Source organism: Heteronotia binoei, chromosome 4 (genome assembly GCF_032191835.1).
Source record: "Heteronotia binoei isolate CCM8104 ecotype False Entrance Well chromosome 4, APGP_CSIRO_Hbin_v1, whole genome shotgun sequence".
Classification (NCBI taxonomy): Eukaryota; Metazoa; Chordata; class Lepidosauria; order Squamata; family Gekkonidae; genus Heteronotia; species Heteronotia binoei.
Window position 1 is genome coordinate 155,617,299 of NC_083226.1, and position 71,842 is coordinate 155,689,140.

The 71,842-nt window shown below is 45.3% G+C and overlaps 1 protein-coding gene across 3 annotated transcripts; it reads left to right on the forward strand.

Annotated features, from left to right (window-relative positions):
- Positions 1–16,383: 16,383 nt before the first annotated feature.
- On the forward strand, positions 16,384–53,964 carry GDNF (glial cell derived neurotrophic factor). 3 transcript variants are annotated; one of them, XM_060236069.1, is made up of 3 exons: positions 16,386–16,494; positions 34,253–34,450; positions 51,563–53,964. In XM_060236069.1, exons 2-3 carry the CDS (start codon positions 34,279–34,281, stop codon positions 52,045–52,047), a joined length of 657 nt encoding a protein of 218 aa, XP_060092052.1. In that variant the 5' UTR covers positions 16,386–16,494; positions 34,253–34,278; the 3' UTR covers positions 52,048–53,964. The 3 variants fall into 3 exon arrangements, with proteins under 3 accessions (XP_060092055.1, XP_060092052.1, XP_060092053.1); XM_060236070.1 differs by having other exon boundaries at positions 34,253–34,351; XM_060236072.1 differs by lacking the exon at positions 34,253–34,450 and having other exon boundaries at positions 16,384–16,494.
- Positions 53,965–71,842: the final 17,878 nt, after the last annotated feature.

The following is a 71,842-nucleotide window of genomic DNA, read 5'->3' on the forward strand; positions in this document are numbered from 1 at the left end:
GAAAAATGATCTTCAGTATCATCTATGTGAATATAATTGAGAACTATTAAACACCAGCTAAGTACAAAGGTGTCTATACAGAAATATATAATATGGTGATGGAAAATGCCATCAAGACACAGCTGACTTGTGGTCGGGGGTGGAATTCTAGCAGGAGCTCCTCTGCATATTAGGCCACACCCTCCTGATGTAGCCAGTCCTCCAAGAGCTTACAAAAAAGAACCTTATAAGCTCTTGGAGGATTGGCTACATCAGGGGTTTGTGGCCTAATATGCAAAGGAGCTCCTGCTAGAATTCCATCCCTGCTTGTGGTGACCTGTTGTGTCTTGGATTTCAGTCCTGAAATCACAACACTGCGAACGCTATATACGCTCCGCCAATCAAGATTTGTGGCGGGAAGTTTAACTGGTCAGGATTGGACCTGGCCAGGCAGAGGGTTTTTCCGGGTTGTGTATATAATTGGGGACCCAGCCCACGTTCTTTTTCTTGTGATGTACTCACTAATAAAGCATGCTGCCTTCAACACGTCTCGTCCCTCAGTATATTACATTGGGTTTCCTTGGCAAGAAATGAACAGAGATAGCTTGCTGTTGCCTGCCTCTGTGCAGCATCCCCGGACTTCCTTGGTGGTCTACCAACCAAATACTCACCAGGGCTGACCCTGTTTATATCCTGAGATCTGATGAGACTGGACAAACCTGGCCAACAAGTAAAATGCATACTGTTCAGTGTGCAGTCCTTCATTTGGGTGGACACAATCAGCTTAGCGAGTGGGAGCCTGTGAACAGAAAGCAGTTCTACCTTAGAATTATTGCACAAACTCTTGCACCAGATCTGCTGGATGTTTTTGTACCACTGGTGCTGAGGGCCAGAACCTTTATGGGGAGGGGGGGCTCTCGCAAATTCCAAGGAGGGAATTGGTGAAATTAGTGTGATCCTATACAGGAGTCTTGAGTTTATCATAACCGTCATAGACCAGATAAATATACATGAGTCAGTAGCATCAAGTCAGTAGCACCAGGAGAGGTTGCAAAGAAATAATTTCTTCCCTACCTCCAAGATAGATAGATGAAGCCGATTATGTGGGGAAAATGCTTATAAAATATTTCAAGTCCTTAGATTTCTTTTTACTATTGCCTGCGCTTATTTTTTCCCCCCAAATGTACATGTAATTTTAAAAATGTTTCAGTCTGTTTTTCACTGTAGAACTTTCAGAGCATTTGATTCATATTACAAATGTTAATACATGGCATCTAAACATATTTTATTAATTTTGCCACAAGGACATACTTACATACCTTATCAATCCAGTCTCCAGTAAATGGAATTTGTGTTTGTTTCCAATATCCAAGAAAAATAAGAGATCAGGTTGTAATTCATATCCCACAGTTCTTTCCATTTCATTTTTATGTTACTGCAGCAAGTTTTACGTTACTGTTTGTGTCCTCAGAATAACCCTTCACTTTTTAACATTTCCAACACTGAGACAGCAATCCTAAACTGGTCTACTCAGGAGTCTACTCTGATCTCTTCAGTAGGGCTTATTTCTGGTAAAGTATTTTTAGGATTGCACTGTTAGGATTATAATATTTTTTGTTTACTTGATATGGATAGAGTAATCATCTTCCCAGCAGGGCAGGTGCTATGGTATAGTCCAATCTTGTCAGATCTTGGAAGCCAGGCAGGGTTGGAACCTGGATTGGAGCCCACCACGGAAGGCTCTAGAGAGGAAGGCAATGCCAAACCACCTCTGCTTCTCACTTACTTTGCTGTGGTCACCAATGTTCTCTCTAAGCTGTGGAGTCTTGTGAGCAAAATTCTACTTTGTGAGCTACTGGCATTAAAGCTTACATTCGGAATAAAACTTTGTTGGTCTTAAAGGTGCTACTTGACTTTGCTTTGTTCTACCGCTTCAGACCAACATGGCTGCAAAGTTGTGAGCTGCTGCATAAACTAGTTTGCTCTGGGGCCATTTTTCCTGAGCTGAGACAAAAATGTGTGAGCTGGAGGCTAAAAAATTGTGAGCTAACTCACACTAACTCAGCTTAGAGGGAACACTGGTGGTCGCCATAAGGTCTGATGTGACTTGACAGCACATACATACGTAATCATCTTCTTGACCTGTTGTAAGCTCACTGTGATAAATCTCCTCATGGATCATACCCACATTGCAAATTTATACTGCTATCCAACAAAGTTACACCATTCTAAAGTATATCTCTGCCTATGATTGCACTGGTAAACCTGTACCCCTGGAAACTGCACTCTGGAGGAGGAAGAGAACAGTCAGAATCTCTGCAAATTCTTGGACCTTCTTCACCAACCTACAATTCCTAACATTCTTCTGAGAAACCATGACAATCATAGGTTAAACACTTCTAAGTGCATTGACTTCAAAAGGCTTTTTAGGTACAACCAGGGCTTTTTTTGAACAGGAATGCACAGAAACACAGTTCCGGCTGGCTTGTGTCAGGGGGTGTGGCCTAATATGCAAATGAGTTCCTGCTGGGTTTCTTCTACAAAAAAAGTCCTGGGTATAACGCTGTGTAGAAGATTCGTCTCATTCCATATCCCCGTGTGCCAATTACAGTAATCAGGCAGCTGTCTGTTGGCTATCTCACCATTTATGGTGACCTGCCTGTTACTGACCAGAACATGAGCCTTTTCCATCATGGCTCCGGTTCTGTTGAATGGGCTCCCTGAAAAATTGATGGGAGGGCTACTTGGAGATTTTCAGGAGGTGCTGCAAGGCCTGCCTGTTTGTCAAGGCTTTTGAGGTGAACTGAACAGCAAGCATCTTTTAAGGGGGGAGTGCAGAGGCTATAACAATCCTGAGCAGGGCCCAATCAAATGTCTGTAGACAGATAATTCCCCTCTGTCACCAACTAGAGGACTGGGGTGACCACTGGGAAGTTATGCCTTTTCCCTGAGTCTATCAAAGTAATGTCTCCTCAGCAGGGGTCATTTAGTAGAAAAGGAGATCCCGGGGCTCATTAGCACGACTCATTTGCATATGCCACACACACCCCTAACATCACTGGAAGGTGTACTAAATAACATCAGCTCAGCATCTACCTTAAAATACTTCTTGAATTATAATTGCCATAATAAAACCTTACTCCCATCATACTTTTTAAATGACTTTCTCCTATGTGGCCACAGTGGCATGATGAAGAATTCCATCTGTCTGCTCTACATGTTTTGGTTATTTCTCTCTCGGCTTAACTTCGTGAACGAAGATTTAAGAAAGGTGCAGCACTCCACGTCTGCTGCAGGCTCGCTGGTGGCTGACAAGACCAATGCGGGACAGGCAGGTCCGGCCACAGTGGCTGCAGGGAAAAGTCTGATTTGGTTATTTACAAAACTAAGAAACACTGAACATTCTTGAAATTTTTCCCACAAAGTCTCTCAACAATCACAAAGAATGATAGCCTCTTCAAATAAGACTTAATGAAGATGTGGGTGTGAAGTCTTTAAATTCTTAGTGTTCCACTCGTGATGGTACAGAGAAAATAAGTAACCACTTTTAAAAGGACTCCTCACGGTTTCAATAGTTCTTCCTCAGCCTCTTTCTCCCAACATTACACGGAGCCACAGCTCTACTCCTTACAACATGGATCCACGCATGCTCTAATTTGCTGCTACTGGCTCATTCTTTGTGACTGTTGAGAGACTTTGTGGGGGAAATTTTAAGAATGTTCAGTGTTCCTTAGTTTCGTTTTTGTTTTACTTCACTAAAAATGCATATTTACACGCTTTGCGTGAAAGTTTTATTGCTTCCGGTGGTTATCTTGTATTGCTTACCAGAAGAATAACGGCTGAACAGTAGTTCCACCACTAACCTCAAAGCAAGGGAAGATAAGCCTGGCTCAACTGCATTCTCTCAGACATATTTGCTTTCTTCGCCTTTTCCCTCTCATGCCCTTCCCTCATATGTCTTCCTTGTCTTTTTAGATTATAAAAATAAGGGCAAGACCCTCTGTTGTTGATGTAGCCACTTTGGGAGACAACCGATGGAAAAGTGGGAATAACAAATACACTGGCCAGATTTGCCAGTTTCCCCACTCTAATTCTGAATGTGAAATTTTACCTTTCAAATGGATGGCTTTTACGGTGATGCCTCTCAAAACACAAACATGCCATCCTGTAAGCCTTCCAGTACTAAACACCCCTGCATTTCCTCTATCAAATGCAGCAAGATATAACCCCCCACTGCACGTTGAAGGGTGAATGCTGCCAAATAGCAAATATTGAAGTTAAAGCGTCACCCAGGACAGATATCAAATATGCAGCAATAGAGAATATTCAACAATACAATGTGCAGAGGGGAGTTTCTAAGAACTCCATGGGAGGCATTGCATTCCTCTGGGCCTTAGGGGAGGCTTTAGAGACTATCCAGTCACATTTCTGTTTGGATTTAAGTCATTTGTCAAACATCAAGCTTCCGTCCATTTTTTTAGGATGAGAAAGACAAGACAGTGGTGCCAGGAATAATAGATTATTCCATCCATTGCTCTGTCTTTTGTTTGACTTGTCTGCATGCATCCACAATCCTGAACAGCTTAAATTATATGTCAGCTTCCTTGATTCAAGTGCCATGTAACTTTCACCCAGCGGGATGAGAAATGAATCATCACTATTATATTACAGCAGCTGTCTATCCGTTGCATTTTTCCCACCCTTCCTGCAAGGGGCAAAGGGTGGCATACAGGGCTCTTTAATTCTTTCTTTTACCCTCACACAACAGCCTGTGAAGTAGAGTAAGCAATCCGGGGCCCCAAATCACCCAGTGAGCTCCATGGCTGAGGGAGAATTTGATTTTGCATTTCCTCAGTCATTGTTCAGAACTTGGACATTATAGTAACTCTGAGAGAATCTGAGAGAACCCATATCTTTTTGAATATTAAAGCTATATCGAGACAACATTTGTTTTGGAGATGAAGTGGGCCATTGTAAGGCCTCCAATTCCCGCAGACGTTAAGGTTCTAGGAAGAAGACAAAATGGTTTTTATTTCCCACTTTTCTCTACCTTAAGGAGTCTCAAAGCAGCTTACAAATACCTTCCACTCCCTACAACAGGCACCTTGTGAGGAAGGTGGGGCTGAGAGAGCTCTGAGAGAATGGTGACTGTCCCAAGGTCACCCATGATGTGGAGGAGTGGGGAATCAAACCCTCAGATTAGAGTCCGCTGTTCTTAAACACTGCATCACGCTGGCTCTCAGTTAGGCTCTCACTGTGCTGGTCCTTCTCAGCTAAGATGGTGGGTTCTACTTCGCAGTGTTGGCATTTAGCCTAATGTATGAGAAATGTACTCAAGAGGAAAAAAGGTTCAGGACCTATTGCCTCACTGTAATCATCCCCTGCCAGCTCACACGGTTGACATAAATTAGCTCTAAATTGGCATGTGCTGTGCTGCCAGGATGGGCAGCTCCCTGTGGAGAAGCATTAAGTACCTAACCTTTTTTTCCTGATACATTTCCCACACAACAGGCTACGTGCCAACAGGGGACTGTCCTCTGGACAACTTGGGCATGGTTTAGGGACAGGCAAGAGGGCCATCGCTCCACTCCATTCCTCTCATGTGGAGTGCCAACCTCCATGTGGGGCCTGGATTTCTCCTTGAATTACAATCAACCTCCACGCTACAGATATCGGTAACCCTTGAACAAAATGGTAGTTCCAGAAGGCAGACTGGAGGGCATTTCATCCCAGCTGAGCCCCTATGCCTCCCCAAACTGTATTCTTCCCAGTCTTCATCCCAAAATCTCCAGGAATTTCCCAAACCAGATTTGCCAACTCAAGTTATTCCCCTGATCACCTGTATTCCTAGCCATCTCAAAGTTTCTACACATTGAGAGATTATTGTTCAAAATAATTAAATGATCCTACTGACCAGGATGGCATAGGCACGGCTTCCTTTTTTAAAAGGTGTGCGACTATTTGGCCTGCACTGCTATAGCATCTATGATTATGGCCGGCCCTGCCACTAGACAAACTAGGTGATTACCTAGGGCGCTAGCCTTCTGGGAGCACAGAATTGGGTGCCCTCATGTGACTCGGTGATGTTATCAGTGCACCAGAAGTTAGCCTTTCCTAGGGTGCGAGACAGTCTAGGGCCAACCCTGCCTATATAAAAAGGCAGGCGCAAACAAATGCATCACATTTTAACAATTTACATATATTCAACAGCAGACCTATAAACTGATGAACATTTTCTCTCCTCCCTAAAGAGTCTTTATCGCCTGACCCAAAATGCAGACTCTAAACTCCGAAATAATGACCCTGATGGATGCATCCTTGAATGTGTCTGTTTCCACCAGTTACCCAATAATCAGGGCAGATTCTGGTTGATCTTCGAGGAAAGCAAGGGATGGTTCCTCCAGTCTGGAGAGGGAGTTCCAGGTGTGCATGCCCATCCAGATGGGTGTGGATCTAACTTTGTGTTCACCTTGAGGGCTGCATCAGTTGCTGAGTAATGAAAAGCTGGTTGGGATACAAATAGGTCTCTGAATATTCTTATTCTTTCTCATATGATGGGACTGGCTATGAATAAGCCGAAGTGGTTGGTGCCATTATTGTGAAAGCCCAACAACCTGGGATCACAGTTCATATTACAAGCAATACAAAAAAACAAACACTGTGATATACTGGGTAACAATGTTAAGTAAAACCTTTTAAAGAATCACATAATCTTTTTGTACATTACAATATTACAATGTTACAAGGAAGGTCCCTCCTACAACATTATTACAAGAAAGATCCATCCAATGAGCCTATAGCTAGGTACTTATTTGGATGAACCTTTTGTAATAGTGTTATAGGATGGGCCTTTCTTGTAATATTGTAATATACAAAAAAGATTATATGATTCTTTAAAAGCTTTTACTTAACATTGTTAGCCAGTACATCACAGTGTTTGTTTTTTGTAATAATTGTGAAAGCATCAAATGAGAAATTACATTAATTTCAGCCAATTTGCACTTAATTCTTTTCAAAGCTCTAGAAACTTTTTAGTGGCTATGGGTGTCAGCCAAAGCGCATTTAATGGGATTCAATGAAATCAGTGGAAAACATTTGAAATTTTGGCCCTGCTGGGGCAGAAAGACAGGATACAAATGTTGTAGGTAAATAAATAGTTTTTAAGAGTTGGACACCAACACCAAAATGAATGACCTTGTGGGTAGCTTACTTTTTTTTTTTGGTCATCAAATCATAGCTGACCTATGGTTGGCCCCATAGGTTTCAAGGCAAGAGATGTTCAGAGGTGGTTTGTCATTGTCTGCATCTACGTCATGACCCTGGTATTCCATGGTGGTCTCCCTTCCACCCAGAGCCAACCCTGCTTAGCTTCCAAGATCTAATGAGATAGGCTAGCCTGGGCTATTCAGGTCACATACAAGTCTAACTTAGCAATATCAGTAATGACAGTGTCCAGCAGCCAGTGGACTCTTTGGACAGTCCTTGAATAAAGTGAAGTGAAACCCAAATTTAGATCACTTTCCAGCATAATCCTAAACAGCTGGTATTAGAAAGCGCCATCAAGTCACAGCTGACTTGTGCTAACCAAAGTCTGAACGGAGTATGTGCAACCCTGCACCATGGTTATGACTAATAAAGGGTGGGAGAGATAAATTCATTCCGTGAAAGGCATGGCTTTTTTTTGTAGAAAAAGCCCAGCAAGAACTCATTTGCATATTTGCCCCCCCCCCTTGATGCCAAGCCAGCTGGAACTGTGTTCCTGCTCAAAATAGGCCCTGGTGAAAGGGAAGACGTACCTGCAAGCTCAAGTCACAAACCCTTAACCCTGATTTCTTGCCTGCTCAAGGCTCCAAAGTTATGCAAGGTCCTGAATGGGTATTGTTTTTCCTCCCTCCATTGTCCGGGGAATAGTGTGTAGTCTAAGAATTGGAAAGCCATTTTTTCTATTTCTGTGGTTGACATTTGCACAACCATGACTATTACTCTGTTTATTATTTCAGTAATCAGGAAAATGAAGGACTTTTTACTCTCCTCTCTAAAAGGAGGAGGAAGTTTTTCAGCTAAAGAGTTGAACCCCTGTTAGAGTCAAGGGAGTAGCAGAACAGGGATTGGGTCAGCATGGAAAGAGCTTTTGCAGAAACCGAAACACTGGGATATTTCAAGGCAACTCAAGGTGGTTTGGGGTTCACAAGATGAATAGGAAGAAATATAAAAGCCAAGATGCAGAAGAAGAAGGAACACTAAAGATAGGGGATGTATAGCTGGGCCAGCATCACTGGGCTGTCACCACTAACCAGAAACCAGTTAGGAAGTTATACTGGCCAAGGAGCAAGTCAAGCCCTTGCTCAGTTTGGACCCAATCAGCCTGTACGAACAATGGGCATCCACTTGCCATGTGCCATCTCAAGCTAAGCTTGGCAGCACTGCCTCAGCAAATGGTGGGAGATTTTGAGAGCAGTGCCTGGGAAAGATAAGAGTTTGGGGACAATGTGACACCACTTCTTGATGATGCTCTAGGAATTTCCCCTAATCTCTGTAGTAAAGACCATACAGACATGGAGAAATTCCTAGAGCAGGGGTGGCCAACGGTAGCTCTCCAGATGTTTTTTGCCTATAACTCCCATCAGCCCCAGCCAGCATGGCCAATGGCTGGGACTGATGGGAGTTGTAGGCAAAAAACATCTGGAGAGCTACCATTGGCCACCCCTGTCCTAGAGTGTCACTGTGAAGGCAATTTTCTCACTGGTTTTTTCTAATGCCCATCTGTTTTCTCAAGGGCAGAGGACTGGGGCTGAGAGTTTAGCCACCACAGTTAGGTAGCTGTCCATCACCACTGGTTGTGTCCTAACTAAGCTGCTCCTTCACCACTGCCACAGCTGCTGGGTATGGTCTGGTCTTACTCCTGTCCATTAATGGCCAACTTTCCTAGTAGGCTAAAGGGCCAATCTGCCTCTACCCTAAGCGACTGAGGTTGGTAAAACGAGTACCCAGCTTGCTGGGGGTAAAGTGTAGATGACTGGGGAAGGCAACGGCAAACTAGCCTGTAAAAAGTCTGCCATGAAAATGTTCTGTTGTGACATCACCCCATGGATTGGTAACGACCCAGTGCTTGCACAGAAGACTACCTTTGCTTTTTTAAAGACAAAAATGTGTCTTTAGCCGCAGGCTAAAAAACAGTGAGCTAGCTCACACTAGCTTAGGTTAGAGGGAACACTGGTGGCCACTCATGTCCAAGCATGCTGAGTCGCTAATTCCAAAAGCAACCTTCTCTACATTCACAGCCCTTCTGCATAGCTCATTTAGTACTCTCTCTACTTTGGAATAAGTTGTGATCTTGGTTCTTCTGTGTAACCAGTTTCATAACAGTAACCCGGTGGGAAAGATGGGGATAAATTTGGTGATTACAGCAAAATGTGTATACATTTTTATTGAATCATTTTATATATACTGTATTTAAAAGGTTGTTTTAATGTTCAGTGATCTAACATTTTGATGTTTACTACCTACGGGACTCTCTTTGGGTGGAAAGGTACCACAGAAAGGTTTTAAATAAAAGAATAAGAAATAAAATATGCCCAAATTCCAATATAAACTTGAGGCAGTGAAAAAGGCAAACAACTGTGGCAGAAGCAAATGCCAATTAGAACAGTAGCAACATGTTGCAGCTGTTCATAATTACATTCAATTTGCAACTTTCAAACATTCACTTAGTAGGAAGCTCTTTGAAGTAAAAGAATGAGCTGCCTGATTCGGCAACCTTCTTCCCCAGAGCATGCCAAATGCCTTCAATACAGCATGTTAATGCTGTATTGTATTCCAGTGGTTTAAGGATCGTGGCCAAAGTTTGTTTTCCACTGCCATCACCCTTCTAAATCCCATGAAGTCAATGGGCTTAGAAGACTGAACTTCAAGATGGCACTGTTCCGCCGTGGCTAGCCATTCAGATTGGGAGGGAAACTGCATCTCCATCCACACATGCTGAATAATGCACTTTCAATGTACTTTGCAACTGGACTTTACTGTGTGAAATGGCAAGATCCACTTGCAAATGGTCGCTAAAGTGCTTTGAAAATGTATGGAAAGTGCATTGTTCAGTGTGTGTGAAAGCACCCTGGCATGAATTTGAAATAGTACTATTGCTACTTGGTTGATGTGGGAACAGCCAGTATGTTGTAGCATTTACGGGCCTGGGAATATCCAGGTTCAATTCTCTGCATAGCTATGAAGCTCTTAACGTGATCTTAGGTTAGTCGCTCTCTTATAGCCTCATGTATTCACAGGACTGTAGTGAAGATTAAATTGAGGGGAAATACTGGTTATCCTGAGTTCCTTCGAGGATGGACAGACTAGAAGTGTAATTGATGGTTGGAATCCGAACACCTTTTCCACCTTTTTTTTTCAACGTGAGAGCCAGTTTGGTGCTTCAGCCAGTTTGGTGTAGTGGTTAAGTGAGTGGACTCCTATCTGGAAGAACCAGGTTTGACACACACCCCACTCCTCCACATGCAGCCAACTGGGTGACCTTGAATCAGTTCCAGTTCTCTCAGAGCTGTTCTCTCAAATCTCTCTCAGCTCCACCTACCTCACAGGGTGTCTGTTGTGGGGAGAGGAAGGGAAAGAGACTGTAAACCACTGAGACACCAAGTGAAGAGCGGGGTATAAATCCAACTCTTTCTTCTTCTTCTTCTTCTTCTTCTTCTTCTTCTTCTTCTTCTTCTTCTTCTTCTTCTTCTTCTTCTTCTTCTTCTTCTTCTTCTTCTTCTTCTTCTTCTTCTTCTTCTTCTTCTTCTCCTCCTCCTCCTCCTCCTCCTCCTCCTCCTCCAAATTCTGGTTCAGGCATAGAGAAATGGCATTTCTCAGCATCCAAAAAAGAAAACACTATTTATTGGAAAACTGAATACCCCCTCCAACTTTTTGCTATGTGTGTATTATTACAACATTCCTTTTGATAGTTCCCAGTATCAGAGACTATTATTCAAGCCTGAGTAAGCATGCTAGTAAAAATAATGGGCAGTATCCCATGAGTAGAGTTCTCCTATGTTCCTCTTTACCACTGCAGCTCTGACCCCTGGAAGGATCAGTCTTTGGATCGTGGTACCTGTGTGGAGGAACAACTGGATGGGTTTAGGGACTTGAAGTGAGGAGGAACAAGGATTAGACAGGATGAGGATCAAAGAAAGCATTTTACAACTGCATTAATTTACTTCTCCAGAAATAATGCTGGGTCCAGTACAACCCCTAAGCTCGTAACTGTCAAGCGTCAGCTGGATCTCATCAAATGTGGGAGGTGAAATATCCTTCAAGATCTTGGACTTCCCAACCACCATCATCTCTGCCTTGTTAGGATTCAGCTTCAGCCAGTGTGGTGTAGTGGTTAAGTGAGTGGACTCCTATCTGGGAGAATCGGCTTCGATTTCCCACATCTCCACATACAGCTGCTGGTGTGACCTTGGGTCAGTCCCAGTTCTCTCAGAACTGTTCTCTCAAGAGCAGTTCTCTCAGAACTCTCTCAGTCTCATCTACTTCACAAGGGAGGGGAAGGGAAAGGAGAGTGTAAGATGCTATGTGACTGCAAGTAAGGGTGGGTTATAAATCCAATCTCCTCCTCTTCCTCTCCTCCTCCCCCCCCCCCTTAGGTATTTAACCACAGCAATGGTGCAAGTCTTCTACTGCATTACTGGGGTATATGGATAATGATAGAGTTGGGTGTCATCAGCCTATAGATGACAATGACCTGCTAAAGAATTATGAATGATTTCTCTCAAGGGCTTGTCATAGAGATTAAATAACTCGGGGAATAGTACAGAGTCCTGTGGAACAAGTCCCCCACTAATGACAACTGGTCCTTAAGGGTAATCCTCTGTCCAGTCTACAAGGAATGGTTTAAACCAATACAAAGCATTTCCTTTAATACGTATTTCTTCTCCCAAGCATCTGGGCAAGTAGTCCACAAAGGCTACTGATAAATCCAGCAGGTGAAGCTTCTTCCCAGCTGCCATGTAAACATTCTGACCCCCTGGTTAAAGGCCCCAGGGTAGGAAAAAGAAAAAGACATTGGATTTATATTCTGCCCTCCACTCAGAGTGGCTCACGATCTCCTTTACCTTCCTCCCCCACAACAGTCACCCTGTGAGGTAGGTGGGGATGAGAGGCTCTCTCAGAAGCTGTCCTTTTAAGGACAACTCTTGTGAGAGCTATGGCTGACCCAAAGCCATTCCAGCAGTTGCAAGTGGAGGAGTGGGGAATCAAACCCAGTTCTCCCAGATAAGAGTCCGTACACTTAACCACTACACCAAACTGGCTCTCCATCAAAAGTTCATGTGTCAGGGACAAGCCTTTCGCAAACCAAGCCTGCATCACCTACTAGGTTGCCCAGTCTCTGCAGACTGGCCATGACATCTAGTTCCTGGGAATGTTTGTTGCACTGATTGGCAGGGCAGACCAGTCTTTGGGTCAGCAAGAGAGTTGCTTAGGTGCTGATGTCAGCACCTGGGTCAGCAAGGACCAGTGGGACTGGATGCTGATCAGGGAAGTGACATAGATCAGGTACAGAGAGGCCCCCACCAAGGATACACAAATGTTGATGGGCGAGCTGGTGCAGTAAGATTTGGCCAGATCTTGTGCAGGGAAGGGGAATAACATGGTGGATGAAAAGAGACAGATAATAAGGTTGTAAAAACAAAATGTAGTGAAAATGCAAAATGAATAAACCAAATAAGGCCTTTAGGATCTTTAAACATTACTTTGGGGGAATTGAGGATGAGAAAAATAATGTGACAAATTGTATAAAAGAAGTTGGTAACAAAAGCAAAAGTTTGAGTATAAAAATAAGAGGACTGAAGGAGGGATGGGATAGAGAACACTTCAAAAATATTTTGTCTGTTAACAGAGCCCACCTTGAACGTAGCTGCCTTCTATTTTATCGACACAGAGAAAGCTTTTGATAACGAAGAGAAGAGAAGAATTACTGGTGGCAGGAATTGCATGCATTTTGGGCTTGGGCTTGCAAAGAACTGATCTACAGCAATTAATTAGAGACTGCCATTGTTCTGGATTTATCTTTTTAGAGGTATGAGGCAAGGATGTTCCTTATCACCTTTGTTATTTAATACATTAACTGAATAGCTCATTATTCAAGTTAAGACAGAGAGCTGTATCCATGACTGGGGCAGTTTAAGTCAACAAAATCATGCTTTATATTATCATTCACAAGCCTAACTAAAGTTCTGATCAAATTTTGGTTTAAGATCCCTTTATGAAAGAAATCTGGATAAATTAGAATTATTAGGGATCAATTAATATAAAGGGGAAAGGAAACAGGAGATGTAGCTGGTTCAAAAATAAAGGGTATGAGATGCTTAGGGATATTATAGTGCAATCCTATAACCAGTGACATCCTTCCAAGGCCATTTGGGCTTAGAATATATTTTGTTTAGGATTTTACTCTTGCTCTTTTCTGCTGCTACAGGCAGACTAACACAAGGCTACCCTTCTTGATCTGAACAAATAGGATACTATTTGTTGCAGCAAAAGTAGTAGTTGCTATTCTTCTGAATAAATTGCAGTGATTGATAATGTAGTTCATCTGGAATAATAAGCCACCATGAATTAATACAATTCATGGTCACCATCGAACTTTCAGAACCGCTATAACTGTACTGTATTAATACAGCACCATGAAATCTTTTAAATAATTTAAATATGTAATTATGTTTTATATGTTTTATTGGTTTTTAATAGAAGTAATGTGATGTTGTGAGCCGCCCTGAGTCCGCTTGCAGAAAGGGTGGGATATAAGCGTAACGTTAATAAATAAATATAAATAATAAACAAAGAAAACTATAGGATGGTCTGGCCATACCTAATATTATTAAGTATTAATATGCACGCATTTTTAACAACTGTGATGCAGTGATTTTGAAGAACGTTTTGGGACCCTGTATTTTTTCATCAGTCTGGATCCATTCATGTAATTGTGGCTACCTTACCAAGCCAAGAAACTTTTAATTTAGTTCAACATCTCAGACCTAGTCCTCTGTTTCACCAGTGGATGTACATTATCTACTACTAGTTAGAAAGTCAAGATAAGAGCAGGATGAGAAATTTGAGGTGAATATAGAGTAATATTATATCGGTCAATCTCACCAACATTTTCAGTTATTCATAGTGAAAACTTTCAAGACACAAGATATCTGCTAAATTTTGGTGTGGGGCTAAAAATAACTAAGACTTCATATCAAAAAAATAATATATAATTTCTTCATCAGAACTAAGACCAAGGCTCACCAGAAAGATTTTTCCTTTTTAAAAATAATCTATGCAAAGAAGTCATATCCAGAAAGTCTCAAGGGAGCATCAGATTTAAGGAAAACCACAGGATTTTTAAAAAAAGATTTTCCTGAAAAATTTGGATGAACTGAATTTGAACAATTAAAAAATATGTGTGGGTGTGAATTTCCCATTTCAAAGAGACATTTTGACTATATATACATCTTATTGTACTAGATCTTAAGAGAGAATGCTTTTAAAATACCATACAACCATATATACTAAAAGGCCTCATTTTGGGCAGTTGCTCACAGGAGCAGAGCTCCAGAACCTCTAAATTTTTATTGTGCTTTCTTTCTTCACCTCCCCCCCCAAAAAAAAAACTTGCTTCTGTGCTCCATTGTTTGAATCCCTGAGAATTTTGCTGAACTCTTAAGATTTGACAAACTTTCTAATATTTTCCCCCACCAAAAATGGGAAAATAACCAAAACATATAAAGCAGACGGAATCTTCCTCATGCCCCTGTGGCCACACAGGAGAAAGTAATTTAAAAAGTATGATGGGAATAAGGTTTGATTGTGACAATTCTAATTCAAAAAGCATTTTAAGGTAGACGCTGAGCTGATATAATTTAGTCCACCGTCTGGTGATGTCAAGGGTGTGCGGCACATGCAAATAAATGAGTTAAGCACACGATTTGTGCTAATGAGCCCCAGCACCTATTTTTCAACAAAATGACCCCTGATTTTATACAAAAAGATAATCTCTCTGAGAACGTTAAGAGCTCCTTCCCGACCACAGAGGAGAGGGGTGCAACTGAGATGGGGAGGGGCTTCCAAGCCCTGGGCGTGGCTTAGGGAACCTTGCGCCCCTTGGAGCCTCTTCGAGCTTTCCACGGGGGTTCCTGGCCAAGGTGCTGGGGAGGGGGGGCGCCCCGCCGTTGCCCGTGGTACCAGTAGCCGGGCTCCCAGCCCGCTCTCCCCCACCACCCCAATGACCTGCCTCTTTAGAAATGATGCGAGCGCTCTGGAATCGGTGGCAGCAGGGAGCAGGGTGCTCGGGCCCGGCCTGCGGGCGGCTTCCACCAAAGCGCAGGGGATTGTGTTACATCAGCAAGAAAATGTAAGCCTAAGATGCCGGGCCAACTTCAGAAGCCTTCTCCGTTGCTCGGCCATGTAATACATGATATGTCGAGCGGCTGACTTCAGCCGCCAGCTATTTGGAAGCTGCTGCTCCCGTTGCTGGGTCTGAAGCGGGGCGTTTGCTGGGGGAGGCGGGAGGGGACGAGAAAGGCGAGCCGCGGCGGTGCGCGCGCGGGAGAGTGTGTGTGTGTGTGTGCGCGCGTGTGTGGGTTTGGGCCCGGGGGCGAATCAGAGGCGGCGAGGGAGGGCGCGTCAGCGAGCAGGCACCCTATAAAGGCGTCTCGGCGCCACTTCCCCGTGGCAAAAAGAGACCTGCTCGCAAGCGCGTTTTTCAGACGACGGCGTGGCGCTGCTGCTGCTGCTGCTTCGTGCTGTTGTGCTCTCCGGTGCGCGAGGCTGGCCAGCCCGTCTCCGGCCCCGTCGAGCTCTGCGATTTGTATCCAGCTTCTTGACTCGGGGAGGGGAGAAAAGGAGCCCGGCGTCGCTCGCTCCCTCGCCCGCCTTCCCCGCCAGCCGCAGGCCGTGTGGATTTGCAGGAGCCGCCGCCGGCCTCTTGGGGGCGCCACGCCGCCTTCCACGTGGATGTATCTGCCCGCCGTCGAGCCGCCCTCGGGGGTCCCTCCTGCTGCCTTCTGAAGCTCCCTTGCCGGGGACGCTCCTTCCTGGCCTGCCCCCCCTCCCGGCCCTTCCTCCCGGCTCTCCCTGGACCAGCTGGCGCCGCGGGGGCCCCCCGATGCCTTCCCGGCGGCGGATGGAGTGCCTTTCTCCGCCTTCCCTCCAGGGGCTCTCCGGCCTGACGGGCGGCCAGGCGGGCTTCCGCGGTCGCCTGCCCTGAGCACCGCGGGGGGCGTCTCTGCAGCCGGGCGTCGCGAAGGAAGGAGAGCGCCTCGGTTGCACCTGCGGCGGCGGGGGGAGGGGCGCGGAGCGGCGGCGGCAGCTCCCTCCCCCGCCTGGATCGCGACCTCGGCTCCGGCCGAAGGATTTGCCTGGCTCTTGCGCCCACCCACGCGGAGGATTGCTGCGCCCCGGCTGCGTCTCTCCAGCGGGGAGTCGGGGGGGGGGGGCGTTCATGTCCCCCTCGGGTCTGAAGAGACCAGATCAAAGGTAAGCGGTCGAAGGAACTCCCCGGCCCGCCTCTCCCAAGGCCCGGCTGGAGTGGTGTGGAAAGGGTCCGGGGAAAGGGAAGCCGGATTGCTGGGGGAAGTAGGAGCGTCGGGGCTGGGATGCGGAGCGCCTCTGCAAACCTCCCCTGAGCGCAGGGAGCTAGGCGAAGGTGGTCGGGACGCGGTGGAAGAATTCAGATTTGCAACCCTTGCAGCAGACGCGTAGTCTTTGCACGCACGCACACACACACACACACGGGAGGAGGAGAGAGAAGCAAACACCCCGCGCCAGGCTGCAAACTTGGGCTCGCTCTGCTCCAACGCCGCCGTCCCTGCCCTAACGCCTGGGTCGAGGTTTGCTTGCAAACGCAGCGGCGACAAAAGCTTTCCGGAGAGTTGTGGACCCCCGGTTTCTTTACTCTCCTGTTGGAAACTGGCGGGGCGGGAGGGGGGGGGGGTGCATTTCCGAAGAGCATCTCCCCTGTTAGTTGCCTCGGATCGAAGAAAAGGAAACGAAATGTGCCCTTAAATGGAATCACCCTGGGGAGGGGGGGTGATGTGCGATCGGGCGGCGGTGGGGCGCACGAGGGACGATCTAGGGACAGCGAGCTGCATTGCCTATCTTGGGTTTCGTAGCCCCTCCCCAGAGCCTGCCAGATTCTTGCGATCGAGTAACTGGGAAAGCTTATTATGAATTATCTTCCCTCCACCCGATCAAATGACTGGAGCGTTTTTGCCCGAAGCCTGCCCTTTTGAGGGTCCCGGGAAAGCCGTTCCTTTGCACCGCATCTCGGCAAACAAACCGGTTCCCTGGAAAGAAATCCGGCCGCGGGCGCGCAAGAGGGGAGGGTGGCGCTTCGAATCTTCCTGGAAACTCTGCTACTGAGGCTCAATTTGCACAGGGATCGCCGACCTTGGATGGGAATCATTCCAGAACGGGCTTCGTCTGTGGCTGCAAATGATAGACGTTTTGTGGCACTTTCCAGGCGAGCGCGCTTTCTAAATTATTATTCAAGGAGACGCTTTCTTGCATTGGAGCCGTCCGGGTCAGACGTCTTCTTTGGACTTAGGTTTAATTGCTAGCTTTTAAGTAGTAGAAAAGAGCAAGAGTCCAGGAGCAGCCTGGAAGACTAACTAAATTTGCAGCAGGGGAGGAGTTTGCTCCCCTCTTCAGATGCAGCGAGCACATGCCCATCTGTCTTCCCTATTGGAAATCCATCCACCTTGTGAAGGAAGTCCAAGATGTAAGGGCAAATGGACTCGGCTGCTAGCTGTAGCCGAAGAAGTGAGCCCTGACTCGGGAAAGCTCTTAACTCAGCCACAGCTTTTGTTAGTCTTTAAGTTGCAGCTGGTCTCGGTCTTGTTCTACTGCTCCTTGAGCTGGTTTTAAGGTGCCACGGGATTCCCTTTAATCCCCGGAGGTCCCTCAGAGATCGGGGGGTCGCGCATTTGCATTGCAGCCCCTCCCGGCAACTGTGGCGGTGTGCCCGCTTAAATCCCAGCTGCTTCCAAAACGAAGCCCGGGACAAAAGAGGTTTGAAGGCGCACCGTTCCCGAGGGTGGAGGCGGAAACGCGGCGGAAAGAAAAAGCAGCACGCAGAGGCGCGCACCCCCCTCGCCACGGAGGGAAAGTTTGAAGCGCCTTTGCAACTTGCCTTCTACCCAGTAGATCCAGTGAAAGGTTTTGCCCAGTGGGCGGCAGCGCCCGCTCTCCCCTGACGCGCCGTCGATGAACCTGCCTTGGGGCCTGCGGCAAGGGCCGAGCGCGCTCTCGAGGCAGGGAGGGCGAGAAGAGCTCTTAGGAAGGGGGCGCGGGTGGGGGGGGGGAGATTTTTTCCATCGCGAGTTGAAGAGCTGCCTGCTTTCGGTCGCCTTTGCACTCAGAAGCCTTTGGGGTGGGACAGCCACACGGGTGCTTGCCTGCTGGTAAACCCAGGAGATCAGGTTGGGGCAAGCGGGGGCCGTGAAGCGTGTGCGCCACCCCCCCCCACCCCCAAAAGAAGCATTCGGAAAGATGCACGGCATTTAAAAGCTTTGCAAGGGCGGTTTTTGCTTAAGGCAGCCCCTTTCGCCAAGGTTGCCCCCGTGCAAGTCAAGAACAGGCTGCGACTGGGAGGGAAGGGTTTGCCGCAAGCCGGTCCGTTTTCTGGCCCCGAGTCCCAGCGCTTTCTAGGCGGGGAGAGGCTGTAGGTTCCGGGAAGGAAGAGGGGCCCGATGCTCCCAGCCGAGAATCGAAGCACTGATAGACGAGGAGAGGGTGGAGTCATCGCGGTCCACGAGGCAGTTGGGTGTGGGGGTAGCTTAGGCGGTGCGTTCCTGTTGTGAGGCCATCTGGAAGTCAATGGAGTTACAGAACGGGTTAATTCTAACCTGGAGTTTCATCTGCTTGACTTTTGCTCCGGGCAGTGGCTAGGGACGCTTCTCGTTCCTGAGAGATTTGCATGGCAAATCTGTAATAATTTGGCTAGTATGTCAAAGCCTGTATCCACGGCAATGATGCTCAGCTGCTTCCCAAAGTTAACACAGGCCAAGGAAGGACCTGCTCAAAATAATAGGAAGGGGAGGAGCCGGGTGTGGGTCAGCCAAGCAAGAGGTTGGTTTATACTGCCCTCTAGCGGCAGGTTCGAAATTGTAGTTTATCAAGGGCACTAGTCCAAGTTTGGAGGCTGCGTGGCACTTAAGCCTCACCTGCCAAGTTGCACGTGGGCCACCGTTGACTTGATAGGCCTCATTTTGCCTTCCTGGCCTTGGCTAGCATCTGGTAGCCCAGGAGAATTGGCTACATGCGGTTTGAAGGGTGGCGGATTGACTGAGGCACTTCTAAAAGTTGCTCCTTTCCTGTGTGCTGCACTTGGAGTTTAACTGAGAAGGGTTTCTGTGCTGGACTCCATAATTTAAGAACCTCTGAGCCCATGAGTACTGTTTTCCTTGTGAATGTGTAACCATGACTAACCCTTACACACCACGAATAGCAAGGCAATGTTTTTTTTAAATGCCACCTGCTTCTTATTACTTAACTTTTTATGTTTATAACTTATTACATTTAGATTTCCCCCCTTCTTTTGTCACAACGCTTAAAGGATGGTTTGTAGAGACTCCAAGGTGGTCTCCCATTCAGACAAGACTTGCTTAGGTTCAGCAGTGCCCTCAGACCATAGAACTTATAGTCTTCTGTAATTATCTTTCTTAGAAATGTTGAATGTGTAATTTAACCTTTTGCAAGGGAAGAGCTGTGGTTCAGTAGCATAGCATCTGATTTGCATGTAGAAGGTCCCAGGTTCAAGGCTCAGCACCTCCAGTTAAAAGGATAAGCGGTGAGTGATGGGAAACAACCTCTACCTTAGACCTTGGAGAGCCACTGCTTTGTCTAGGTAGGGCATTTTTTTGTAGAAGGAACTCCTTTGCATATTAGGCCACACACCCCTGATGCAGCCAATCCTCTTGGAGCTTACAGTAGGCCCTATACGAAGAGCCCTGCAAGCTCCAGGAGGATTGGCTACATCAGGGGTGTGTGACCTAATGTGCAAAGGAGTTTCTACTACAAAAAAAGCCCTGGTAGATACTATTGATCTTGATGGACCAATGGTCTGAACTCACTAGAAGACAGCTTCACATATTGAGTACACTTTTCCTGGAACTGAATTCTTGAACTCAGATGTTACTGCCCATTCTATGATGTGCTACTCCTGAATATGAGGGAAGGTAGACAAGAGATTCAAATTCCTCAGCATCAGAACCTTAGCCTTCCTTTGTTAACTGCTTGCAGTGTGCTGCTGGTGAACTTACAGGCACATCACACATCGTGCAGTGACAGCTGTCCCCCTCCCCCCACACAAAATGTGGCTCAGTGGATGTGCCTCCGCTTTGCATGCAAAAAGTCCCAGGTTCTATCACCGGCATCTCCCATTAAAACCATCAGTCTCAGCAGCAGCGTACCAGCAGCCGCTTTGGTGTCGTGGTTAAGAGTGTGGACTCTAATTGGGTTTGACTCCCCACTTCTCCACATGAAGCCAGCTGGGTGACCTTGGGTCAGTCACAGCTCTCTCTCAGAACTCTCAGCCCCGCTTACACCGCAGGGTGTCTGTTGTAGGGAGAGGAAGGGAAGGTGATTGTAAGCTGCTCCGCGACTCCTAAAGGTAGTGAAGGGTGGGGTATAAAAACCAACCGGCAGCAGGCAATGTGAAAAACTTCTACCTGAGACCCTGGAGAACTGCTGCTACTCTGAATAGACAGCAGTGACCTTGATAGACCAAGGATCTGGTTTGATACACAGCGGCTTCATGTGTTTGTACTGACCCTGATAGGCCACGCTAGTTCAGTCTCATCAGATCTTGGGAAGCTGGGCAGGGTCAGACCTGGTTAGTACTTGGATTGGAGACCACCAAGAAAGTTGAAGTTTGTTACACAGAGGCAGGTCATGGCAAATCCTCTCTGCTTTGAAAACCCTGCAAGAACCTCTGTTTCTTGCTTTGAAAGCCCTGCACGGTCAGTGTGGGTCACAGTTTCCAACCCATTTTGTATTTATGGCTGGACAACAAGTTTGTCATGTGCATGTTACATTCCTTTAAAAATGTAATGTGTGGAAGCAACCTTTCGTTCCAGCAGAGGTTCATCCTTCCACAGGAAATGGCCTGCTTTTTGAGCTGCCTACTGTGGCAGTCTTGTGGAATAGCCAGATAATTTGCTTCAAAACATGTAGACCAGGAAAAAAAAATTGCACAAAAGTTCTGCCTGGAAGTTTTGTCTCATGCAAAGGAATGGATGGAAGTAGAGTCCAGGAGCCTGGATTAAATGCTAGCCATTTATCTGTGTGCAGAAGAAGAAGAAGATATTGGATTTATATCCCGCCCTCCACTCCGAAGAGTCTCAGAGCGGCTCACAATCTCCTTCACCTTCCTCCCCCACAACAGACACCCTGTGAGGTGGATGGGGCTGAGAGGGCTCTCACAGCAGCTGCCCTTTCAAGGACAACCTCTGCCAGGGCTATGGCTGACCCAAGGCTATGCCAGCAGGTGCAAGTGGAGGAGTGGGGAATCAAACCCAGTTCTCCCAGATAAGAGTCTGCACACTTAACCACTACACCAAACCACTACACCAAACTGGATCAAGTGTCCTAGGTGAACCTCTGGGTAGTAGAACCAGTTGCCCAGGGAATCTGGGGGATTCCTTTCTGGTTGACATTTCAAGCTAAGAAATCCTGAGAATGCTACAAACTTATGTTCCGAATGGTTTCAGGTCCGATAGAACTTGTTTCTAAGGAGCCAGAATACCCAAACTAATTAGACTGGAATACACAGTAACTCTTCATGTTCTGATTCCAAAAGCTTCTGCCACATTGTTTTACTTTGAAATTCATACCCCACATTTCCCAAACCAAACCCTCGGTAAACATTAGAATGGAGTTGCGCTTCTGTTTTTTAAGAGGATGCATGGGCCCATCATGGTATTTCTAAATGAATATTTCTTAAAACGAATAGGGTTTATTTCAGAAATTCACACATACATCCTCTCTACTATTGGCTCTTCTTCCAAGTGAGGATTCTCATTTGGTGATAACTAATCTGGAATGACTAATAAGAAATACTTGGTCTAATATAAGCATGGTCAGGTCCAATCGTTATTCAAGTCACTTGCTGCTACCAAGTAATTTTGATATTTCAGTACCTAATCCTATATGAGGGTTGAAAGAATGTCTGCTAAAGCCACAAGGGAAAGGCAAGGTGTAAATGTTTTAATTAATACAATAAAGCTTTTACAATGTGTATATTTCCAAGTGTGACTTGATGCGGATATCTAATATCCTTTCGATCTAAATTTTCCCATCAGTATGGACACCTGCCTCCCTCTTCCCTTTATAACTGCTAATAGCAGATCCGGGTCATGTTTCTTTGAGGGGGAGACAGTGGGTAGGTTACAACTCTCCTCCATAATAGCTCTGTGGCTCCAATCCAGCCCTCTTCCGTTTGCTTTTTACACATGAACAAAAATGTTGGTAGGACCTCTCTGATTTAATCAGTGCCGGATTAAACCCTGTGGAGGCGTCTAGGCTGTCAAAATCTCAGGGCCCCCCCTGCAAATTATCTCAGAGTTGGAGCACCCCACCACCCACAGCCCCTGCTGCAGCCACCTTCTCAGAAGCCCCTTTGACAAAGCTGCAGAGGAGAGGCAGAGAGGCAACCTTGGCAACGATGCCAGCAGCAGCTACACCAGGCAAGTCAGGCAAAGAGTGGCTCAGTTGCTGGCTGCATGTGCAGGCTGAGAGGGCTGCAGGCAGGAGAAAAAATGGGAAGGAAAAGCCGGCCCAGGTCATGGGGGCCCATAGGCCAGTGCCTACTTGGCCTAATTGTTAATCTGGCCTTGGGTGTAATTAGTTTGTTCAGGCCTCATTCCTATAAACAGTAGTTGATGTAAACTTAGTCACTGCCATTTCAGATTGTAGATGAGGCTTCTAATGAGGGCTCCTCTGTATAAAATGTTCCCTATTCATAGATAGCTAGTATGCCAGAGAAAAAGAGGTTCTAGCCTGCTTATGTCAGTTTCCTGTGGCTAGGGACTTTTCTGTAGGGGAGGTAGAAGCCGGGAGAATAGGCTTTTCCTCTCCCACCTGCAGTGGTACAGACATTCTCATCTGCTGTTGAGGAGAACTCTGCCTCAACTCCTCAGTTTCAATGGTCAGGGGAGCCCTTGTGTGAACCAGAATGTACATCATTTTTTAAAGGGGAGGCGTGCAAGAGGGCCATTTCCCCCATGGCTCTAAAAACTATCCTCCCAAATACTTTGCAGAAGATGGATGGCTCAGATCCACAGGGGGGATTTCCCTGGACGGAAGGGATTCCTGTCAGCAAGATGGACTTCCTTACCCTCCTCCTGCTGGAGCCCAAATTGCCCTCTGAATCTTGGATCCTGGAGACAAACCCTCCGGAACAGCATGAAAAGGGGGGAAGGGATTTAGGAGGAGTCTGCAATGGGAAGGGGGAGACTCAGTAAAAATGGGGGGGCTTCCATACTCAGAAATCTCTGGTATATCTAATCCAGTATTTGCTGCTGCCTATGAGTATGGAAGACTTTAAAAGTTTTGAATAGTCAACTTGACAAACCCCCAGACCTTTCCCATTTGTTGCCTTAATTTCCTAGTATTTTGGTTTAAGTGGCTGATGGAATAGTTCGTTACTCCAAAACCTGTCCAATTGTTATATCAGTCTTATGCCCAATTGTGGCTTCCTCGGGAGATACTGGCCATTGTCATTTTGGGGCTGCCCTGGGAATTCTTTATTCAACTTGTCTCATGAACTATATTTCCCAGGGTTCCCTAGGATAAAAGAATGACTAGTCTGGTCTTCACTGTATACCTATTTTATCAATTAGTTATTAAATAATTCACTGCCACAGGAGGTGGCGGCAGCTACAAGCATAGCCAGCTTCAAGAGGGGATTGGATAAGCATATGGAGTAGAGGTCCATCAGTGGCTATTAGCCACAGCGTGTTGTTGGAAGTCTCTGTCTGGGGCAGTGATGCTCTGTATTCTTGGTGCTTGGGGGGGGGCACAGCAGGAAGAAGAAGAAGATGATGATGATATTGGATTTATATCCCGCCCTCCACTCCGAAGAGTCTCAGAGCGGCTCACAATCTCCTTTACCTTCCTCCCCCACAACAAACACCCTGTGAGGTGGGTGGGGCTGGAGAGGGCTCTCATAGCAGCTGCCCTTTCAAGGACAACCTCTGTGATAACTATGGCTGACCCAAGGCCATTCCAGCAGGTGCAAGTGGAGGAGTGGGGAATCAAACCCGGTTCTCCCAGATAAGAGTCCGCACACTTAACCACTACACCAAACTGGCTCTCCAGGAGGGCTTTTAGTGTCTTGGCCTAACTGGTGGACCTCCTGATGGCACCTGCTTTTTTTGGCTACTGTGTGATACAGAGTGTTGTGCTGGATGGGCCATTGGCCTGATCCAACATGGCTTCTTTTACATTCTTATGTTCTTAATTATTTTATCAATTAATGGCCTGCAAGTGCATTCTTACCTTACTAGGAGACGCAGTCATTGGGGCATTGCAGCTGTTTGCAGTCCCAATAACCCCCACAGCCCAGACTGCGGCTACTTTTTCATGTTAGCAGAAACAGCGGAGAGCTGATCCCAGATCTCTTCCATAATGTGTGCTTTGGCCCTGAGTCGTCAAAATGATAGGGAGGTTGTTTTCACCAGCTTGCAAATAACATTGCTCTGGTTTGCGATTGCAAACACTGTGCTGGCTAGACCATGTATTCGGATTCTTTTCTGCAGTTTATCCCTCATTAACAGTAACACCCATTGCAAATTCAACCAAAAAAAAGTTCTACCCTAGGCCTGTGTGAAAACCATCACAGTTAAGGTTGCCACTGTGTGGAGAAAAAAGTGCCTTATCCCTTTAAGAGAAGCTTATCAGAATGTTACTTACCGGGTGATAGTATTTGCCTCCATGCTATGAAACTCTTCAGCTGTCCATTTCTACTCATTAAGCCTCTATCAAAAGGGGAAGGAGATTTTTCTCCAGGGCCTGTTGGCAACCAGTTTGATCAAAGCCCTTTTTCTATTTTAGCACTGAGTCCAGTGAAAAACTGGATGCTTGGAGAGAAACAGACCCCAGGTGGGGCTGGCCATTCTCAGCTCCCATGCAATGATTTTTAGGAGTGCCAAGTTCTCAGCCTGGTCTTCCATGCAGCACGGGGTGGGGGGGGGGGATGTCATTGCAAAGATTAGAACTGTGTCCAGCTGCTGCACCTCTGATCTTTGCAATGACCCCCAAAGAAAAAGGCTCCAGAAGAGGAAACTCCTGCTGCTGGCATCCGCTCTATCTGGCTTACAGTAGTGTGGTATAATCAGTGTGGTGTAGTGGTTAAGAGCAGCAGACTCCTAATGGAAGAACCAGTTTGATTCCCCACTGCTCCTCCGCATGAAGCTTGCTGGGTGACCTTGAGTCAGCCACAGTTCTCTCAGAGCTGCCCCGGACAGAATGGCTCTCTTGCTTGTGATGTAGAAAGCCTTCCCTGGTTGCAGTCTCCTTAAGATTAAGCATTAAGATTGTGCAGTACAGAGACCCAAGTATGATGCAGTCAAGGTCAGCCCTGCCACTAGGCAAACTAGGTGATTGCCCAAGATGCCAGCGTGCTTGGGGTGCCGAATCTGGTGCTCCCCATGTGACTCAGTGACGGGGGGGGGGGGGGGGCAGACGTTAGCCTTGCCTAGGGTGCCAGACAGTCTAGGGCTGGCCCTGGATGCAGTAGTATCAGACTTGGAACTGAGGAACCTTAGCGAAGACAAGCAATCTGGATCTTGTACAATTAATGACCTGCTTTGTTGTGTTACAAACAGATCGTCGAGAGAGGCCTTTGGCGGTCAATGGGAATTCCTGCCAAGGAAAGAGTACAGGATTTAGAGAGCCTGTCACAGGAGTTTATGTGATATGGGGCAGAGGGGATTCGTATGAGCAAACGTGAGCCGTCTGTTGTCACATATGCCCAGGTAGCATAAACAGGAGTCTTGTGGCATCTTAAAGACAAACAAGTTTGTACTCTTGCTTAAGCTTGCCCAGATGTACTTCCCGAGGGTTTAAATGCATATGTTTGCAACAACCCTCTAGGCCTTTAGCAAGTCTGAAGAGGCTATTTGGGAGCAGAATTCCATCAAAATTAACAGGACTCACGAGGACAAATGAAACCACAGAAGAGAAAAATGTGCATTTGTGTGCAGCTATGTAGTTTGGACCAGTCTAATGGGTTTGGACTGTGGTGCCAGTCATGTTAGAAACATCGTATCTGAAATGTGTTGTTATTTGTTGTATTTATGTCCTGTGTTTCTTCCCAGTGGGGAAACCAGAGCAGCTTCTGTCATTCTCTTCTCCATTTTATCCTCCCAGCAACCCAATAATATGAGGTAGGTTAGGCTGAAAGTGTGTGACTGGTACAAAGTCACCCAGCAAGCTGCTGTGGCAGAGTGAAGATTCTAACCTGGGTCTTCCGGAGTCTAGTCCGAAACTCTGACAATCTACGCCACACTGGCAATCTAGTTGAAAAATCCAAGTGCTGCAAGAGGGAGTGTAACTCAAAGTGGTCTAGAATTAGCTTTATTTAGCAGATAGATTTGTACTCTGCCTTTCTGCATTCAACTGAAGCAAAAAATACCACGAACAGAGAACTATAAATATAATAGTTCTATAATTTCATGTCCTTCTGAATGTTCAGTATGTCAGTATAAATAAATCATCCATCAGTGTCAATGCATTACAATCCTAGATAAGTCAAATCCAAATTACAGTCTTCATCCAAAACCTTCCTTGAAAAAAGTGCCTTGTGCCGTGGAAAAAGTGACTAGCACTGAAATGAAACAGCAGTTTTTCAAATGTTAGATCATGGAATGATAAGAGGATACCCCCATTCCGTGTAATGGAGCTCACCAGTTTTTAATTTTATTTCCTTAATCCTTTTTCAAAGCCAGAACGGACATCGTCCTACTGGTCCTTTTTAAATGATCCTGCCAGCGAGGTCAGGAAGTATGACACCAAAATCCTGATTTCCACCAAAACATCCACTTTTTTCAAGGCAGGATTTGGATGAAGATTGTAATTTGGGTTTGATTTATCCAGGATTGTATTGCATTGACATTGATGGATGATTGTGTTTATATTGATATATTGACATATTGAACATTCAGGAGTGCTTATGAAATTATAATTACTATATTTATGGTTATGTGGTCATTTTTTTTTGTTTTTGTTTCAGTCCTGTCCTTTTTCTGTGAATCTTTCTTTGCCTATATTTCCTGTATTTAAGGCAGCCGACAACATGGCTCAATAAACACAAATCCCAAAGATTTTTTAACAATTGAAATGGATCAAAACCCCCATTTCAGGCAGTTCCAAAAAACTTTCCAGTCAATGCAGTATCAATCCCCAGTGCACCACACCATTCCAGATTATACACTAGACACCAGTTTAAAGAAGTAGACTTTGCAACCTCTGCACAAAGTCAGTAATGAGGTTGCTTTCCTGATTTCTTCTGGGAGGGCTTTCCGTAAAGGAGGTACAGCCATTGAAAGAAACTAAGGGCATGGGGGGGGGAGTTTGGGGGGGGGGGTTAAGCAGGACCGCACAGGAACACAGTTCCGGCTAGTTTGGTGTCAGGGGGTGTGGTCTAATATGTAAATAAGTTCCTATTCCACCATTGGTGATGTCAGGGGTATGGCCTGATATGCAAATGAATTCCTGCTGGACTTTTTCTACAAAAAAGCCCTGGCCATGCTGTCGTAGATCTAGACTATCTGCTTTTGGGTTGCCAGCTCTGGTTTGGGAGATACTTGGAGGCTTTGGGGGTGGAGTCTGAGGAGGGTGAAGTTTGGAGAGAGGAGGGACTCCCATGGGATATAATGCCATAGAGACCACCTTGGAAAATGGCCATTTTCTCCAGGTGAACTGATCTCTGTTATAGAGGGATCAGCTGTAATAGCAGGAGATCTCCAGTCACCACCAGGAGGTTGCAACCATGAGAGAATCACGGAAAAGGTTGAAACCTAGAGAAGGTTGGCATCAACAATTCTAATCTTCATGGATTTGTTGGCTGGCAGCTCAGTAGGAAAGCACTCTACACAGCCTCCAAAATATTCTTACAGAGCTATGCCTTGGCACTGAAATAGGTGCTGGAGCTAAGCTGAGTCCATTACTAAGACCTGTGTTCTGGTTTGTTTGGTCCTGCGATCTGTTCTCTGGGTCCAGAAACAGCCAAGCCTTCCAAGCAAGATAAATGAATCAAAACTTCATCTCTGTTAGACCTGCCTTCTGAAATCTTTACAGTAGGGACTCACTCAGTCCGCACCCCAGCCTGTTCCAGTGTACAAGCTGAAAGGCTGGGAAACGTTTGATTGGTCCCAGATTGCGTTTGCAAGCGGATAATAGTTTTAACCGGGGAGAGAGAATGCAGCCAGAAAAGAGCTCCAAGAGGCGTTTTTGCAGATGCCGCCGCTTTCTTTCTCTCTCTCCCCACCGACCCCTCGCTCCTTCCCCACTTTTACCAGGCATGACTGGTACCCATATAATGTTTTATGACTGAAAGTTGCCAAATTGCTGCTGCTTTGATGTGAAAGCCAAGCAATCCTCTTTTCTGTAAATATATCCAAGGCCCAATCTGAATTTCCTTTAGAAACACACACACACATACAGGGAAGGATACAAAACTACAGGCTTATTTTGAAAAACTGTTCTGGATGCCAGCATGGAGACACAAGATGCAGTGATAAAGGGATGTTTTCTGAGCATATGCAGAGGGCCTATTCCCTAGAACTGAAGGCAACACACATCTGGTTCCCAGGTAAATGAGCAAAACATCCAGGTGTGCTTAAGCCATATAATGCCTCTTTGGGGGAGGTTCATCAGAGCATACTGGGCCACTTACGTTACATGATTTCCATCATTTGGTTTTTGAGATGGTTTACCAAAAGAACAAAAAATAGTGTGTGGGGGATGGAACATTTGCAGTATAAGTGTAGTATGTTTATAAAAAAAAAATCCCACCTAAAACTCAGCAGAAATTCTTTTTAAAAACTTTAAACACAGAAACAGGTAAACATGAATAGCTTAAAAGAGCTCATAATAATAGGACAGCATCTTAAAAATCAGCTGCTCTAGCAGTGTCCATTTAAAAAGTAAAGAGGGTGAGGTGACAGAGCCGCCCTGAGCCCATTAGAGGTGGGCAGGATATAAAATTGATAAAATAAAAAACACACCAAGTAGTAAACAAAACACACACCTGACCTGCTTAGTTTCTGAGCTCTGGCGAGATCGGGTTAGCCTGAGATATCCAGGTCATGGCTACAGGAGCATGACTTCATAATATTGAATAGATTATATGTACACTTTGATTTTCAAGCCACAGGCGTTTTTAATACTTTCACCTTAGCGAGAAAAGAAATTCCCTATATGCATGAAGTTGCAGGAGGTGCTATCAAGTTGCAACCGACTTACGTTGACCCCATAGGGTTTCCGAGGCAAGAGATGAACATGTGGTGTGCCTTTGCCTGCCTCTATGTAGCAACCCTGGACTTCCTTGGTGGTCTCCCATCCAGGGCTGACCCTGCTTAGCTTCCGAGAGCTGTCGAGATCGGTCTAGCCTGGGAGAATCCAGATCAGGGCTCTACTGGGTTACTGTGCCGTAATGAGAACATTCCTCCCACTAAGAATACTTGAATAGGATTCCTCTATGGGCGATTACAGACTGGTACTTTGGGCCGACTCAGAGACGCCTCAGAAATTGACTAGAAAAATCCTTCCAAATGGCAACATCTGCCACCCGTCCCCATCCTGTCTTCCAGCCTCTGGAGAGAGGATCAGAAAGCTACCACTTTGGAAGTGGTAGCAAATTTTTAAGCCATATGGCAATCGTCTCCTTGCCGTCTGGAAGCAACAGGATGAAAGTGAGGTGCTCTGACCTGTGAAACCACCAAGCTGCCCCAAGCCGTCTCTGGCTCTTTTTCCCCTTAAAAACCGTTGGGAGCGCTTGAGCGCTTAACTTGTTGGGGGGCAGGAAAAAGCAGTCCAGTTTCTGAGGCACCTCGTAGACGGGATGCAAGTGCTTCACAGTGGATGCTTCGGGACGGCTCTTTTCCAGCTGGCCCAATTTTGGATGCCTTCTGGGATGCTAAAGAGCCAGTTTGGTGTAGTGGTTAAATGTGGGGACTCTTATCTGGGAGAACCAGGTTTGTTTCCACCACTCCTCCACTTGCACCTGCTGGAATGGCCTTGGATCACCCATAGCTATCGCAGGAGTTGTTCTTGAAAGGGCAGCTGCTGTGAGAGCTCTCTCAGCCCCATCTACCTCACAGGGCGTCTGTTGTGGGAGGGAGAAGATAAGCAGATTGTAAACTGCTCTGAGTCGCTGATTCAGAGAGAAGGGTGGGGTATAAATCTGCAGTCTTCTTCTAACCATCCCAAACTTGCCTGTCCGTTAGCAGCCATCAAATACTAATCAAAATTGCTGGTGACTATTCTCACCTGTTGGAAAAAAGCTAGAAGCAGTTGTAGCATAACAACTTTTATTGTGACCAGCTAAAGAGTGGAAAGTAGAGAGCGCTCTCTCAAGTTCCCTGCCCTAGAACTCTTCGCCATGTCCCATTTTTAAAAGAGGGGGAGGAGATGTTTTCACAGCATTAGGCAAAGGCCCATTCTGTAATTTGCAACAGTCATAAAATAGCATACAGATGATGTTATGGAGTTTAAATTAGGTCAGGCAATGCAAAACAGGTCTCCATTTGCACCTAGGGCTGCTTGGAGGGAGAAGGATCGATCCATCTGCATCCTGATACAGTTCCCCTTTTTTGCTCTCAAAGGTTCTGCCTTTGGAAATGCAAACTGCGGCAGCAAGTTGAATCTGCTTCCTGCAAGTAGGAGGACTTTAATGTGCCAAAAGCAAATTCTCATCACTACTATTTAACCATAGAAGTTTCGATACATAGATAAATGGTACACAGTTTGACTTAATCCCTAATTTTTTGTTGTTTAGTCACACAGTCGAGTCTAACTCTTTGCAACCCCATGGACCAAATCATGCCAGGCCCTCCTGTCTCCCACCATCCTCCGCTCAAATTCATGTTAGTTACATCAGTAACGCTGTCCATCCATCTCATCTTTTGTCATCCCCTTCTTTTTTTGCCTTCTGTCTTTCCCAGCATCAGGGTCTTTTCCAGTGAGTGCTCCCTTCTCATTTGGTGGCTAAAGTATTTGAGCTTCAGCATCTGACCTTCCAGGGAACAGTCTGGGTTGATTTCCCTTAGGACTGACTGATTTGATCTTCTTGCAGTCCAAGGCACAAGAGTCTTCTCCAGCACCACATCTCAAAAGCATCTATTCTTCTGCACTTGGCCTTCCTTATGGTCCAACTTTCACAGCCATAAGATACTACTGGGAATACCATCGCTTTGACTATACGGACTTTTGTTGGCAGGGTGATGTCTCTACTTTTTATTTTACTGCCCAGGTTCGCCATAGCTGTCCTCCCAAGGAGCAAACGTCTTTTAATTTCATCATCTAAAATTAATCTCCAGTGTTTCTAATGTAGTGATTACTCTATTTCTCTTTGCTTTTGTATCTAGGAATTTGGTTGAGCCATGTAATGATATAGGCAGATCTAACCTGCCTATAGCATTACATGGTTTTTATGTTTTCAGAAGAACTACCCTTGATTTGTTTTCCTGGCATGCTATGAGGTGTTTCTGTTTTGAGAAATCTCTACAGAAAGTATGAGATTGGATTCACTGGAACATGTCTGTTGATGGAAGAGACATTAATCAGTGGAGCACATCTTCCTTCCCCTCCCACTGTAGTCCAACAGGTGACTTCCACCTCACCTCACAAATAGCATGTCACAACACCCACCATTTGATAAAGACCAGCCAGTAAGATAAAATCTGAGGGGAGACTGAAAACGGGGAGATGGGGGATAGGTTTAATTTATTTGTGAGGCTCAGATGCTGGGCTGCAATCTTTGACTCCAGAGCCAAATGTTGCTCTGTATGGAAGAAAAAGGCAAATGGAATCTTGAAGTTACAGTCCATTGGTAGGGATGGCAGCCTCCAAGTGGGACCTGGGGATCGCCAGGAATTGCACCTGATCTCCAGGCTACAGAGAACAGTTCCCTTAGAAAAAATGGATGCTTTGGAGGATGAACTCTTTGGCATTGTACCATGCTAAGGTCCTTTTTCTTCCCAGGTTGTATTCTCAAATCTCCAGGAATTCCCCAGCCTTGGAGCTAGTAACCCTACCTCCTTACCGCTGTTGGTGTCCGGAGTGGGGTGGGTGGGACTTGGCAACCCTACTGGAGAGGTAGGTGAGATGCTAGAACAACCAGTAGGTGGAGGGAATAGCAAACAGGCAAAGATTTTTCATGGACTGAGATGCTTTGTAGTAAGGGAAATTATAGAGTTAGCGATACTGCAAATATGAACCATGCAGGGATTTAAGCTTTTGCATCTGGGTGCTCCTGAGTTCGGTTCACTACTTATTGTGAGACCTCATGTAATAAAGGACTCATAACAACCCGTTTCGGGTCTGCAGAAGTTTTGTGGATTGTCGGTCGACATGTCAACCATCAGAAATGTTAAGCTGTCTCTTTCCAGTGATGCAAAAATGGGCTTTCTTCTTACATGAGCTCTTTATGATCTCTTGCTCTGAATTTTTGACATTTGATGGCTCTTTGATTATTTAAAAGAAAAGTTGCAAACCCCTGCGCTAGAATAATCCAAGATAGGATCTCCCTAGGGTTTTTGAAAGGAAATTTGAAGCTCCGTTTGAACTTTATTTATTTTATTTATTTACTTAGTAGGCTTATATTCCTCCCTTTCCCATAACAGGCTCAGGGCGGATTACAACATAAATTGAACAATAAAAACCTACAATTTAAATTTAGAACAATACAACAAAAACCAAGACAATAGAACAAAAGCCAAGACAAGAACAACTTGATTCCGCTCACATGGGAGGGTGTTGAAACCCTTCACCCAGCCTTATTTCACCTGCATTGTTTCACCTCTTTCCAAGACTAATAGCAATGTGGGAAGAGTTGTGCTCAGGGCTTTTTTTGTAGCAGGAACTCCTTTGCATATTAGGCCACACACCCCTGAGGTAGCCAGTCCTCCTATAGCTTTCAGCAGGGCCTGTACTAAGAACCCTGTAAGCTCTTGGAGGATTGGCTCCATCAGGGGTGTGGCCTAATATGCAAAGGAGTTCCTGCTACCAAAGAAAATCCTGGTTGTGCTGATAAATCAAACAGTATGATGGGGCAGGGGGAGAGAATTAGAACCTCCCTTCTGCACGCAGCTACAGTTTAGCTTTTGAGAAAGTGGGAACAGCCAACCACAAATCTCCCAGCATCTCTTCTACTTTAACCCTGAGAAATTAAAGCAGGGGAAATGTTCCTCATTCCTTGGAAAGACATTCTTGGGTCTGTTCTCCAGATTTCATGGAGATAGCCCACCCCCACCCCCTTGATTCTTTCCTGCCTGCTGCTGAGTCACAGAGAAGACCGTCAATTTCTTGCTGCTAGTCATGAACATAGGGTTGGATTCACAACCGGAAGGCGAATATCCTTAGTGCAGTTCTGCTTGCACTTTGCAGTACCTGAACAGTTGCGGCAATGCCTCACGCTTCCAATATAATATTTAACAAAATAACAATTGTGCACAGAACTGCGCAACAGGTGGTTTGCATACTTTCGTTTCTCTTTGCTTTAAAATTGTATCGGCAGACATAACTTCTGCAATGTCTCATGCATGTGGAAAAGACAGTGGGGGAGATACAGTCCCATTCCAGTTAATGTGAGGAGAGATGAAGAAGTAATTTTGCATAAAGACTACTGAGCATACCGAAATCATCCATAAACTGCAACTTGAGATTTAATACCAATTCTGTGGTTGGTATTGTGCAGAATGTGAAAAAAGGGGGCGGGTTTGAATAGACTTGCTGTTTACACAGGGCTTTTTTTGTAGCAGGAACTCCTTTGCATATTAGGCCACAACCACCTGATGTAGCCAATCCTCCTGCAGCTTCCTGTACTAAGAGCCCTGTAAACTCTTGAAGGACTGACTGAAGGAAGTTGACAGTACTGACCTTGATAGACAAAGGGTCTAATTCAGTCTAAGACAGCTTCATGTGTTCATGAGGCAGGGAAGGGCACCAGGCACATAAACAGAATGGCTAGAAGAAGAGGCAGAAGCTAATGTCATCCTGTCTCCTTTGCCAGGGTCCTGTGCTGGAAGGAAATCTAAGATGAAGTTATGGGATGTGGTGGCTGTCTGCGTGGTGCTACTCAACACTGTCTCCACCTTTCCTCTTCCCGCTGGTAAGACACCTCCTGAGAAGGCCCGCTCAGTGCCAGGAGGGACTGAAGAAGAACACTCCTCCAGCAAGCCGCTGACTCCTTTTGCTGGCCCAATGGACTGTAAGAAAAAGTTCCCTTTCCTCATTGCCACTTCCTCATCATCTAACCACTAAGACATACTATCTCTGTTGTCCCACCATGAAGGCTGGCTGGGTATCCAGTACTCCTGGGAACCTTCCTCCTTGCCCAGTCCCAGAGCAAACAGAGTTCTAATGCCCAAGGCAGATCTGTAGCAACAGTGATAGCCCAGATCTACTGGGATTCATAAGGCTAGTCTGTTTCATGTTCATTGGCGTCAATGGGGCTGAGGGTCAGTGGTCAACACCTATGGTTCATGCCGCACCGTAGATCCAAACTACATGTGATGTTGAAGTTCCATGATGGAACTCCTGAAAAGGAGACATGGAAATCCTTCAATAGAGATTCATGTTGGGGAAGGGGGAGGAGTTAATCCGTCCCCTTCTCATGCCATTCCTCCCATTGAAAATGTCCTCCATGTTATCTTTAATCCCAAGTGTAGAAAAAGGGTAGGCACAATACAGCAGATTTTTTTTCCCCCTGCCAAGGCTAAAACAGTCCCTTTCAGTTGACCAAACAGTGTGGAGAAGAGATTAGTCAAGGGCTTTCCTATCATGATCCCATTTTTAGGGTCAAAGTACACATCTGTAGTTCAGGACACAATTTATGTGTCACATGTAGTTTGATCCTAACCTGGCTAGGATCGTTCTTCCCAGGGGACAATAATTCTTTGATGGGGCCTACCTAGGATCTGCAATGCATAATGTTCAGCAGCAAAACTAAACTATCATTCCCGGGTTGTTCGGATGAAGCCATAGTTATAGACAGGGCTCTTTTTCTAGCAGGAGCTCCTCTGCATATTAGGTCACGCCCCCCTGATGTAGCCAATCCTCCAAGAGCTTAGCGGGCTCTTAGTACAGGGCCTACTGTAAGCTCCAGGAGGATTGGCTACATCAGGGGGTGTGGCCTAATATGCAGAGGAGATCCTGCTAGAAAAAGAGCCCTGGTTATAGAGTTATAGTAGTATAAAACCGATAGGATTTGATGGTGCACCAATAAGCTGGTGGTGACATCACTGAATTTTCTTGCCACAACCCTTAGGCATTTGCAATTTTATCTGGAATCTTGCATGTGTGTTTTCAGCAAACATGAATATGGGCACACACAAGTCCGGCTATAGTTGTTGGAAATTTGGTGCCACCACTGCACAGATAAACTGTCCCTAATTATGACAGTGATGCTGTAGCTTCTGTTCATGGAGAATGAGTCAGAGCTTCCCAAGGGCAAGGATCAGTTGCAGGTCAAGGAGGAAAAGACCAACTGCAGTGATCTTAAATCCTCATAAATCACAGTCGATCAGCTTGGTTTAATTGGGCTGTGCATCGCATCTCACTGAATAAAAATACTGAAGCATAAACAAGAATATTGCTGTTCTAGAACTACAGCAAATAAATGGCATACGGCATATGACAAATTGTAGAACTTGTTGAAATCCAAATGAAGTTGATGAGTAGTAGGTCCTGGGCAGATTTTAAAAGTACATCTTCACACAATGCAGAATTAACTTGAGCTCACTGCCACATGATAGCAATCACCACTAGCTTTAAAGAGAGATCTTTCAAATTCATGAAAGACAGGCAAACAGTGGCCATTGGCCATGGCAGAACGGAGGCTCCATGCCAAGATAGAAGCCCTGTTCGCAAGTTAGTTAGCTGAGTTAGTGTGATCTAGCTCACAGATCTTTAGACACCAGCTAACACATTTTTGTCTTAGCTCAGGAAGGTTGACCCCAGAGCACTTTAATTTATTCAGTAGCTCACAGCTTTAATGCCAGTAGCTCACAAAGTAGAATTTTTGCTCACAAGACTATGCAGCTTAGCGGGAACGTTGGTTGTCGGTAGTTGTCAAAAGTCATGGGAAAATGCTTTGGTCCTTTACTAGAGTTTTATTGTGTGGAAATGGAAACTTTCTATGTTGTGGCCATAAATAACATCCAAATAACCCTCAATTAAAGAGATAAGACATTTTTGTTCCAGGAAGCTGATAGCCTGAATTTCCATAGAAACTTTGACTTCTGTCTCTTCATTATCAGCCATATTGTCCTATCCACTTGTAAAGAAAGAAGCTTTTTATAACACTTCCTGTCTTTCACATTAATTCCCAAGGAGAAGTAGGCTGAACCTGTTATAAATTTACCCACAGGGGCTGTACTAAGTAATTGGGGATCCCAGGTTTGGTAAACGTTAGGGTGGGCTAAAATGGGATTGACCTATATAAGTTGTCTTCCATAAAGGCCAGTACCTGTCATCAGGTACATTGGCATTGTTGTTCTATGGCTAGATTCCAGGAGTTTCTAATTTAAAATATTTAAGGGTGAGCATGGCAATCTCCTGGTGAAGAGATTGCCAATCCACCTTTGCCTGTTGATCCTGGTGGGAGAAACTATGGGAGAATGATGTGAGGCTGCATGCTGATGTCACATCCAGGTTTGTGATGTCAGATGTTGACCAGTACTCTAGAAACTCTTATGATAATACCATAGAGTTTCTAGAGCATCAGTTGACATGCTGACATCCCCTCCAGGTTTTTGTTGTTGTCATGTAGCCCTGACATCATTTCTGCTCCTTGGCCCACCCCAAGCTCTCAGAAATGTCTAGAATCATAGAGTTGGAAGAGACCTCCAGGGTCATCTCTGGCTGTCACCAGGAGTTACATGGCTGGGCGGGGCTTAGCTGAGGTCTAGCAAGATTGAAAATAAGCTGGTCTGGTATGGAATCCTGGTAACAAAGTGGCTGAAGACGTATGTCCCACTTTCTGTCTCGATGCCCCAAAGAGAGAGAGAGTCACTAGCAAGAAATGTAATTTGCTTTCACCCCTGATTGCCCCCAGTATTCCTGATGGGAAATTCCAATCAGGATTACCTCAGGGGGAAAAGCCACTCAAAATGCTATCATAACAGGATCTCTAGAAAAAAACTTAAACAGGGTTGGTAGCCAAGTCCACATACCACACATTTTGGACTATTCTGATTTAAAGACTGTTGAAATACGCAATATTATTTCAAGATTCCTCCATTCCACGTGATTTGTGGTTTGAAAGATGAGATGTACTGAAACCAGTTTACTGAAACTAGAGCCACCAACTACAAAGGCTGGAATATTGTGCTCCAGTTTACAGGGGCAACCCTATTGTGTCAAAATACTCTGGATTTAAGATAGGCCTTGGGCCCTACTGACTTTGCTGAGCTTAACCGGGCTGAAATCCAAGAATTCGAGCTTTGACTGAGTGTTTTATTGAGCTGACAGAGGGTTTAAGTAGTTTAGCTATTTCAGCCATAGCTCCATCTACACTGACTTTTTGTAAACTGACAAGTGCCGTATTAAAATATATTACAGTTTACTAAATCATAGTATAAAAAACACAAAAATCAGCGTAAGGATCAGACTAGACAAGGCACTGGGAAAACCATGACTGGATTCCAGCAGTTTAAAAGACTAGTGGAAGCTGCACGGATTTCTGTGTAGAAAGATGGGAGTTCTTTCCCCTATATGTAGTTTTACCAATTGAAACCAACTCCTCCGCACTATTATTAGCCTTCAGGTTTTTTTAAAAAAAATGGCAGCCAATCCTTTGCCTGTCTTCCTTCCCCCTCCCCCTTCTTCTGACAGATAATAACAGTGCAGGGGAGGTTGGTTTTGATCAGTGAAACCACATGGAGGAAGAAGTTAAATCTTCTCTTTCCCTCTCTGCAGTCCTGATACGAACTGGGCTCCTGTGTGGCTTTTTTTAGCATTTTCTAAATATTTTAAAGGCTGGGGGGATCCAGTCACAGATACCCCCGTGTCTCATCCTTTTTTTAAAAAACCCTCTAAAATGATTTGGTTAAATGTAACAATTATGTTTTAACTCAGCTGAGAGAAAAGCTGTCATGTTGTGTGCCATAAAACTGTTGTGATGGTGTAGAGGTTACAGGCTGCAAGCTACTTGGTGGGACCATTTAAACAGCATGGGAGGAACAAACTGAGTCCAGTGGTCCCTGCTGAGTATAGGGTTGCCATTCCTCAGGTGGGCCTGGAGATCTCCTGGGTTTACAGTTGATCTCCAGACTACAGAGATGAGTTTCCCTGGAGAAAATGGCTGCTTTGGAGACTGAGTTAGGTCCTTCCACTTCGCTTCCCCAGGCTCCATTCATATCCAGGAATCTGTCAGCCATAAGAAGTGAAGATGCCAAAGGCCTTGTAGGCTCACCCAACACCTTTTTTTATGCTGCTGGTGTTGGCCATGTCCAAGTTGAGTGGCCCCTGCACTGACAGTTGTGATAAGTAAGGCTTTGCCTGGATAAAATGGCAGCTTTGGCAGGTGGACTTTATGGTATTATACTGATTGAGCTCCATCCCTTCCCCTCCACTCTTCTCAGGCTCCACACACAGATCTCCAGGTATTTTCCAACTCAAGAGTTGGTAACCCAACTCATGAGGCAACTCATCAGGATATCCCCTGCTACTTCAGAGGTCCAGTCAGCCCCTGTCATCAGTGGTGCTTCAAAGATTTTACTGTAATGATTTCAAATTAAGGGGACTGAAAATGACTGCTTTAGTGTTATTTACAGCGGTGTTATTTGGGTTGCCAGTCTCTGGTTTGGAGGCTGGAGTTCTCTCAGAATTACAGTTGATTCCCACACTACAGAGATCCATTTCCCTGGGTTAAATGGCAACTTCAGAGGAAAGGCCTGTATGGCATTGCTTCCCCACTGAACTCCCTCACCTCATCAAATTCCACCTCCAAGCTTTACCCCCAACCCTCCAGAAATTTCTCAAGCTGTGGCCTGCAGTCCTAGATATTATAACCACTTCTCCCTTGTATTTAGATTTAGAACCTCCAGAATTGTTTCTGCAGGTGGAAGGACACACAAACACAGGGTGTTGCCTCCACCCACCCCCAGCAGCCTGAAATGCCCTTCCCAAATTAATTCCTGGGGCTCCAGATTTTGGGGACATTTTTGGCTGCTGTGGGAAAGAGAGAAGTGAGAAGTTTGTGCTCCATGAGTAAATATCCTTCTGCCTGCAGAAATGCTCCAGTGGATCTAAGTCAGTAATATCTGTGCCTGCCCTCGTTCAGCTGTTGGTACAAATGGGCCCTGACCTATGAGACAATTCAAGAGAACATAAGAGAAGCCATGTTGGATCAGGCCAGCAGCCCATCCAGTCCAACACTCTGTGTTACACAGTGGCCAAAAAACCAAGTGCCATCAGGAGATCCACCAGTGAGGCCAGGACACTAGAAGCCTTTCCACTATGCTCCCCCCAAGCACCAATTTGATGCTGCATTATGTGAGTATCAGCCTGTCTTTAAGTTTGTACATCCGTCATTGCCTTATATAGGACCAGAGGATCAGTCCACCTGCTTCAGTATGGTGTCCTTCTGACTCCAGGAAACCAGGCAGAGAAAAGACTTTTCCCCCACACCTATTACTTAAGACCCTTTAACTTGAGGTGACAGAGGTTTGGCTGGGATTGGGACCATTTACATATTGTTCATGTGGTTTACAAATGACCCATGGCTTCTCTTCTAGACTTGTTTTTTTTTTTTTTTTGCAAGGGAGCCATAAATCAAATCCATAGTACACAAGGGCACCCACTTCAGGACTGTGGGTTCAGACTGCACCTAGGATTGTTTTGCATCCAGTCTAGGCATATGAACAGCACAAAAGAGGGAGGCAGACAAAGTACAAGAGTTCTGTGTCATATCCAGGATCATGGGGTCTCCTGCAATTTCTGTAAGGGTCACGACTCTCAGCTGCCTGTGCCAGAGGCCACCCAAGGTTTATGAAGTGGATTTAGCTTTTTACTCCCTGCGTACTTTGGATTGCAAACAATGCCGCAGTCTTCCGTGTAACAGAATGGTTCTTGGGCCTCTTTCCCTTCTTCAGCATCTTCCCTGCAGATGCAAAACCACATCTGCATTGTTCCTCTTTCTGTCTCTTTCTCTCTTCCCACTGGAATCTTTCCTAGGCTTTTCCTCTTCACATTTTGGAGAGAAGCCACATTCTTTTTCCAGAATGATGCCGCCTGGCCAAAAGGGTTTTTAACTGTCTTCATTCCTGCTTCCATACCCTCTGCCTGAGATGGATTGTTGAAGGAAGAACTTGGGTCCTAAATACTGGAGAAAGTCAGACTTCTAAATATTTGAGATAAATGCACTGAAATGGCTACAGCAAGGATATGATTGCTGAGGGAAATTTTGCATAATGTCAGGATTCTATGGATATCCTTTTGTGAAGACTGGCAGCTTTAAGGAAAAATAGAAGTAGAGCAAAATGTTATATATGAAAGAGAAGTTTGTACTAATGCCTTGAGTTTGCTGGGCTTTACTGCTCCAGGTTATAGAACCAAGGACCCTTTCATACAGACTTCTGCAAACCTTGGTATTATTTTTTATTATAAAGTTATTTTTCTTTTTTCTAATTTCTTCACACCTGTCCTGTTGTAGAAGTTAGGGATGAGCTATTGCTCAGCAATTGTGCTTTTTCATGAACCTGGATAGCCCAAGATAGCCCAGTATCATCAGATCTCAGAAGCTAAGCAGGGTCGGACTTCCGGGGTTGGAAAATGCCGAGCTGAACTGCTTCTCAGAAGGGGAGCAGGCTGAACTTCTGTTCAGGGTAGTGGAAAGCAATCTAATGCCTACTGCCTACTTTTCTCAGTCAGATATCAGTCCAAGATATGCACAGGAAACTTTGAGGAGATTTACCTTGGCTAAAAGGGAGTCCCGGGGGGGGGGGCTCCTTTGAGGGGTCTCTGGAGAAGAGTTGCATTTTCATCATCTGCAGAAGTTTCCAGAGTCATTTTATTTGACATAAGCTCGACAAGATCCTAATCTTCCTTGATACTGCTAAGCATCTAAAGCTATACAAGACCAGTGTTGATCTGAATAACTACAGAAAAGGTACAGATTTCTGTCTTTCATTCCGGGACTAATTAAAGTTAAACAAAATAAAATCAGAAGGTGGGAAATTGAAATCTAGAAAGCTTGGAAGAAGAAGGGGAGAAGGGGTGAAATTTGGACTTTGTAAATTTAAAGGACAGTGCTAAAAAGTGGAAAGGAATTTATTGTTTTGTCTACTTGCGGTTTTGGAGAAAAAAACCCATCATCATAGATTTGCAGCTCCCACAGCCAACATAGGAAATACCTCAAGTATCGTGAGATCTCTCTACCAGCGAAAACGGGATTTGGTGGCAAGCAAATCAGGAAGTATCGGATGGAAAAGGGAAATCATTGAAGCAGCCAGCCTACTCTAGGACTATGATATCATAGAAAAACATCGGCGGCCATTGCTAGGAGGCTAAAATTTAAATAAAATCTTTAAAGTGTTTGGGACATTAAAAATTGGTGGAGTCGACAGAGGTGACGATTATAAGGTAAATAGTATTAGACATTACTGTTAATAACCATTTTAGAAGCCTCTAGAGGAAAAAGAAAAAAAATTTAAAGTGAAGCAGAAAGTCACGACTGCCATTTTGGAAAAAATAAAAACTTTAAAAATTAATATCTGAGCCCAGGAGACTCTGAGGACAGCGAAATTAGGCTTATTGGAAAGAGCAAGCCTCACTCTTTTAAATCTGATAGTTGAAATTTAATTTGGTGAGGTCAAAATTTTCGGTGTTTTTACATGTCAGACCACAAGCAAACCCGTGCAAGGACTGCTTCACTGGAGAAAATGCAGGACCAATTAGATGCAATGGAAGCCAGGATAATGAAAGGGATGAAAGAGATAACTGCTTCCAAAAAGGAAATTAGAAAAGATATTGAAGAGCTAAAAAAAGATATAGAGGATCTCAGAAATGAGACTGTGGTGACATCAAAAAAAGTGCAAGAGGTGGAAGGGAGAGTGAAAGTACATGATTCCACCTTGTTAAAAATACAAGAAAAAGTGGCAATTCATGACTGCAAATTGATGGAGACCCAGATACATCTGAGAGGAGTACCTGAGGATGAAGAAACTGATTTGAAAGAATATATAATAAAAATAATTGTAGAATTTTTGGAGGAAGATGCTGAAAGGGATTAGAAACATGTATGACTATATGTATAGAGTGAACTCACTATATGCCAAAAGAAATAATCTACCAAGAGGTGTGGTTATAAGATATATGACAAAAGAAATGGTGGGAAAAATCATGAATAAAAACTTTGAAAATACATTAATAGTGGGAGGCAGCAGAGTAAGAATTACGAAGGAGTTGCCAAGACAAGTGATAAATGACAGAAGAGCATATAAGAAATTGACAGAAAAATTACGGGACAATGAAATGAGGTATAGATGGATAATACTTGAAGGTTTGAGCTTTAAGCTACAAGGAAAAAGGATTACAATTACAAGCACACAGGAACTGCGTGGATTTAATGAAGAACATAAAGAATTTGCACTATGATGTCAGACCACAAATTATTATCTTGGAATGTAAATGAACTAAATTCACCACAAAAAGAGGCAACGTTTCATTGGATTAAAAAGGAAAATTGTAATATAGTTTGTTTACAAGAAGTACATATTAAACAAAAGGATTACAAATTTTTATGGAATAAGCAATTGGGACTAGAATTTCATTCATTGACTGAACAGAAGAAAAGGGGAGTGATTTTTTATATTAAACAAGAATTGGACCCGAAATTAGTGTTTAAAGATAAAGATGGAAGATGTGTCGAAATAATAATAAATGCAAAAAAAAATTGTTACTGGGACTGTATGCACCAAATGGAGCAAAGGATGCTTTTTTTAAAGACATTATACAACAATTTGATGAAGTGACATATGATCAAGTTTTGATAATGGGGGACTTCAATGGAACAATTAAGAACACACTGGATAGGTCTGGGAGAAAAAAAATAATAAGGAAGGAAAATTGCCAGTCTTTTTTTGAATTGGTCAAACAAGAAAATTTGGAGGATATATGGAGGAAATTTAATCCTGAAGTGCGGGATTATACCTTTTCTTCAGCAAGACATAAAACTTTTTCCAGAATTGACATGTTGTGGGGTACTAAAGATTTAGGCCTTATAACAAAGAAAATAAAGATTTTACCTAAAATAGGGGCTGATCATAACCCAATAATGTGGATTACAAAATTGTCTAAAACGTCGAGAAGATGGAGATTGAATGAACATTTACTACAGAATAAAGAAATAGTGACATCTTTAGAAAATGAAACTAAAGCTTTGTTCCAAATAAACGATAAAGAAGATATAGAATTTCAGATGGTGTAGGATGCTTATAAAGCAGTAATGAGAGGAATATTGATTACATTGAATAATAAAGACAAAAGGGCAAAAGAAAAACAGATGCTGGACATTCAAAATGAAATGAAAAAAAAGAAGGGGAACTGAGAAAAAGGCCAGGGAAAAAGAAAATTATGAGGGCGATTACAATATTACAAACACAAATGAGACATTTGTTAAATAAAGAACTGGAATGGAATCTGAAAATATTGCAGCAAAAATCTTTTGAGGGAGCAAATAAACCTGGAAAATATTTGGCTTGGCAACTGAAGAAAAAGAGAGAAAGTAAAATTATTAATAAAATTGTGGTGGAGGGAAGAGGTGGTAGATCAAGAAGGAATAAAAAGAGAATTCTTTTAAGTATTATGCCAAATTATTTAAGGGTGTTAAATAAAGAAAGAAAAGATGGAAGAGTATTTACAAAAGATTAAAATATCACCCTTAACAGAAAATATGGGAAAAGTTTTGAATGATCCAGTTGAAAAAATAGAAATTGAAGCAGCAATTAATGCAATGAAAAATGGAAAAGCACCTGGGCCAGATGGATATACAGCTAAATTTTTTAAAACCTTCAAAGAGGAGTTAATACCAAAACTTCAGAAATTGATGAACATGATAAAAATAAAAGGGAAAATACCAAATACGTGGAAAGAAGCTGTTATTTTATTGATTCCAAAGGAAGATAGAGATGTCACAAATGTAAAAAATTATAGACCAACCTCACTATTAAATAATGACTATAAAATATGCACAAGAATCTTGGCAGAACGGCTTAAAACATTTGACAAATTTTACAAATTGTAAATTGGTTTCTACCATGTCCTGTTAGCCGCCCTGAGCCTGCCTAGGCGGGGAGGGCGGGGTATAAATAAAAGTTTATTATATTATTATAAAGGAAGATCAAGCGGGGTTTCTCCCCAAAAGGCAAATAAGAGACAATATTAGAACTGTTGTAAATATTGTAGAATACTATAAAAGACATCCAGAAAAGGAAGTAGCATTATTCTTTGCGGATGCAGAGAAAGCATTTGATAATTTAAATTGGGACTTTATGTTTGCAGTAATGGAGAAAATGGAGTTGGGGGAAAACTTTATAAGGATGATAAAAGCAATATATACTGAACAACGTGCAAGGCTATGTATAAATGAAGATCTTACAGAAGACATGATAATTAGCAAAGGTACAAGACAAGGCTGTCCACTTTCCCCACTGTTGTTTATAATGACTCTTGAAATCTCACTGATGCAAATCCAAGAAGATAAGGAAATAGAAGGATTAAAAGTAAAAGGATTTATTTACAAATATAGAGCATTTGTAGATGATATAATGTTTATAAATGAAAATCCCATACAAGTCCCACCTTTGTTGTTAGCTGAAATACAAGAATATGGGGAATTGGTGGGACTTTGTATTAATAAAGAAAAATCAAAACTTCTATTTAAAAATATGCGAGTAAATAAACAAAAGGAATTGCAGAGGCTAATGGGTTATGAAGTTACCTCTAAGGTAAAATGTTTGGGTGTGGAGATAACAATGAAGAATATTGATTTGTTCAAAAATAATTATGAGAAGCTATGGCATAAAATGGATGAAGATATGTTAAAATGGAATAAACTTAATTTGTCATTGCTGGGCAGAATAGCTGCAATTAAAATGAATATTCTACCAAGAATAATGTATTTGTTTCAAACTATCCTGATTGTGAAAGACAGTAAACAATTTAATAGATGGCAAAGAAAAATTTCAGAGTTTGTGTGGGCTGGGAAGAAACCAAGGATTAAAACGAAAATTTTAACAAATGCAAAAGAGAGAGGCGGATTCCAATTACCAGATTTAAAATTACATCACGAAGCAGTTTGTTTAGTGTGGATAAAAGAATGGATGATGCTGTTAAACAAAAAACTCTTAGCGTTGGAATGTCATGGAAATTTGGCTGGCACGCTTATATGTATTATGGGGGGGGAAAGATGGATGGTTTTTTCTCTCACAATTATATAAGAAATAATTTGCTAAATGCATGGATGAAATATAAGAAATATGGAGATGAGAGAAAGCCATTATGGATAGTGCCAGCAGAAGTAATAAAAATAACAGCTGAAACGGGTGAAGAAAAGTGGTTGTCATATAATCAACTATTAAAAATACAAAGTGGCAAAATAGAATTAAAAACTGCTGAAGAGCTGAATAATAAATATGATTGGTTCCAAATGCAACAAATAAAGAGCTTGGTGGATAATGATATTAAAACGGAAGGAATAAGAAAAGAACAAACAAAAATGGAAACGGTTCTGCTTGGAGACAATGAAAAATTCATTTCAAAACTATATAAATTACTTTTAAAATGGTCTACGGAAGATGAAGTAGTGAAATCTCAAATGATTAAGTGGGCAATAAATGTAAATAAAGAAATACAGATGGAAATTTGGGAATATTTGTGGAAGAACTCTATGAAGCTTTCGACGTGTCATAGTATTAAAGAGAACTGTTTTAAAATGATGTATAGATGGTATATGACTCCTAAAAAGTTGGCAAAGATGAACAGTAAGATGCCAGACAGATGTTGGAAATGTAAAAAACATGAAGGTTCTTTCTACCATATGTGGTGGACTTGTGAAAGAGCAAAAAAGTATTGGCAGATGATTCAACAAGAAATTTCTAGGATCTTGGGATATGAATTTAAGAAAATTGCAGAGACTTCTCTGTTGGGAATACAAATGGAAAAATTTCCAAAAGAAGATAGAACTATAATTTGGTACTTGCTTTCAGCTGCTAGGACATTATATGCGCAGTTGTGGAAGCAAGAGAAATGGGATTTATTTGGATTGTAAAAGTTATGACATGGAGTGAAATGGACAAATTAACAAGAATTTTAAGAGACTGTGACTTAGAAGTTTTTAAGATGGAGTGGAAAAAGTTCAGAAGATATGTAGAAAAAGAGTGGAAAATAAAAGGACGTTGGACAATTTTTGATAATGATTAAGTCTTAGAAGGAAGAAGAATGTAAATTTTTGTTTTTATTAGTTAAGGGTACATTTTAATATTAGTATTATAAGTAAATAACACCGGTGGGGATCAAGTAACGGGGGGAGGGGTGGTTAGAAAGTAATATATGGGATGGATAAAAAGAAGTTATTAATGATGCAGGAATAAGATATTGTTACCATATGTTACTAAATAAAAATTGTTTTAACCAGAAGCTAAGTAGGGTCAGCCATGATCGGAGACCACCAAGACAGCCATGGTTGCTATGCAGAGGCAAGCAATAGCAAACCCCCCTCTGAAAGTCTCTTGCCTTGAAAACGCTGTGGGGTCACCATAATCGAACTGCAACTTGACAGCAAAAAAAGGAAGGAAAGAAAATAGGATGGAAAGAAAACAACTTTAAGTGCATTCTCTAAGCTGCCAGCTGACTTGGCTTGTTGAAAGAAGAACAGAGAGGAACAAGGGAAGACTATATTCTGTGCATGGAGTGGAAGGATGCAAGATTATGTAATAAGTATAGATATTAAAGTTTTGTGGGGGGTTTTGAAATGTGTCTGGTAAAATCTGAGGTGTGTCAACAATGGTTGGCCACCTCAAAATTCTAAGCAGGCATTCATATAAATATTGTGTTGGGTCAGATAGCTACCAAGCCTTACTGTGGCGGAGAGCCCACCACCACCCGGAGAGAGGTTTCAGAAGGTTGGCCCAGAGACAGGGTCCTCTGGGATGATGATCCCATCGCCTAGTTTTATTTTGGGAGGGGAAGTGCATGGTCAAATATCAGAAGCTAAGCAGGGTCATTACTTGGATTGGGAGATTGCCAAGGAGGCTCTGTAGAGGAAGGCCATGGCCAACCACCTCTGCTTCGCACTTGCCTTGAAAACTCCTTGATGGGCTTGCTGTAAGTCAGTTGCAACTTGAGTGTATTCACATACATAGTTTATTTATTTTAAAATACTTTTATCCCACCTGTCTCCAATAAAGTCAGACAATAAGGGAGCCCACAATAAAAGTCACTCTAAAGAACTATTAACAATAGAAACCATCTCACAGGACGAAGCTCACATCACAGAGGTTTGTGAAGCTGAGGAGACACTGAGGAGAATAGTGCAGAGGTTCTCTCTGGCCATCTTTAACCCTGCTAATGTTTTGTGCGTAGTTGAGAGATACATGCAGGACCTATACAGTATAAGAGAATCACCCATGGAGTGGTCACTGGAGTTCATCTAGCCCATTGTCCTTTCCCAAAACCTGTCAAAAAAACTGGTGGTTTCAATAAGCCATTTTATGAAGTTCAGAACACTTTCTTGGCTTCTGCTGTCTATTCAGTAGTGCCTGACCAGAGTCACCTGTCTTCAAGTAACTGCATCATCTGTCAAACATGCAATATTATAGTATTCCCAGTGAGACACTGGCTGTTTTAATCTGAAAACTGTAACGGTTTCCAGAAAATAACCTCCTGGGGGTTTGATAGGAAAAATAGCCAAGTTCAGATTTCTTCCAATCCTGGCTTTTCCCATAGAGCTGCCATTTTGGTAAATGGATCTGGAATCAAATGCACGAAGGCATTTGACACTTTACCATCTGATAAACCAGAAGGGCCACCATGGACAATGTCAGTTTCAGTGAGGGATTCTAAAATGGTCCGCCTCCTCTCTGTTGAACTCTGGCATGCCAGCAGGTAAAGTAATGAAACGGCACCCTATTAATCATTTAAAGATTATTTGACCTCGGTACCTTTGATGTTATATTTCATTAATGAATGCCATGATCAGGTTTCCATTTCACCTTACATGTTTTGCTACTTAAGCCTGTTCTTTTTTGCAGGTGTCGTTTTAATTCTTTAAATCCTATTAACATTTCCAGCACGATGACGGGTGAATTTTGATTCCTCTGTAATAATCACAGCAACTGGAAAGGGCCTGATGAGCATTAGTGTTGCCTGCCACTTGTTTTTTCCTGCTTCAAGGCAATTATGGAAGATGAAAAGATGATAACAGTTCATCATCCAAATGATTGCTCTCTTTTCCACATGGCTCCCGGTCAGGGGTGGAATTCCAGTAGGAGCTCCTTTGCATATTAGGCCACACACCCCTGATGTAGCCAATCTTTCAAGAGCTTACAAGGCTCTTTTTTGTAAGCTCTTGAGGATTGGCTACATCAGGAGTGTGTGTGGCCTAATATGCAAAGGAGCTCTTGCTAGAATTCCACCCCTGCTCCCAGTAAAGAACTTCTAATGAAGCAGGCAGGAATGGTTTTGTTCAAAACAGAATTTGTTGTGAAGTTCTGAAGCCCAGGCACCCATTAGAAAGAATGGAAGCTGCATTGCAAGACCGCTGCTAGGGTCTCTTCAATAAGGGCAGCTGGGCTAGACCTGAGTGTGAGCTTCTCAGTCAGTGATCAGCATTCAGTAGCAGGTGACTGGTTTGAAAAAGCAGGCACTTCAGTTGATCCCTGATGCTGAGATCTCTTAATTGGACTGGACCAAAGATGAACCCAGGTCATAGTTCAAAATGAAGATTGCTTCTACACTGATGGGTAGGGAAATCCTCCCCCTTCCCCAGCTGCTAGGGAAACAGCAGCAAGCAGAGTGAAACAGAAACATAGAGCTGGAAGAGGGACCCCAAGTGTCATCTAGTCGAACTCCCTGCATAAGGAGAGCCAGTTTGGTGTAGTGGTTAAGTGTGTGGACTCTTATCTGGGAGAACCAGGTTTGATTCCCCACTCCTCCACTTGCACCTGCTGGCATGGCCTTGGGTCAGCCACAGCTCTGGCAGAGGTTGTCCTTGAAAGGGCAGCTGCTGTGAGAGCCCTCTCCAGCCCCACCCAACTCACAGGGTGTCTGTTGTGGGGGAGGAAGGTAGAGGAGATTGTGAGCCGCTCTGAGACTCTTCGGAGTGGAGGGCGGGATATAAATACAATATCTTCTTATCTTCAATATCTTCTTCATAATGCAGGAAATTCACAGCTACCTCCATCCCCACTCCCCCAGTAGCCCCTGCCCTGGTGTGATGGAGTGGTTAGGAGCATCAGACTCTAATCCGGAGAATCGGGTTTGATTCCCCACTCCACCTCCTTATGAAGCCTGCTGGGCCACCTTGGGCCAGTCACAGTTCCCTTAACTCTTTCAGCCCCACCTGCTTCCAAAGGTGACTGTTGCAGGGAGAGGAAAGGAAGATTGATTGTAAGCTGCTTTGAAACTCCTTAAGGTAGAGAAAAGCAGGTTATAAAAACCAACTCTTCAATGTCCAGAGGAAGGCACAAAACCTCTGGGATCTGTGGGCCAATTTGGCCTGGGGGAAAAATGCCTTCATGACCCCAAAGTGGCACTCAGCATTACCCAGGGCATATAAGACGGGGCCACAAGAGCCAAGTGCTGGCTCGTCCCTTCCTGCCCTCCTTCTCATGAGTGGGGGTGGGAAGGGATGGCATATATGTCCCCTATCTCCACACTGCTCAGTGTTGACACCGCCTCCCACCCTGCCCTTCCTTCTTTCCCTTTTCCCATCTGTTGTGCTGTGAAATGCCGATGCACTGATTGTGTAAGAACCTCCCCCCACACCCAGCAACCCCCCCCCCCCTTCCTAGCTGAGCCAGAACGCAAAGCTACACTGCAAATCAGCTGTGGAGGGGCGGGGCAAACTTCTGAGCCTATTGACTCCTTGTAATGGAGTTTCAAGGGGGCATAGTAACTATACTTAGGCTGGCATTATTTACTTCCTCATTTTTCTAAAGACAGGTTGTATGACATTTTTCCATTTTTGGCATAGCAGATTCTAATACTCCTTATATACAATATTAAGCGGTGATGATACTGAATAAGATATATATATATATAGGTCAGTTAAAGATCAGAGGATCTGATGTTGGCATTTGTCCTGCTTTTTCTGTTGCTAATGTTGTTATTTCAACATTCCCAGCAGGTGGTCATGATAGGCCAGAATCTTGTGCACATTTATTTGGAAATAACTCCAAATAGACTCACTAGGTCCGACGTCTCAGCAAATAGGAATATGATCAAGTTGCATTGCTGTTGTACCCAAAACAATTAACTGTATGTGGCTCCAAGGAAACTGACCATATTTATTCACTGTAGCATAAGCTTTTGTCAACGAAGTGAGAGTTATACTACTTGTTAATGTCGAGAGGAGGATTAAGGTGGTTGGCAAACCTTTGTTGCGTCATATGAAATACCATTTGCAACCTTTGGCACAAACAGCACCATTCTTTTCGAAAGCAGAGGCAAAAAAAAAGCAAAGAATCCTCCAATTCTTTGTTGTAAAGAAAATGGCCTTTGCTGCAGCCGTTATCCCCAGTTTGAACATCAAATCTTATAGGACATGTTCTATCAGCAGAACAAAGCAGGAGTCATGTGGCACCTTTAAGACCAACAAAGTTTTATTCAGAATGTAAGCTTTTGTGTGCTAGAAGCACACTTCATCAGACAATGGGATGGAATAGCAAGCAGTCCTAAATATAGAAAAAGTAGGCAGTGAATTAGTATGCAAAATCATGGAAATGTTTTTTAGCAGATTAAAAGAATCACAAGTTGGGATCTGGTGTTTGTCCACTTTCTATATATTTAGGACCGCTTGCCATTCCATCCTATTGTCTGATGAAGTGTGCTTCTAGCATACAAAAGCTTACATTCTGAATAAAACTTTGTTGGTCTTAAAGGTGCCACGACTTCTGCTTTGTTCCCCCACTTCAACATGGCTGCCCACCTGGATCTATGTTACATCAGTATTAAACATGATGAAGGAAGGATGGAATCTTGGTGTTAATATACTTGTTAACGCAGAACTATTACGATGGCCAAACATGAAATCCAAACCCTTTTAGAAATGTTCGTAGATACATGTTCACCTATTTTCTTTTCTCTCTTTTTGGAACAGCTAACATGCCTGAGAATTATCCCAAGCATCTTGGAGATGTAGTGGATTTTATTCAAGCGACCATCAAAAGACTGAAGAGGTCACCTGATAAACCAGCTCAGTTTTTTTCTAGACGGGAAAGAAACCGCCAAAAGAAGACGAATAATTCCAGCAGCAGAAAGGGACGGAGAGGCCCAAAGGCCAAAAACCGGGATTGTGTCTTACAAGAGATACACTTAAACGTGACTGACTTGGGTTTGGGGTATCCCACCAAAGAAGAGCTCATTTTCCGATACTGTAGCGGGACATGTGAGTCCTCTGTAACCCTGTACGACCAAATTTTAAACAACTTAACTCAAAATAGAAAGTTGGTCAGTGACAAAATCAGACCACAGCCTTGCTGCAGGCCCATTGCTTTTGACGATGACCTTTCGTTTTTGGACGATGACCTAACAACTTATCATATATTAAGAAAACATTCCGCTAAAAAATGTGGATGCGTGTGACGTCCTTTTGTGTCCAGACAGTGCTACGCTCTTGCATTCCTGCTAAAGACGGCAAAGAAGGGACCAAGGCTCCCAAGGAGATGGGATGATGGCTGAGAAGGAAGGAAGGAAGAGGACCAGGCATACAGGAGAGCAGTGGTCATGGGAGCCTGGTTAGCTGAAAATCCCGTACAGGATTGGAGAAGAGGCAACAGTCGGGGCTTTTTTGTTTCTACAGGAAGGCAAAAACACTAGGCGGCAAAGCTCAGGGGTGGAGATCCAGGATTTGGATGGAGATAATCTACACCGTTTGCTTGAGGTGACCCATCATTGGCGATACTAGGCTAGGCACGTGCTTAACAACACAACTTCCGTTTGATAACTTGTATCACTCTGTTTTTCCAGTCCTAGAACTGGAAGTAACAACCAATTTCCACTAGCCTTAACTCCAGTATATAGGTACAATATGAGCTTCACGTTTAAGAGAGGGTGAATAGTGGTAATTTAAGGACCATATTAGTGCCAGATGATGTGGTAGCAGAAAGTGATGTCAGGGGTGACCCTTAGATGCAGACGTATTTGTTACCAATGCTGTTGCATAGGCAGTGACCATTTCTCCTCATCCCTGCTCCACTCAACTTTGCCAGTTACCTGTTCCACCAGAGGGCAAGCATACATGGCTTGGTACCAACCAAGTCTGCCCACTAGAAATGCAGATGCACTTACTTATATGAGACCCCCATTCATCATTGGGTGAACACAAAGATCCTAATGCTGGTGGAGGGGAGCAAAAACATGGAAAGAAGCTAAGGTAGAAGAGAAGGCAATCTGAACTTCAGGAGGAGAGAGAATAGCCAAACTGAGAAAAGAGAACATGTTTGGGGATGGGGGAGATAGGAAAGGGAGCCTTTTGATGAACACCCATACTAACTTATTTTAAGTACACATCCAGCTAAATGCACAGGAAGGCCAGTTCTGGCTGAGATAAAGCGGGCTGTATTCACAACTCTCTACTGCTGAGTGCATGAATGGTACACTTTGGGAGGACAGCCATAATTTTCATAATTTGCACCGTATATGTGCAAGAAGGTGATATAGATCTTCCATACTGGAGCTATAGCTGCAGTTCTCCACCCGTTGGCAGGAATCATAACCACAGCCTCAGAAGCTGAATGTGATAAGGAGAGGTTATCAATTGTAATCAGTTTCCCTAGGTGGCATAGGCGCCACTGAGTTCTCTTCTACCCCAGGTTGGTAGGCTACCATAAGCAGTGCTATGCCTTGTCCAACCAAGAGAACACGAGAACCACATGAAAGGAGCCCCCCCCCATCCCCCCCCCGGCAGCTCTTCTCCATGTCAGTGTCAATTTTCAGAGAGTTTCAGATATAGGAGCATGGGAGGAGCTGCAGCATGGGCTTCTTGTAGGAGCAATGTTCTGGACCACCCATATCATTTGGTAGCAGGGGAAAGTATTCACGCTGCTAAAGATGGGGTGAGATGTTGGCAGAAATATTTTAATATACCAAGGGATAATCACGTACAAGCTGCAATTAGCTGAAGTTTTCAGAAGACCCTCCAAAATGAAATGCACCTGGTAGTCACTTTTTCGACATGCTCATTTACAGTTCAGTTTTTTCCCACTCTCTATAAAGAGAAGTTGTGTTTTTAATCACTAGTTGGTGGCTGGGCTACACCATGAAACCATGCAGATCTTGTTGTTGTTGTGTTGTTTACAAAAGGACTAAGATCACTTAATTAACTGCATTTCTATTTCGGGGTCTTCTTGAGTGAACAGACTACTTGATGCAATGCATCCAGTCAGAGACAAATCTAGAGAAAGATATTTATTGAGATTTTAAGTTATTATTATGATTATTATTTATTACAGTTCATGAGTTTCCTGTCCTTTATTTATTAAAGCTTCTTTCTTCAAAACAGGTGCCAAAGTTATCATGAGCTAGTGACGTTGGGAACAAAAGTCCATTGTTTAGTTTCTTTAAAAAAAAAAAAGTATTAAGAATTAATTACAGGAAAGCAACACTAAAAGAAATCACTTACTTTACATTTTGAACACAAGCCACCGAAGAATCTCAAACTTGATGGCTCAGTTCTGCAGCAATTCTGTAATTTGCCTCCAAGTTCCATGTCCCACCAGTGGACTCATCCACCGGCTGCAAGTTCTTACAAAGTCAGGAACAGCCATCAACCAATGAGCTACAGCAGCCTTGAGTTCAAGGATTCAAACTAGGGTTATCAACCTCCAGGTAGGACCTTGGGATCCCCAAAAATTGCAAGTCATCTCCAGACTGCAGATATCACTTCCCCTGGAGAAAACAGCCACTTTGGGTGGTACACTCTATGGCATAGCACCTCCCTGAGGTCCCTGTCCTTCCCAAGGCTCCACCCCCAACTCTCCAGGAGTTCGCATCCTGGATCTGGCAACCCTGCCCCCTGCTGGCACCTGGAAGGGGGGACCTGATGAGCCTAGTTTAGACCCTCCCCCCTCTTCCAGGTAATGAAGTCTGTCTGCAGGGGCAGGCTTATGTGCAAGAAGGTGATGTAGATCTGGTTACATGTGTACATTAGCATTGTGACACTTACTTGTGTCCCACTAGAAGGACTGAACACGACATTTGAAGGAAATGTGAAATGTACATGCCCATCCACATCTACAAGTTGTTTTATAGAGCTAGATCTGGCTCAGGGCCCATGTGTTTAACTATAACTCACAAAAATTAGTAGCTAGAACAAGAACTGGCAAGAAATCCGAAAGCCCACCGTTCAGGCAGAATTTAACTTCTGGTGACGTCTCTGGTCACCATCCTGTAGATAGTAACAAGATTTACAAATGCCTATCTTTGACTAGATTGCCCTTCCCTCCAAGAAAAACATTAATCTGCTTTCAGCAATTTTCTTCAGCTGAAATGCAAACATCGAAGCTTGCAAAGGGAAACTGAAACGTCTTCAAAAAACCTTTGCATCCTAATGTGCAGTAGGGTTGGAAATAATCCCTGATCATGTCACAGTTTGCAGTGTATAAAGAGGATGGGGAAAGAAGCTGGAGAAATTAGTAGATACTAACATTTTACATGGCAGCAAATCTTTCCATGAAGTTCGCAGCAGTTATACTATTCTAAGTGTGGTCTTATAAGAAGTAGACTGCAGATTTATACCCCGCCCTTCTCTCTGAATCAGAGACTCAGAGCGGCTTACAATCTCCCATATCTTCTCCCCCTGTGAGGTGGGTGTGGCTGAGAGGGCTCTCACAGCAGCTGTGCTTTCAAGGACAAACTCTGCCAGAGCTATGGCTAACCCAAGGCCATTCCAGCAGCTGCAAGTGGAGGAGTGGGGAATCAAACCCGGTTCTCCCAGATAAGAGTCCACGCACTTAACCACTACACCAAGCTGGCTCTCTATGGGATTCTACTGTAAGACTTGCTGCTGCCATGTTCTCATATTTTTCTAATTAGACTTTCCCCACCCTTTGTCATTTTTTTTTTAAAGACTGGGTTTAGAAGACACTGGTGTGTTGCTGATCCTCTCTTTAAAAAGAGATCTGTTGGTGCAAGTTGCAGGAGGGGAAATGGGGAATTTATACCAAAGCAACCATTAGCACTTAAAGCTTTTGGATTGGTTACACTTAACTGAGAGCTACTCTACAAATTCATGGTCTGGGGTCCTTTACCTAGAGACAGTAGGGACTGAACCAAGGATATTTTGCAGTCAAAGCTTAACTCTTCCACTAAGTTAAGGTCCATCCCTCACCCTGGAAAAGAAGAATCTGTAATGCGGTATTGAGTAGATTTTCCAACACTATATTCGATTAGGGGCCAAAGTAGAAAGACAGCAGACCTGATCAGCTCTGCCAGGAATTATAGTATGCCAGGGGCACACAAAGTACCTAAGTACTTGTGTATGCAAGTATCTAGCAGCACCAAAAAAAATTATGAATTCATTCAGCATTAAACAGTTTTTGCACATGCGATAATAATGACACCTTTATTTTAAAGACAAGCCCCAGATTACAGTGGAATAATCTCTCTTTAGTTCCATCCATTCCTTCTCATTCCTGTTCACCCCAAAGAAATACTGCAGAACTGGGACCATAACTAATGTCAAAGGGGGGTGGGGAATACCAATTGAAGTGCAATTTTCTATTTTTGTTAATCCTCTCTTTACACTGCTGATCTGCTAGAACCAATAAATGGTCACAATCAAGAGAAAGTTGGTAACACTGCAATCAGTGAGACTCAAATCCATCTGACTAGAGGGAATTTAGGACCCAGTTTAAATATGATGCCAAGGGTGCACTTTCTTTTTTTAAAGGATGACCTGTTCCCATGGGGGTTGACCTATCCTGTGCCATTCATAATACAATTATACTTGGGTAGGTAGCATAGCAGGGATCTGTGGGCCAGTGTTAGTTAATGGGCAGCAATTAAAGTTATATCTGATTCTCTGTCCATAGAAGTCGGCATTGGTATGCATTTGTCAACCCCAATAATGTCCTATTTAAACTGGGCTGGGGCCCAAGAGATACCAACCTTTCTCCAGATTGCCCTGTACATGTTTGTTATGTATTTGCTGTGTTATGTACCTAACCCAGCAAATACATAACAATGTTCACTTTCTCTTTGAGCCATTTCTTGCTCTATTGCTGCAGAAATTTTCTGCAATGAAACCCTTATGCATATTTACCTGGCAGTAAGTCCCTGTTGTGTTCCATGATTAAAGCATGTTTAAGATTGTAACAGCCTGGATTAGTTATAAAGTCAGATATAAAACTGAAGGTAAATTGAAGTTTCCTATGAAAGATAAAATACACAGTCTGTGATGAAGTATGGCATAATCCAACCAGCATTTTTTCTTTTCTTTTTTTTGAGGGAGGATATTGTAAGGTCAAGAGCCCCATGGCACAGAATGGTAAGATGCAGTACTGCAGTCCAAGCTCTGCTCACAACCTGAGTTTGATCTCGGCGGAAGCCGGGTTCAGGTAGCCAGCTCAAGGTTGACTCAGCTTTCCATCCTTCTGAGGTTGGTAAAATGAGTACTCAGCTTGCTGGGGATAAAGTTTAGATGACTGGGGAAGGCAATGGCAAACCACCCCATTAAAAAGTCTGCCATGAAAACGTCGTGATGCGATGTCACCCCAGAGTCGGAAACTACTTGTGCTTTCACAGGGGACTTACCTTTACCTTCACTTTTATTGTAAAGTCATATTCTGAGACTGCAAAAGCACATCTTTGAACACGTGAAGACAGGTCAGTGTTGTCTGCTCTGACCGGCACCAGCTGTCCAGGATCTCAGAGGCTTTTCACATCATCTGCTACCTGATACTCTTTTTAACTGGAAAAACAAGGGACTGAATCTAGGACCTTCTGCATGCAAAGCAGATGCTCTACCACTGAGTCATGGTCCCACATCACACAGATTAAAAAATATAACACTTGTGTCCAGATCAGTACTTCTATGTTAAGTTTTGCTTTAATCCTCTTTGCCATGGATCATATCTTCAGTGTTTCATGTGCATGTCCCATTGGCTTCAATGGCTAGAATCTGAGCAGCTGCATAACACTGCCACGGAATTCAGTTGGGGGTAATTTGAGTTGGATCGTGCCCAAAGTAAAAAGCTCTTAGAATGAATGAGAATAATGCTCATATAATATCCAGGAGAGGGATGGTGCACAAGATCTCTGTACAGAGAGAAATTTTTACTGTATTAACAGGGTTCTGCACGCAAGTCCATGCCCAGAAAATGGAGCACAAATAGGGACTGTTGCCAGGATGCAATATGGGCAACATGCCTCACTTTGCATGAACATGAGTAGCAGATTTCACAAGTCCTGTTGGTCTGGACACACCCTAACTCCATGTTCTTGGTTCTTTGGGGGAAGTCAGTGCTGTGTTGCTTGTTTCTATAAGGGAAACAATAGAAAACACAGATCCTCTGGGGTGCTTTCTGATCAATGCTCTGATGCATAAGGGATGTGCTGGGCTTATGTGGCCTGTTTCCCTCAGACAACACACCTGGGTGCAATCCAAATCAACTCAGGCCATCAGAGTACAATTTGGAAGAGACCTCGTGTTACATTAATAGGTGTCCTTTACGAAACACTGTGTGAAACATTGGTTCCTGTGCTTATTTTCCACTGTACTCTAGCTTGCATTACTGATTGCCTGGTATCACCCTGTTCTAAATACATGGAAGTGTGATTCCCTCCCCCCCCCCCCCCGTCCCCCGAATACTGCTTACGTTAACTTTCTGCACCTTAACTGGAGTTTATATGTCCACATCTGCAGTGGGCTTTCAGTCAAGCCTGATAAATTTGGTCTCCGCTTTCACCCAGACTCTGTCTCAAACTCATGCTAACAGTCAAAAAGAAAAAGGGTAAAGTTTGTGATTTTTTTTTTTGAAAAAAAAAATCAAACAGGCGATCATCACTCTCTAGGGATTTTTGCTTTACCTACCATTGCGTCTCAAATATTTGTGTTACTCAACCAAAGTTCTCTACAGACTTTATTTTTGTACAATATGCATTTTATAAACTTTTTATGAAATAAAGCTCATTTCTATCGTTACCTGGGTGTAAGCCTTAATCCTTGCTCTGCCTTTTAAGAATAACTTGTCTTCTCACTCTTCCCCTCCACACACACACTCTCTCTGATTTGTGTTTCTGATCTGTCTGACTTGTAACCTTATGTTACTATCTTTGTTCTTAGAATATCAGGCCCAGGATGGCTAATCAGTAATCACATGGTGTACATGTTGGCTAAAGGAATTTGTCATGTAGCTTCCGGAATAATTGCCAAGTGACTGCCACATCGATACTGATTGCTCTGCAGGGGTCACCAGCCTTTTCTTTGATGACAGTTACTTCAGACTAATGAAAAAAATATGTATCTTGAGCTACTTCATCCCACTCCAGCATCTAACAAAGTCCTAGACGCAGAAAATGGGGTTAGAGCTAACCAGTTTGTTCACTCAGTCTCACCCACATTGCAACTCTTGTCCCATGTGGCTTGTCTCTGAAGGTCTTGCGATCTCCAGACATAGCCTTCTATTGTGGTCAATAGGACCATCACCCCTACCTCCATTTTTCAGCAGCGGAAAAGCTGGACTAGGAAGGGCTGCTACAGAAGCAACTTCCAGAAAGCTTTTGATAAAGTTCCTCATCAAAGGCTCCTTAGTAAGCTCGAGACTCTTTGGGCGTTTTCGCACTGATCTTCTAGTGGCGCGACCACCCTCTTCACACCGGAGGATCTGCCCGGATTTCGCACAAGAAGCGCCGGCGCACCCAAAAGAGCCGGCGACTTCCGTCGCGAAACCCGCTCAAACGGAAACCGCCAAGAAGCAGGAAAACGTTTGAGCGGGTTTCGCGACGGAAGTCGCCGGCTCTTTTGGGTGCGCCGGCGCTTCTTGTGCGAAATCCGGGCAGATCCTCCGGTGTGAAGAGGGTGGTCGCGCCACTAGAAGGTCAGTGCGAAAACGCCCATGGAGTAAAAGGACAGGTCCTCTTGTGGATCAAAAACTGGCTAATTAATAGGAAGCAGAGAGTGAGTATAAATGGGCAGTCTTCACAGTGGAGGACGGTAAGCAGTGGGGTGCCGCAGGGCTCAGTACTGGGTCCCATGCTCTTTAACTTGTTCATAAATGATTTGGAGTTGGGAGTAAGCAGTGAAGTGGCCAAGTTTGCAGATGACACTAAATTGTTCAGGGTGGTAAGAACCAGAAAGGATTGCGAGGCACTCCAAAGGGATCTGTTGAGGCTGGGTGAGTGGGCGTCAATGTGGCAGATGAGGTTCAATGTGGCCAAGTGCAAAGTAATGCATATTGGGGCCAAAAATCCCAGCTACAAATACAAGTTGATGGGGTGTGAACTGGCAGAGACTGACCAAGAGAGAGATCTTGGGGTCGTGGTAGATAACTCACTGAAAATGTCAAGACAGTGTGCGATTGCAATAAAAAAGGCCAACACCATGCTGGGAATTATTAGAAAGGGAATTGAAAACAAATCAGCCAGTATCATAATGCCCCTGTATAAATCAATGGTGCGGTCTCTTTTGGAATACTCTGTACAATTCCGGTCACTGCACCTCAAAAAGGATATTATAGCATTGGAAAAAGTGCAGAAAAGGGCAACTAGAATGATTAAAGGTTTGGAATACTTTCCCTGTGAAGAAAGGTTAAAACGCTTGGGGCTCTTTAGCTTGGAGAAACATCGACTGCAGGGTGAAATGATAGAGGTTTGCAAGATTATGCATGGGATGGAGAAAGTAGAGAAAGAAGTACGGTACTTTTCTCCCTTTCTCACAATATAAGAACTTATGGGCATTCGATGAAATTGCTGAGCGGTCAGGTTAAAACGAATAAAAGGAAGTACTTCACCCAAAGGGTATTAACATGTGGAATTCACTGCCACAGGAGGTGGTGGCGGCTACAAGCATAGCCAGCTTCAAGAGGGGGTTAGATAAAAAATATGGAGCAGAGGTCCATCAGTGGCTATTAGCCACAGTGTGTGTGTATAATAGATAGATAGATGATAGATAGATGATAGATAGATAGATGATAGATTGATAGATAGATAGATAGATAGATAGATAGATAGATAGATAGATAGATAGATGATAGATAGATGATAGATAGATAGATAGATAGATAGATAGATAGATAGATAGATAGATAGATAGATAGATAGATAGATAGATAGATAGATATAGGCCACTGTGTGACAGAGTGTTGGACTGGATGGGCCTTTGGCCTGATCCAACATGGCTTCTCTTATGTTCTTAACACACAAAAAATCCTGTGAAATAAAATGATTTTTGTTCAGAAATTCGAAGGTGGGGGGAACTAGAGCAGAGATTTTTGCAATCTTTTCCAAGGTCTTATAGAGAAAATACATGATTTATTCTACAGTAACTTGCAAGCTACTGGTTGCTCAACAAGCTAATTGTTTGAGACCCCTGTACTAGGACTGCTGATAGACACATGGCTGGTGTACCCTGCTTAGAAGAGCAAAGTGCACATGAACAAAGGCCTTATACTGAATCAAACCCTTGGTCCATCTAAGTCACTATTGTCCACTCAGACTGGAAGCTGCTCTCCAGAGTCTCAGACAGAGGTCTTTCACATCACCTACTTCCAGATCCTTTAACTGAAGATCCTGGGGATTGAATCTGAGACCTTCTGCATGCCAAGCAGATGCTCTACCACTGAACCATGGCCCCTCCCCAGGTATCTTTAACCAGCCATGCAGTTATCAGTTGCCCTAATCAAAGACAAACTGAGTCCCTTGGATCCATTTGGATAGCCATGTTAGTCTGTCTGTAGCAGTAGAAAAGAAAAAGCGTCCAGAAGCACCTTAAAGACTAAGAAAATTTGTGGCACAGTATGAACGTTCATGAGTCACTGCTCACTTCTTCAGTATGACTCACAAAAGCTCATCCCCTGCCACAAATTTTGTTAATCTGTAAGGTGCTACTGGACTCTTGCTCTTCTTCCTTGGATCCAGTCAGTAGTGACTCAGGTCCTGGAAGTCATGTTTAATTTCATACACTGCTGGTGTTGACTGTGAACAGAACCCCTGTGTTGGTGGTCCCTTGTTGAGCATTTGCATTCGGATGGCTTGCTTAGAGAACTGGGCTTTCACAGAGTAGCACATGTAGAAAATCTGCAAAATGTGGTATGCAGACATAATTTCAGCCTCCTCACCTTGCAAGGAATAATGGTATCTGGCTCGTTAGAATGCAAACATAGGCTTAAAATCCATTGAGTCTTAGAAGCCAGAGGATTGGGTTGCAAGAGATTTCTAACAATCTGTGTGCCCCAGAAGTAAGAGAACCAATTTTGCAAAATAAGCACGAACATAGAAATGTGTGGTATTGGGCATCATTCATGCACGTGGTTTGCAGAATTCTTGGCAGGGAATTTGACCTTCACTGGAGCAGTGTTTTGTTTTTTAATAGCAATGCACTGGCAACATGTATGGCAAAGGACACAGGATGTAAAGGCAATTTCCTAAGGCATCAGACTGTCCCAGAGCCAGAAGGATGCAAAGTGCTGCAGTGGCATTGCAGGATCAGCCATGGCAGGTGGCACCTTGCTGAGGCATCTGGGCAGCAGGCAGGGCCTTCCCTCATTGCCAGGCCCAGGGTGGAATTGGGAGGAATGGCGTCTTGGCAAGCAGCACCTCCAGGTGCAGAGTTCCCCCATTGCTGGGACAGGGTTCCTGGGCTAAGAGAGAAGGACAGGCCACAAGTCACTGGTATCCTAGGCCACAATCTGACTCCACTGAAATCAGCATGTACTCAGGGGTGTCAAACGTAGTCCAGGGACTGAATCAAGCCCTTGGAGGGCTCCTATCAGCCCCATCCCGAGCAACTGGCTCTTGTCTGCTTCTTTCTCCCTCTTGCTTGCTTCCTTTGGCATCTCAACTTGCTTTGCAAGGCTTGCTCAATCGCCCAGGAGCTACAAAAAGCAAAACCTCAATTTTCTCCATTGGTTGAGACTCCACCACCACCCCAGTCCCCTGGGGAGGGAGGGGAAGAGCCAGAGCTTCCTTTGCCCAGTTCCCTGAATCCCATGGAAGAAATACAAAGAAAGCCCCTTTAAGACCGAGTGCTAATGTTTTAAGCATGTTTTATTTTAAGCTTTAAAAAAAAATCTTTAGTCATGTTTGTGTCTTTTAAAAAGTTTATATCTCTGCTACCTAATCTTAAATTGGTACACACATGGCCTGGCCTGGTCCAACAAGGTCTCATTTATGTCAGATCTGGCCCTTATAACATATGAAGCTGTCTTATACTGAATCAGACCTTGGTCCATCAAAGTCAGTATTGTCTTCTCAGACTGGCAGCGGCTCTCCAGGGTCTCAAGCTGAGAATTTTCACACCTATTTGCCTGGACCCTTTTTTGGAGATGCCAGGGATTGAACCTGGGACCTTCTGCTTCCCAAGCAGATGCTCTACCACTGAGCCACCGTCCCTCCCAAATGCGTTCAACAGCCCTGCTGGAATAACACAGGACTGCATTGATCCAGATGGGCAGCCATGTTGGTCTGAAGCGGGAGAACAAAGCTTGAATCCAATGGCACCTTTAAGACCAACAAAAGTTTTATTCAAGGTGCACGCATTTCGGGTGCACGCATTGTCAGTGGATTGTGTGGCCCAGATATGAGAGTTCCCGCTCATCTAAGTCCAGCCTCTGACTCAGAGTAAGTCATAGGCATTTGAACTGAAAAAAAAAATAATGAAGTACTCCTTAAGATGAAACAGCCATATAAAACCCCCGTTAAATCTCAAAAGTCCAACACAACAGCAGAAAGCGAAGATGGGAGGAACTTTACTGCCAGCCGTAACATCTTGGCTAGGGTTACTAGCTCTGGGTTGGAAAAAACCTGGAAATTTGGGGAGGGGGGTTGCAGCCTGAAAAGGGGCCAGGGGCCTCAACTGGATATAACACCATAGAGTTCAACCTCCAAAGTAGAGTTGCCAGGTCCCACCTGGCTGCTGGTGGGGGGATCCTGGAGCTGCTACAAAAAGACAGGTTGCTTACCTGTAACTGTAGATCTTCGAGTGGTCATCTGTGCAGTCACACTTGTGGGATACTGCGCCTGCGTGGGGTCCCCGATCGGTATCTGTAAGAAGCCCGGGAATTTTCCGCGGTCGGCGCCACTGGGCATGCGCAGGCGTCCCATTGCGCACGCCCAACGGCGCCACCGCGGTAATCCCGCCAGTTCCTTCATGACCGCTGAAAAAAGCCCCCCCTAAGAGGGAGACCGTCAGCAGTGGGGAAGGAGGGCGGGTAGTGTGACTGCACAGATGACCACTCGAAGATCTACAGTTACAGGTAAGCAACCTGTCTATCTTCTTCGTGGTCTCTGTGCATCACACTTGTGGGAGATTAGCAAGCAAGGCGTACCTGGAGGTGGGAAGACGGTCAACCGGAGACGACAGATTGCAGCACCGCAGTACCCAACCGAGTCCTCTGCTGAGCATGCACGTCCAGCGCATAGTGCTTCATGAAGGCATGCGGGGAGGACCAGGTAGCAGCTTTGCAGACGTCCGCCAAGGATACGCCTTTCAGGAACGCCACCGATGTCGCCATTGCTCTGGTGGAGTGTCCTCGAACAGGTCCCGGCAGCGGCCTCTTTGCTAGGAGGTAACAGGTCTTGATGGTCTCCGTCAGCCACTTCGAGAATCGCTGTGAAGAGATCCTAGACCCTAGCCTGGGCGACGTATATGAGACGAACAGCTGTTGGTCCCTGCGAAAGGCTTTAGAGCGCTTTAGGTAAAAAAGTAAGGCACGCCTGACGTCTAGGGAGTGCAGCCTCCGTTCCTCGTCCGAGGAGGGGTTAGGGAAGAAGGTGGGTAGGCAAACCTCAAGATTGAGGTGGAATTGGGAGGGTACCTTGGGGAGGAAGTTGATATCTGGGGCCAGGGAGACACCAGATTCTGTAAAAGCTAGGTAGGGGTAGTCACAGCGCATCGCCGTGAGTTCCCCCACGCGACGAGCAGAAGTGATGGCCACGAGGAAGGCAGTCTTCCAGGACAGGAGCTGCAGAGAGCACGTGGCCATAGGTTCAAAGGGACGCCTGGTTAGCATGTCTAGGACCAGAGTCAAATCCCACAGCTGAGTGGGAGGTCTAGATGGTGGATGTAGTCTAAATAGTCCCCTCATAAACTTTTTGGACTGAGGGTGGGCGAAAACTGAGTATCCGCCCACAGGGTCGTGAAAGGCAGATATAGCTGCCAAGTAGACCTTGATGGACGAGAAGACTAGGCCTGCGTCGACTAGAGACAATAGGAAGTCAAAGATTGCCGGCAGGCCTGCCCTCTGTGGTGTGCCTGGCCGGTCGGCCAGAAAGTTGGAGAATTTCTTCCACTTTCTATCGTAGGAAGCCCTGGTAGAGGGTTTTCTGCTATTTAGTAGGACTTCCTGGACCCTGCTGGAGAAGTCTAGGGGTCTATGAGCCACGCTGTCAGTTTCAGGTGTGGCACATTGTGGTGCAGCACTAGCCCCCCTTGAGATGACAGGAGGTCTGGGTCCGCTGGGAAGTGGTAGAAGTTCCTCCCTGACATGCGTAGTAGGGAGGAGAACCAGTTCTGACGTGGCCACCAGGGGGCCACTAGGATGCAGCGTGGCCTGTCCCTGGCTATCTTGTTGAGTACCCTCGTCAAAAGGGGAAGGGGCGGAAAGAGATAGAGGAAGCGGCCCTCCCAGGAGATGAGAAGGCCGTCCCCGAGGGATGCCGGGTCGGCACCCCCTCTGGAGCAGAACCTGGGACACTTCTTGTTGTGTGCTGTGGCGAAGGCGTCCAGCTGAGGGTAACCCCACAGCTGGAAGACTGGCTGCAGGAAGCGCCACTGGAGTTCCCACTCGTGCGGTGAGGCCCCCCCTCTGCTCAGGGAGTCCGCCTGTATGTTGAGGACCCCTGGGAGGTGCGCGGCCTTGACGAAGATGTCCTGCTGGATGCATTCCTCCCATAAGTCCATTGCCAGTGCGCAAAGGCGACGGGACACTGTTCCACCCTGTCTGTTGATGTATGCCAGGGCGGTGGTGTTGTCTGTGAGCAGAGCCACCGTCTTCCCTGTCAGCTTCGGGCGGAATGAACGTAGCGCAAAGTGGATTGCTAACAGTTCCAGGTAGTTTATGTGTTGCAGGGCCAGCTTGGGTGGCCACTGGCCCCCCACGCACAGTCCTTCCATGTGAGCGCCCCATCCCCACTGGGAAGCGTCCGTGGTGATGGTCACTGTGGGGGCCGGAAGGTGGAAGGGCGCTCCCTGGCAGATGTTGTCCTTTGACCCCCACCAGTGAAGCGAGTGGAGCGCCATGGGGGGAATAGTGAACCTCTTTCGAGGTGAGTCTCTGGTTGGACGGAACTGACGTAGGAACCATAGCTGCATGTTCCTCATCCTCAGTTTCGCGAAGAGAAGCACGCTTGTCGTCGCTGCCATCAGGCCCAGCATCCGCTGGATCTGTTTGACTGTGCCCCATCCCTGCCTCTGGAGCAATTGTACAGAGCTGGTAATGTCTTCTGCCCTTTGGGCGGGTAAGAACGCTCGGTGCAGGTTTGTATCCAGCACTGCTCCTATAAACTGCACTGACCTTGATGGGGTGAGTTTCGATTTTTCTAGGTTGACCTGTAGGCCCAGGGCATCCAGGAGGCGTAGCGTGGACGTGATGTGAGCAGATAGGCTTTCCCTTGAACTGGCTACCAGGAGCCAGTCGTCTATGTATGGGAAGACCATCACCCCTTGTAGCCTGAGGTGGGCAGCCACTACGCTCATCATTTTTGTAAACACCCTGGGTGCTGTGGAAAGTCCGAATGGTAGGGCCGTGAACTGGAAGTGCTGTGGGCCTACCGCAAACCTTAGAAACCTTCTGAACTCTGGGTGGATGCTGATGTGGAAATAGGCATCCTTGAGATCTAGGGTGGCCATCCAATCCCCTTGGTTGATGAGGGGCAGGATGGATTGCAGTGTGGACATCCGGAACTTGCGGTATAGGATGAACTTGTTCAGATTCCGAAGGTCCATGATGGGTCTCAGTCCCCCATCCCTCTTGGGAACCAGGAAGTAACGGGAGTAGAAACCCCCGGGACTGTCCTCTGGAGGTACTTCCTCTATGGCTTGTTTGTGTAGGAGGGTGGCCACCTCTGCCAGCAGCGGTGGGGAGGGGGGTGTGGTAACCACCACGGACTGGTTTGGAATCTGAGCAAAGTCTAATTTGTAGCCCTCTTTGATGATGGAGAGAGCCCACCTGTCTGAGGAGACCTGCTCCCAGGCAGGGAGGAAGGGGCGGAGGCGGATGGTGCAGCGGGCAGGGGCGACGAAGCGTGGGATAGAAAAGTCAAAGTCCCTGCTTGGAGGGGCGGGCACCCTTAGGTTTGCCTGAATGCTGGGTGGTGTAGCGCCCCCTGTTAGTGTTATTGCCCGAATAGGCCTGCTTGTCGGGCTGCGAAGGGCGTGGGCGCCACTGTTGGTCTGTGGACGGCTTGTGGGAGGGTTTCCTAGTCCAGGATCTACTCCACTGTCTAGCCCTGGGCTGTCTGGAGGGTGCCTGCACTCCCAGGCTCTTGGAGATCTTAAGGTTCTTATCTAGTTCCTGCAGGGCGTTATCTGTAGTGGAACTAAAGAGGCCGTCCCCCTCAAATGGCAGGTCCTCGATAAGTGCCCTGGTGTCCTGCTGCAGGGCGGTGGACCTCAGCCAGGAGTGCCTGCGGATGGCGACAGCGGACATGATGTTTGAGGCAGAGACGTCCACTAGGTGCTTTGCAGTTGTTAATTGCTGCTTGGCCACCTTCAGGCCCTCCTGCTGCAGTTTCTTGGCAGCCGCTTTCTTGTCCTCAGGCAGGGCGGATAGGAGCGGGGACAACTGTTCCCACATGGCGTATTGATATCTCGCCATGCAGGCTGTGTAGTTGGAGGCCTTGGCACCCAAGGATGCTGCAGAATAGATCTTCCTGCCCATGGAGTCTAGTTTCTTCCCCTCCTTGTCAGGGGGGGCAGAATGCACCTTGCGCGACCTCGAGGAAGACGAGACGATGGCTGAGTTGGGTGTTGGATGAGTGAATAAAAACTCAGCCCCCGCCTCCTGGATCTTGTATATATGATCCAACTTCCTCGAGGACACCGGTGCCGATGATGGCTTTTTCCATGGGTCCTTGAGTGCCTGCAACATGACCCTGGTCATCGGTAGGGCTATGGCTGTGGAGGCGTCGCGTTGGACGATATCGAAGACGCTATCGTCCACCACTGGCTTGGATTGCGAGATGGGTAAAGCGATGGTCGATGCCATCCTCTTGATCATCTCCGTATAGGAGCTCAGGTCTTCGGAGGGTGAAACCGGGAGGTCCTCCGCAGTATTTGGGTCGGGCGAGGGTTCCCAGGTCCTCCCCTCGTCGCTCTCCGAACCCGATGGCTCGGACTCTTCACAGTCCGAGTGTGTCGACAGAGGTGGTGTTGGCTCCCTCTGCTGGATCGGCGTCCGCGGTCGGGTCGGGGGGTCTGTCGCGGCGGCGCGTTCCTCCGGCGGGATCGAGAGTGATGCCGATGGTTGCCTGGGTCGGTGCGATGTCCTAGAGAACGAGGACGTATCGGACCGACGCTCCCATTCCTGGTGTTCCGGTGGCTGGTACCAGTGGTAAGGCGGGCAGCAGGGATACGAAGGCTGCCATCTGTGCTGTTCCCAGGGGGGCATCGATGGGAAGCAGCGCGGGTCGGCCGATAGGTCCCTTCGTCTCACGCGCTCGACCGATGGGTCGCTTTGCCTCACGCGCTCGACCGACGGGTCCCCTTGTCTCGGTCGCTTGGGCGCTGCAGGCGTCGCCTCGTCAGCCGATGGTAGGGGCTCGACGTCCGATGCCGAGTCGATGCTCCTCCGACGAGAGGCCACCGAAGGGGATCGACGGGTTAGGTCGATCTCCGCTTCTGGTGCTGGAATGTGCTGCCCCTTAGCGCTCGGGTCGAGGATCGGCGAGGTGTGCTGCCGATGAGCGCTAGCCCTCGGAGTTGAGGGACTGCGCGGCCGATGGACACTAGCCCGCTGAGTTGTAGGGCTGTGCGACGTATGTGCGCCGACCGCTGGGGTCGAGGGGCTGCGGAGCGGAGAGGGAGGAACCCTTCTGCGCGGCTCGGTGGCGGACGATGCCGCCGTGTCCGGTGGCGGAGGAGAGGAGCGAGGTCGCTTTTTCTTTTCTTTACTTTTCTCCTTCTTGGAGGACTCGCGGCCCGCTTCCTCGCGTCGCTTCTTCGACGGCTTCTCGGCCGATAGCTCAAGGGACCGTTTCGCCGACTGCTGATCTCTCAGCATTCCCGTGTCGACTACGGGGGCATCGACCGATGGACCCGTCGACAGTTGGGCATTTGCCATTTTCGGTACCGAAGCCGAAACTGGAGGCCTCAGTGCCGAGGCGGTTAGCGCTGCCAAAAGTCTTGCCGCCCTGTTCTTCCTTGTCTGTTTGGAGAAGTGCTGGCAGTGTGGGCAGGTCTCCACGCGGTGCGCCTCTCCCAAACAAAGAAGACACAGGGAATGGCCGTCGGGAGGGGCGATCTTCTTCCCGCAGGCCTGGCACCTCTTGAAAAAACCCCAGCGACTGTCCATAGACAGTGGTCGCTAGGAGGGTCCTCTCAGAGTCCTCTGAGAGGAGAAAAATTTAGGGAGCAGGGGAGGGGGGGAGTCCCGGAGGACAAACCCCGCGACACGCACCCTGAGAAAAAACAACTTTTTTTTTTTTTAAACTAACTAGCTAACTACTAAGAACTAACTACTATTCTAAGGAAAAACAATAAACAGGCTAATATATATACAGAGGCTAAGGGGAAAAAGGGTGAAAAACCCCGAAGCTCACCGACCGGGAACACGATGAAACGCAGCTTCTTCGCGCAGCGGTCAGAAAGGAACTGGCGGGATTACCGCGGTGGCGCCGTTGGGCGTGCGCAATGGGACGCCTGCGCATGCCCAGTGGCGCCGACCGCGGAAAATTCCCGGGCTTCTTACAGATACCGATCGGGGACCCCGCGCAGGCGCAGTATCCCACAAGTGTGATGCACAGAGACCACGAAGAAGATCTATAGAGTTTGCCCAAAAACCAGAGCGTCACCACGTGATGTCCCCAACGCAATCACATCATTTCAGAGTGACCTGTCAGGGACATGCAGTTATGTTCCTGTTTGAGGGTGAGGTTTGGAGTTTCCAAAAGTGCACCTGGGGGTTGGCAACCCTAAACTTGGCTGAGCTTTTGATATTCCTTCCTGTTTTCCAGGTATAACGCTTGGGGGTGGCTAGAAGTGCAAGACAAATGGACTAACGCAGAGTTCATACCCTGTGGTCATACTCTGTAAGCTGGCCCATTGGATCCAGGACTGGCCTAATCTACAGATGCTTGTCTTTCAATTATTGTGAGCCACTTTGGGGAGAAAAGTGGGGGATACATGTTTAAATTAAGTCAAAAGTGCAACCTTAAGCAGAGCTACACTCTAGATTCATTGGCTTCAACACACTGTATGGGAGCCAGGAATCAAGCAGTAACTGCAGACCAGCCTATATGAAAGTACAGAAGAAAAGAAGAAGAAGAAATTGGATTTATATCCCGCCCTCCACTCTGAATCTCAGAGTCTCAGAGCTGCTCAACAAGAGGCCATGTGATGGTTGTAGCCTAAGGAACATAGAATCTGTTATGTAAAGGGCTTCTGATATTGGAAGGGATCATATATAGGCCATCTAGTCCAACCCCCTGCTCAATGCAGGATCAGCCTAGAGCAGGGATGGGGAACCCTTTTTCTGCCAAGGGCCATTTGAATATTTATAACGTCATTTGCGGGCCATATAAAATTATCAATTTAAAAAACAGTGCTCCGCCAAGGGAGAACGATTCAGGCTGGCAAAATGAATGCAAATAATTGTTTTTCTATTTGAAGTCATGTGGGGCGAGCCTAATTTGGTGCACGCCCTGGCCTGCCACCCTAGGCAAATGCCTAGATCCAAGCCTTTTTTTGTAGAAAAAGCCCAGCAGGAACTCATTAGCATATTAGACCACTACCCTAATATTAGCACATTAGGCCACACCACCTGAGATAATCAAGTGCAAATTGAACTGATGGTAGCTGACTTCCACCCCTTCCACTCCTCCCTCCCTTCATGCAGAAACTGCAGCTGCTCCCAGCAGACCTTTAAAGGCACCACATACCCCAGCAGCAGTCCTTCACAATGCCCACCACTCAGGCTCACTGAGGCCAGACCAAGTGATTGCGGCCCTTGGGCCTGATGTTCCCCACCCCTGGCCTAGAGCATCCCTGACAAGTATTTATCCAGCTTCTGCTTAAAGACTGCCAGTGAGGGGGAGCTCACAATCTCCCTAGGTAGCTGATTCCACTGCTGAACAACTCTTACTGCAAAAAAGTTTTCCCTACTATACAGCCGGCACCCTTAATTCAGACTCGTTATTGTGAGTCCTCTCCTCTGCTGCCAACAGGAACAGCTCCCTGCCCTGCTCTAAGTGACATCCCTTCAGATACTTCAGGAGAGCCATCATGTCCCCCCTCAACCTCTTCTCCTCCAGACTGAACATTCCCAAGTCCCAGAACATGAGAAGCTCTGCCTTGGCAGAAGTCAAAGGTACAAGCCAAGTGAGTTTTGACTAAAGCACTGTACACACCTTGGCACTTTATACTGACATGATAGATGCATTTATTTTGGTCTTCATTTGTCAAGCAGTTTGTGTGAGAGAGGGAGGAATTCACAGTGCTGTCACATCCACTAGGATACATTTTAATTTCCTTCACATTCAGAGAAGACTGGCCTTTGCAATGGAAATGCCTTCCAAAGCATGCTATGTTCCAGAGAGATCTGACAACCCGGGATGTTAGCCATGCAAGCAAGGAAGAGCGGTGCTGGCCACTGGGCAGAGAATCGGCCTCGCTGACAGTTCTAAAATCCACAGAGAGAGAGAGAGAAAGAACTTTCCCAAGATCTAAAGTGCCAGAGAGTTTTGGGATACTGCTGAAGCCCTTGGATTTTATTAATATGAAATCACTGACCTTCATTGGGTCCTACTTTGTGCCGTCCTTCAAAAGATGAGAAAGGATTAGGTCAATGCCAAACACATCCACATTTGTCCTTAGCTGGGGAGGGCAGCAAAAACATGCCTCTGTTATGTAAAGGGCTTCTGATGAATGATTCCCAAGCTAACTTCAAGCTGGTCAGTTCTCTTTGACTGGGGAGAGAGGATCGTTTTCCTGCAGAGCGATGAAAGCAGCATGAGGCAAGGATTGCCGTTAGCAATGTGAATGTGTATTTGAGCCTGGTGTCATGTC

What these genes read in the sequence shown, in the direction of transcription:
- GDNF (XM_060236069.1), top strand. Translation starts at nt 34,279, where the DNA reads ATGAAGTTATGGGATGTGGTGGCTGTCTGCGTGGTGCTACTCAACACT. An exon ending in TTTTGCTGGCCCAATGGACT is followed by an intron (nt 34,451 to 51,562) that starts GTAAGAAAAAGT and finishes TTTTTGGAACAG; the next exon opens with CTAACATGCCTGAGAATTAT.